A 72,089-nucleotide genomic window follows, 5' to 3' on the forward strand; every position below is an offset into this window, starting at 1 on the left:
CATTCTGCCTCTCTGCCGTATCTTGCCAGACAAATTGTATTTTGCAAGCCGTAGATCTGATCTCTGCCTATTTATGTGAGGGCTCACAGATTTTCCTGTAGGTGTTACTTAGTATTTGGAAATGCATTTGTTCTAATGAAATTGTTCTTTTTTTGTTTTGTTTGTTTTTTACTATGTTCATTTTTTTTGTGGTGACTTCTTGTCTGAAAGAAGCAGGCCATTTGCAAGCAGGGAATTCGGCAGAAATTGTCACTAGTAAGAATGGAAAATAAACACGGATAAATCAGTTTTTGTGAGAAACAGCCCAAAATGTACGCTCCTCTCTTTCAGGCCGAATCAGTACAGTGCGCTCCGGTGGAGTGTACTGTTAGCCCAGGTTTGGACGTGCGTTTTCGACGCGCTAGCTTTACCCCTTATACAGTAGGGGGTAATAGCGCGTCGAAAACGCGCGTCCAACCCCCCCCGAAACTAATAGCGCCCGCAACATGCAAATGCATGTTGATGGCCCTATTAGTTATTCCCGCGCGATTCAGTAAGTAAAATGTGCAGCCAAGCCGCACATTTTACTTTCAGAAATTAACTCCGGCCCAAAGGCTGGCGTTAATTTCGGCCGGCACCAGGGAAGTGTACAGAAAAGCAGAAAAAACTGCTTTTCTGTACACCCTCCAACTTAATATCATAGCAATATTAAGTCTGAGACCCCCCCCCCCAAAAAAAGTAAAAATTTAAAAAAAAAAATTTTTTTTAATCGCCCGCGGGTCGGAAGACGGACCCTCAATTATGCCGGCATCCATTTTCTGAACCCGTGGCTGTCAGAACCGACGCCGGCAAAATTGAGCGTCGGCTGTCAAACCCGCTGACAGCCGCCGCTCCTGTCAAAAAGGAGGCGCTAGGGACGCGCCAGCTCTCCCGTGCGTTTTTTCTGTATCGGCCTGTTTGTAATTCTCTCATTCTAGGGGAAGTACTAGTCCAGACGAGGGTAGTTTTCAGAGACCATGGGCAGCCTGCAAGCCAATTTTCAAAGCGCCATGGGGATACTTTTTTGCCACGTGCCGGGATTTTAAAATTAAATCCTGCCCCCAGCTCCGCCCCTTTTCGCCCACAGAAATATCTTTGAAATTTGCCACCTTCGTGTTTAATAGACTCATTCTACTGAATCTCATCACTTATTAACATAAGGTAATCTTCAAATAGAAAAGTAAGACAGGAAGGAAAATACGTGTGATCGAGACTTTCTCCTCTCTTCAGCGCTGTTGCCTCCGTGTACAAATGGCGAAATGAAGAGCCTCGCCCGTGGACCTGTGAAACTTCCAGGGCTCTAGCAGGAGCGCACAAAAGGGCCGATGTAATAAGACCCGCCCTGAAATCGGCGCAAAATTTCCACACGTGTTTTTTGTTTTTTTTTAGCGGGCGTGGCAAAAGCAGGCGCCTCCGCGGGATGTATTAAGGAGATGGCATGCAAATTAGAAACGCGCAAAAAAATAAATAAATCGCGAGCAAGACCAAATACGCGCGCCAGTACCCGCCCGGTTGCGGAAAGCTGCGGAAGAAAACCCGCACTAAAATAGGCGCGATTGAAAAAAATGCTGCGGAATCGAGAGGGATATTTCTAAATGAATAAATAGTTTCAGCGCCAATCTGCCCTTTTACTCCATTGCTGGCATTCGTGTGGTTGTGCGTCTGTGCAGCCTGTTCCACGCCAGGCGCCCGGGATCAGCCCCGCTGGGAGAGAGCAGGAGACCAGGATGGCTGGACCGACGATCTCTAGGGGCTACAGACAAGCGCCTACACTTCCCGGAGCCACAGTGCTTTCAGTTAACTCCTGCTCTGACCCAGGCTCTAAAACCACCTGCTTAAAAAAAAACCCCAACCAACCCATCTCCCTACTGTAGTCCATGAATAGATGATTACCTCCTTTACATGCCATTTGCGTGCACTCGCGCAAAACCTGCCGTGGCCTCGGAGGGAACAGGCAGCGCGCGCTGGGCTCGGCGCACGCGGGTTGCACAAATGTGCACCCCCTTATGCGCGCTGACCCCGGATTTTATAAGATACGCACGTATCTTATGAAATCCAGCGTACTTTTGTTCACGCCTGGTGCATGAACAAAAGTACGCCCGCGCGTATATTTATAAAATCTACCCCCAAGTGTCTGGAGAGTGCGGGGTCGTTGTGGAAATGTACTTAATGTTAAGCCCGCCTCGGGGGAGGGGCGGGGTGGGTGTGTGTGCGAGAGAGAACTATAAGAAGGCAAACATGATGACTATATATACATTTTCTACTCAGGCTGGGTGGGTTGGGCAGGGTTTCATTGGTCTGCCTGATGAATTGATGATTAATATTAAACATTGATTCTGATTATACTGATTGAATAAGAGTGAATTGAATAATAGTGATGAATTGGTGATTAAAACAATGATGATGAATATATGAATGATAATTAATGATGGTGATAAATGGCCGCTCCCCCTCCCCCGCTAATCTTGAGGAATCTCAGGGTGAGCAGGATTCAAAAGTTCCCAGGTCTGCACGCAATCCTCCCACCCACCCCTATCCCCTCCCGGGCAATTTTCAGACTGAATTTTAGGCACGGCAATGCTTTTGAAAATCAGGCCTTGAGTTTGTTTTTAAGCACCACCCTCAAGGGTGGAAATGGGGACAAAAACGTAGGCCTGCAAAGTGCTACTGAGGAATGTTCCTGGAGGGTGAGCAGTCGGCGGATTTCGCCTCTGGTTGAAAAGAACAATAAGAACCTCGGTCAAATCCAGGCAGGCCCCAGTGCCCGTAAAACCATATCCATGCATTAGACGTGAATTTTGTGCCTGGGGCTTTTCCTGCAGCTTTTTCCCTTCCCGGGAGGCCCTTATCAACCTCCCCGGGACTTGTAAAACAAGGCTAAAGGCCACTAGAGCGACTGTTATCAGCCAAGGTGTTTGGAAAGTCCCAGGAGTTCCTTTATTTGCTTCCTTCCGCGCAGTCACTGCCGCAGCAAGATCTGCTTAAATCGCATGCATTTGGGTCCTCTTCAATTAAAGCACATTTATGGACTGTTAAGAAGTCAAACGGTTCAATGGCGGGGGGCTCTGACAGCACGCGAGAGATGAAAGGTCTGTTCCCACGCCAGCCACACACATTTCTGATAATATAAACTCAGTCTGGGGCCCACAGGACCCCCCCCCCCCACCCTGCTGTTCCAGTACTGAGACCCCCCATCCAGGACTCTGCCGGTGCATCTCACTCCTGCCCTGCAGGGGGCGCTGTGCCGGCGGAAGCTGCTCAGTGCACACAGAGGCCACGGGCATGGAGGAAAGGGAAAAGCCAAGAGCAGAAAACTGCAAGGGAACGTTTATCCCCTGAACTCTTCCTGCAAGAAAATCAGCTGCAGGTACGGCAAAGCAGCGCGAGCTGTGCGGTGGGTGAGATTCTTTTATGTGGGGGGGCAATGTTGGTCTTCCTAGCCGGGGGGGGGGGGGGGGGGGGCGGCAACTGCCTCCTATTTTACAGGCTGCCCATTAAAAAAGCTTGTAGCCCCCTACTTCGGTGTCCAGGCCGAATTGAGGGGGGGGGGGCGCGCACACACACACACACACACACATCCTTTCAACCCCGGAGCGTGGATTCTCTCAATAGGGGACGCTGAACTTCCTGGGCCCAGAGCGTGCAGGGGGATGGGGGACTCACTTTCAGTCTCTTTCCCCCTCCCACGGTTAATACTCACCTGTCCTTTGGCTCACAGGGACAGTGCCTTCCTTCAAGGTGCAAAACAGGCAGGACATCGGAGCGGTGTTGAAATAAAATTCACTGCACCATCCATTCAAAAGGTAAAAAGTTCAGGGGTTTTCAGAAAAACACAAAAGTTCTTTCTTCATTGTTCTCTGAGCCAGAAAAATCCCTTATAGGGTAGGGACAAACCTAACACCCGCACCCCTGGGTGACTGAAAGTGGGGCTTCTGGAAATAAGGCTGGGACTCAGTCTCTCTAACGGTAATCAGAACTCCTCGGACGGCAAAGTCCAAAAGCTTCCAGAACCAGAACTGATTCCCTCAAACATCTCTTCTCCGGGCAGAGGCAGAAGCCGGCCCACGTCAGATGGGCGCAGGGCAAGTAGTGCACCAAGACTCTCCTTCCCTCGGGCAGGAGGGCGCCCTCCTGAAACTGGGATCCAAGTTCAAAATCAGCACCAAGAAAAATCTCCCTTCCAAAAACATCAACCTCTCCAACGAAAAAACCTCCTTTCCCTTTTCTTCACCAGAGCGGGGAGGGTCTGGCAAGGGACGCCAGCCAAAACGCCCCCCCCCCCCCCCTCCAATGCCTGCTCAGCTCCAACACCCTCTGCTTCGGACTGACTTCCTGGTTTGGGACCTGCCTGGTACACCGACTCTGCCTGATCTCCGCCTGCCTGACCTCTGCCTGGTAATCCAACTCTGCTTGACCTCCGCCTGCCCTGACCTCCAGCCTGTTTCTCCGTGTTCACTGCCCGTCCTGACCTTTGGCCTGCTTCTGGTTCCGTCTGTCTGCCGCCTGCCTCGAATTCTGTCTGCCTGACGCCACGTCAGCCTCCTTCTCTGGTTCCACGCCTTGAGAGACCCGCACCTAAGTCCTGCCGGCCCCGGCACCCAAGGGCTCAACCTGCAGGGAATGAGAGCTGGTAAAGGTGAAGCTCCAGTTGGGTCTTCTCAACCTGCATCGCCTACCGACAACGAGGACCAACAGGGGCCCTCTCCTGGTGGTAGCGCCAACCTCGTCTCGGCTCAAGGGGTCCACGTTCCCAACAGGTCGTGTCCCAGATGTTCACATTCATACTGCCAGTGCAAAACCTGCCATCAAAGGGTCAGCTAGGGAAACCTTCATTGGAATTACCCACGTTATCTCTTTTTGTGAAAGGCGCCAGTGCGTGGATCCTGCAGCACCTGCTCACCACGGAAAGGTAACAGAAAGTGAGCTGAAACTGGCAAATTTTGTTGCAAGAAAAACCTGCCCTCAGATCTGATGGACAACATATTGGAAAACATTTCTGGATTCAAAAATTATGCAAGATTTCACTCGTGAGTGAACCAAAGGATTCACTCGTGAGTGAACCAAAGGATTGACAGTGATTAAGAACACCATAGGGAAAATGACCAAAGAAAATGTATGTTCACAATGGAAATCATATTACTTCCCACCATGAGTCGTTAGGTCAATAGATATGTTAAGGACAGGGAGAGTAGCTGTGGTTGTAATTTACAACAGGCGTGAGTTCAAGGCATGCCTGGAAGAGGACGAGTTACATAGAGGCAATGTGTTGTCACTTGGAATCGATGGGTGGCTAAAAATTCTGGGCTTCCACATGTTAGGGTCATGCAACCAAATATTTGTTACCTACATTACACAGACCTTGTTACTGTCCTGTGTGCTGCTGATACCTGCCAAATGTTTCCAAACTGGGTTGAGCAGCTTTGCAGGGACATTCACAACCATTTTTCGCGTAGTTGCATAAGGATGCAAACTGTCCGAGAAGTTTCAGGAATTCATAGAAACAGTCTACCTCCGGATATTGCGGCTGGTTCAGGGCTGCACTGAATTGGCACTGAATCCTCAGTTTTCAGTCGAGTGACAGAGGCAGACTCTTTGGTTACGGTGGAGGAAATTAGTGGTCAGTTACAAGATGCAGCTGTGAAGTGCTATTTCTTATTTCTACAGGCAGCGTTGCCAATGTTTCCATCGTCATAACGAGAGATTTCAGTCAGATTCTCCTATTGCACTGGGCAGAGGCAAATGAGCTGCTGGAGTCTGTAATGGTCTCCCGTATACAACCACAAGCGCCTGTGTCTGTCTTTGGAGTTTTGATCATTTAGACAACTGGAATTTTAAACTGACAGAGAATGCATTTATTGGATGGAAAACTGCACTGCGGTTGCAAACCATGGCTAACCCATCATGCGTCAAGCACTTTGCGGATGTGGCACAGAGATTTTATAGGAATGCAGTGAGAGCAATCGAGAAGAGAATGCGAATCGGCAGCAGAGTTCTGAAGTTTTACAGCGATTTGCAAAGCCTCCACACGGAGCCACCAGCTAAACATTTCCCACAGACTGTCATCTACAGAAGCTCTCGACAGTTTGCATACCAAGTCCATGGACTATCAAGTTGCAGATTTAAGCAGGGTTTGCTCTTATTGAAAGGACCCATATAAGATGGATGACTGGATGGTGTAGTGATTTCTACAGTTTTCAAAGGTAGCACAAGCACTATGTGACTGCCGCACGCAACGGCAAAAAAACAAGCAAGCGTTTTTCTCTGTAAATCTGATGAAAACAAATATTAGAATCAAACTTTCTGTACACAATGCCAGAGAGCTTGATAAAATGGCCCAGACATAGGCCTAGGAACACAATGAGGGCAATTTCCAAAAGCCATTTGCTCAGGCTATTTACCCAGATGAATGAGCTATTTGATGACTGCCTGCTGTCAGGGAGTGAGAAACCAGCTGGATGGGGGAATCCCCCCGCAGGAACAAGGCCATACTTTAACAAGCCACCTTCCCCACAGGTGGAGCCCTTGGGTTCTGGTGGCCGGCAGGACTTAGGCTGCACCTGGAGATAAGCTGGGTCTAGGAGTAAGGCAGACGTTGGAAACAATGCAGGGGCAGGCAATGAGACAGGAACCGGAGAGAAGCTGGAAGAGGAATCTACACTTCTTCCATGTATATTATTCCGTGTCTCAATTCAACGTTTCTCTTCTTCAATAAGCAGAGTTTCTGTTTCCCGCTCCAAGGCTGGTGATATTCTTTCCAAGTGAAGAAGAGAAACGTTGAATTACCACACGGAATAATGTACATGGAACAAGTGTAGGTTAAGTGATTGTCTGGAAGATTTGTTCAGTTTGGAAAGATTATTTGGATATTGGGATGTTGATAAAGAAGTCCAACAACAGCAGATGTTCCTTTTAATATCGTGAAATTTAATGAACTAGTGATATAAGCATGTATATGAGTGTGCAGTGAAGAGTTGCACACTGATATACATGTCTGTATACATGGGGAAATGTGGAAAACAGGATTTGCATTCAGACAACCACCAACAAGGACTGAACTTCACAATCTGGGTAAACAAATAAGCATGGAGGTAGCTGCTTATTGCGGTGGTTACTACCCTAAACCAATTAAGCCTGATACATCACTTTGAATGCATTAACAGTGTTGCTCTCTGCTTCAACACCAGGGGGAAATGTTTTTACATTCAGACAACATCCAACCAAGACATTGATCTGTGCAGTCTGGGTAACCAAGCATCGGGGTAACTTGCTTGATGCGGTGGTTACTACCCTTAACCATTAAGCCTTATGATTCACCTTTGATGCAACTCCAACATTACTCTCTGCATCAATGGCAGGGGGTGGCAGGAAATTAGAATCAAACAGTTACCAACAAGGGCCCTGAACTTGGTGGTCGGTGAAACAGATAAGTTTGGGAAAATAAGTGTGGGAGCTTGCTGGGCAGACTGGATGGGCCGATTGGTCTTTTTCTGCCGTCATTTCTATGTTTCTATGTAAGTTAAGGAAAAACATGGAGTATATAGATCATTGAAAAAACTTTTTGTAAGTACCTGAAGAAGCCTAATATAGGCGAAACAAAGAGGATCTTACTTTGTAGAGGGGTCCTATAAATTTATTTAAAATTTTTTTTTTTTTTTTGTAATTTTGGTTTGAGTGGTATCAGCGAGAATCAGAATTTGAATGACGTGTATGAGGTATGTATGGGTCAAAAACTATATATATTTATGCCATAGTACATGTCTATGCTTTGATATAAGTGTTATATGTTAGTGGTTTGATATATGTATAATATGTTTTAATAAAGTATTCCTTATATGTGCATTGTATAATTAAATATGATATTTTATATGGTATTATTATAGTGGTGATAGTGATTCCTTTTGTATGGGCATAACTGGATTTTGGAATCCTTAATGAATACCGTCTGATAGTGACATAATAGGCACCTCAAAGAGCTGGTGGAAGGAGAATCACCACTGGGATACGGTGAAAGCGAGGAAGGAATGATATCTGCATGACAGGGCTGATAAAACTGGTGGAAAAGTGGCACTATATGCAAAGGAGTCAAGCAGGATAAAAGAGCTGCAGGAAATCAAATGCAATGTGGAATCTTTATGGACAGAAAGGCCTGGCCAGGTTGGAGAATGGGACAGTGAAATGCTTAACAGATACTAGAAAGGCAAATAAAATTGTCAATGCAATAACAACAATAGGATATTTCAGTTGCCTCAGTCTCGAGTGGGTAAATGTCTCACCAGGACGTGCTAGGGAAGTAAAGTTGCCGGGTGCCGCGATTAATGGCTGCTTCATGGGGATGCTGGGCCTAGATCTAGTCCTCGGTGGAACACGGGAACTGCTGTAAGCGTAACCCAGCAGTGGCATGAGCTCTCTGTGCTTTCAGGAATACACTGGGGTAACCCGCACTGAGCGGCAGTTGCAACCCTGTACAGAAAAGCGCTAGGGCAAACCTGCACGGGAGCAGCGTTTGCAGCCTTAATCAGCGGCAGATTTCTCAATCAAATAGTAAGTTCTCAGGACTCAGGCTGCAACCTTACACGATCATCACTTTATCACTGTCGTCCTCGTAAAATACGAACCGCGCTAACAGACACGAAAGAGTGAGGGGGAGAGAAATCAAGCCATGTGCAAGCAAAGCATTTGCCCCTCCACTTGTCTGGCTCTCTCATGTTTTCTCTGGGTGCTTTTAAAAAGAGAGGATTTTCCACTCGACTGTGATTTGCAGGCGGCAGCCTGAATAGGACGGTGATCAGTCATTAAGTGACAGCTGAGTGAAAAATCCCGGAGCACAAGTCAGTCGTGCAATTAACGCACCCCCGCGGAAAAGAGGGGTGTAGCGATGGGGAATTTCATAGCGTGGCCACGGAGAAGGCGGGCTCACCTGTCCTGCAGGCTATCAGTCTTCTCTTCGACTGGAGAGGGGCTTATAATGCATTTGGCTGAGAGTTACTGAATGTCATCCCAGTATTCGTTTGTTCATAAAGCCCCATCTTACAATCTCAGATTGCATGTGGGCGGGGGAGGGGGATCAGATTCACAGACTTTTACACTTTCCGTTGTATTTCTGAGTTCAGGAAAGCAGGGAATAAGCACAGGGGATCTCTGAGGGAGGGGTGGGAATTGTAAAAACAGCTCCTGCTCTCTCCTAACCTTAGCAAAACCAAAAGGGACTGCCCAATGACTCCCTCTAGGGAGCTGCTTAAAGACCTTCAGGGGGGGGGGGGGGCACGACCATCCCAGTTCCCTCAAAGGAAGGGGCCGCATTTGCATGGTGTCCTCCCCCCTCCACTATCCCTCACCACTCTATTTATGATATGCACTTGCCCTGGGGCTTGCTGGTAACGTGACCGTGAGGTCCATTACAAACGTGACATTCATGGCTGAGAAAGCAAGAAAAGACACAAAGGACGAGTCTAGGAAGATCGAGAACAGAAGAGGGAATCTCAGGGAAGCGTCAAAGGAAAACCAAGCAAGCACCCGCCGGAATTTGACTCTGACCTAGAAGAATTGCATTTTGCAAAGCATCATGAACATGCTGCTGGCCTTTGCTCCGTGGAGAGCACGAGGAAGAGGTTAGGGTTAGTGGACAGAATGCTGTCATACTTCTGAGTGTCTATAGATTTCTAAAAATGACTAAAAAAAAAAAAGATGCCCAGTCCATCCTGGCGGAGCTGTGAGAAGGAAGCAGCGGCGGAAGGTGGTCAGATGAGAAGTGGTCCACATGACCTTAAAACCAGCAAAACAAAGCCCCCCCCACTCCCAGCCCGACAGCGGATCCAGTTCAGGCCTCTCCATGTAAAAATGGTCAGATGCTGCCAGTTCCTTCTGTGCTCAAGGAAACTGACTGATGGCAGAAGAGGGTAAGGTTGCAGACCGAGCGAACGTTCCTTCTGGGCGAGTCATTCTGCTGCCGGTGTCCCCTTCAGCAGCTCCTGGAGGAAATGTGGCCAGAAGTGCCCAGGGCAGACGCAGAGATCGCTAGTATGAACAGCAGGGCTACAATCTCTACTGACGGCGTGGCAGATCTAAAGGATAGCAGTGGCCAAAATCTCCAAGAAAAACTGTGAAATTCTAGGAGCCCCCCTGGAGTGAATTCATTGCCTCCGCCGCCCTCAGCGCTTCTGCCAGGGCGATGGTGAAATGGATCGATAATGTTCAGTCATGTCTGGGGTATCCCGTGCATGTCCCACTGGCGGATGCAAGCTTGCCCTGAAGAGGTGCGTAGTAAGAGACGAGGGCAGCCCTTCAGTCGGAATCTCCTCAGGTCGGTCGGCCTTTTCAAGCCCAGACATGGAAGGCCCGATGGCGGGTCAGGGGACAGCACTCCTCCGAGACCGTCATTGGAAGGCATCGGTTTCAGGACTTTTTTTTCCACCAGGCAGGCTTCAGCAGCAGGCTGTAACTGGAGGTCAGAGACTTAGTACCCGAGTCGACGAGATTATCCTCTTGAAAAACAGGAGGCCCATCCTTCTGAGCTGCGAACAGGAGGCAGGACGTCTGGAATAACATCAGACAGGTGAGTGCTGGAGGTTCAGGGAATGGGATACGCAGAAGGAACCTCGCTTTCCGTTCCCATGTTCCCCGGAAGTTATCAGTGTTTACCGTAATGAACATAAACGGGAGAAAAATCAGTGAAAAAAATGATTTTTTTTCCACTAAAAAGTCTCCTGTTTTGGTTCATTTTAATAAACCCTGATAAATTCCTGGGAAAAATAAAATAAAAATGGAAAACGAAGGTCCCTATGAACCCATCAGAGTTCACCTGCATTCCATGGATAAAGCGATTCATCCAATCTGCCCTGTGAAAATGAGTTGAGCGGATCAGTGCAGTTATTACCAGCGCCCTCAGGAGAAAAATGAATGGGGATTTATTCAATTCTATTCTGTGCCCTCAGACCTCTGGGCACCACACAGCGGTGTTAGACCTGAAATATGCAAATCAGTTTAAAGGATTCTGCCACTTCTCAATGGTGGTAACTGGGGCAGAACAGAGAGGAGAGGGTTCCACACCAACGGATAAAAAAAAGCATGCGTCTGCATGCTTCAGTCAGGTGAAGGCACCGGGAACACCACTGGTTCGCGATGCCCAGTCACCCTTTCCAGAACACGTCCCTGCTGTATGGACCCAACTCAGTCCCTCAAACCAAACCTTAGAGGCACTACAGAGACACGGTTGGGAAGATAAATGAGTCCAAAAGCAATCTTTCTCCAAAACAAGAAATGCAACACAAGAAAAACAACTCTGTCGCTGCTTGCTTCAAGGCAGGCTCAAAGGTAAGGAACAACTTAGGACAGCAGTGAGGGTTACCTGCTAGATCATCCCTGCATGTGACTGGGGATAGCGTCGGCCACCACACAATTATGAAAAGGATTGGAGTACAGAGTAAGGCCACGTCACCTTCCTTCCTGTTTCAGAGCAGCTGAAAACTCTCTTTATAAAGGACACACGTTTACTCTGATAGTGGCAAACAGAACGCAGTCTCTCCCCAGGAATATCCTTAGACCCAGTTCAGCCAGCGGCTGGTAATAAATAAAGAAAACGAGGTCACTTTGAAAAGTTAGAGACCCTACTACCAGGAGTGCAAGAACTAAACCTCATAGCAGCTCGCACCGACAGGATAATGCGACAGATCGGGACTGAGGGTGGGGGGAAGATAGGATCGGCTTATAGCTCTCCCCCCAGTCCCAATGATAACCAAAGGTAGGGCAGTCGTGACTGTTCTCCGAAACTCTAAAAGCCTGTTTCCAGGCTGAGTTTCTCAACTCTTGCTGGAGGATTTGCTGCTTCAAAGGCTGATCTTCCATCTGACCCCCAGGCTGTCCATACCCACCGAAAAGAATGCCTTAGTACAGAAGGGGTTTTCAAAGAAAATAATATAGAGCCCTTGAGTCAAGCAAGGAAGAAGTCCGCTAATTTGGCCTACTCCAGAATAAGGATAGTTTTAAATAGGTTGACGTATGATGAGGGGCTTTCACCTACGGCAGTGGATACTCCCCAGATTTTGGATTTTCTATAGGAGGGGCATGAAAGGTTTTTAGGCAGTAGTGTGACATAAGCCCAAGTATCTGCTGTCAGTACAGCAGAAGGCAGGGAATCCTAGGAACCCTTGCATGGTCATCCTCTCCTAGTTAGGTTCTTGAGAGCAGTGGGAATACGGTAATTGGGTCTTCCTGGAAAGATCCTGACCCAAAATCAGATCTTGCTAGAGCTACGAATGCCCTGATGGACTCTCCTTTTGAGCCCCTAGAAGAGTATTGCTTAAGTTCTGGCTTTTGGGTTTTTTTTGGTATGGCAGCCAGGAGAGCGCGGGTGACTATCCTGCAGGGAGCCATATTTGACGTTTCATCAGGACATGATCATTGTCGGGTCGCCTTCCCACTTTATTCCAGAAGTGGCATTTATGGCGCTTCCTGGAGCAACTGCTTTCCTTAGTCGTGACAAATGATCTTTTTTTCTTTTCCCGATGAATATCTGTGAGGGAAAATCAATGTTTTCTCACGAGGGTGGCTCCTTGACTTTTTCAACCGGTTGGGATCTGGAGACCGAAATTGGTTTTGGATGAACCAAAGTGCTTACGTGCTAGGAGAAATCAGCTGCCGCTGCCGAAGGAGCCTGCACTCACTCCTTTCCCATCAGATGTTTTGGCAGTGCGCTTGATTTAAAAGTTTAGTCGATAAAAGGCTACCTTGAGGTGAAAGTCCACCAGGAAAGGTGTGGGCGAATGACCAAAACTAAGATGGATGGTGGCCTGAGAGAATGTAAGCCAAGCATACGGTTGCTGGAGCGTACAGCGTGTATTCCTCTCAGGCGTGGGCAGCTGTAACCTGCTATTTCTGAGTCAGGCGAGCAATCTGTGGGAAGAGTTCCCTGGGGACTGAGGGCTAGGATAGCAGTGGGTGCTGGAGGTCAAATTATGGCTGAGGGAAGTAAGTCAGGATGGCAAGAGTGCAAACAGAGAAAAAATAACTAATAAGGGAGTAAAACAAGGTGACAAGACTATTTTATGTATGTCTAGTGCCAGGAAGAGGCAGGGTTGAAAATAAAATTGAACAGGAGAAATGTGTGAAGGGTGTCAGGGGTGATTCGCTTGTATTTTCTGGCAAATGCTATCTTGTGCTCTGACATGCTTGCTTTGTTTGGACTTCAGGAAAGGGAGTGCTATCTCCTGAAAGTTAGCCAAGAAATGGATTTATGTTAGTCCAATAAAAAAAGGTTTTCCCCTTATAATGTTTGTTTTGTTTGCTAATCTTCATTTCCGATGAGACCTTGTTTCAGTTACCAAGCCTCATTCCTGCTGAATTTGTTACCACTAAAGGCTTGTAAAGAATCTAATTGCTTGAGGTTTCAGAAACTGATCAAGAGTTGGCAAGTCAAGCAGGGATTTGGAATTTAAAATTAATGGTAAATAGCAACGAGTGACAATGTTAGCCTGTCTTGGTCCGTATTAATGGATGCTAAGGATTATTTGTATTGAATATGGATTTTACATTATTACTCGCTGTGTGTTTTAACTTGATTGATTTTAATGACTAGAAAGAATAAGAAAAACGCTTTCATTCGGCGTCCACCGAAGGAGAGGGTGGAAGAGGCGCATAGACAGGTGGCAGGAGGATGCATCGTAGAAGGGTAGCGCTCCGCTCAGAAGCACCTTAGTGTCTCTGGCCCATGCGTGCTTGAAGGCTGTCGCTATTTTGGCTTCCTCTTTCTTTTCCTGTAAGTCTGTTCCAAGGATCCGCCACCCTCTCCAATGGGAACGCTTTCACCAGTAGGAAAAAAGGTGATAGTATCTGTTAGCAGATTTCTTTTGCTTCCTTCAGAACACAGGCAGGACTGCCAAAAAGTACCTATGAAGTGAGGCTTAAGGATTCAAATAGTCGCACCCTAGAGGAAACAAGGGAGGGGGGGGGAATTGGGATAGGTTTACGAAAGTCTGATGCCTTACATTCAGGCGGATACAGAATGGGGCGCTCGGCCGAGCGCACTGGTTAGCCCCGTTTGACCGCGCGTTTTACACGCGCCATTATTTACCCCTTCTACTGTAAATAATAGCGCATGGAAAATGTGCGACCAACCCCCACCTCCCCCCTGAAATAATAGTGCTCATCAATGCACGTCGATGAGCCTATTAGTTATCCCCGCGGGATACTGAAAGTAAAATGTGCGGCCAAGCCGCACATTTTACTCTCAGAAATCAACGCCTGCCCAAAGGCAGGTGCTAATCACTGCTTTTCTGTGCACCCTCCTCCGGCTTGATATCATGGCGATATTAAGTCGGAGGTACCAAAAATAAAATAAAAAACAAAAACGTAAAAAAAAAAAAAAAAAGCTGGCCGCCAGCCCGTGGGTCGGAAAACGGACGCTCGATTTTGCCGGCGTCCATTTCAGCCAGTTCTGGTTTTCAGGACACCCACAATGAATGTGCCGGAGAGAGCTTTGTGTGTGCCTGCCTGCCTGCACTTATGCAAATCCAGCCCATGGATACCCTGAAGAAGGGCCAGGACAGGCTTGAGAACCGCACTCGGGTCCTGCCTCCTTCCTGCCAAGGCCTTTTCCCATAGAAAGAGAATGGAAGGAAAGCTTTAGCGATTCGGGATCTAGGTCTGTGTATTACTAATGTTATATATGATTGGATATCTTTCGTCAGCACTCAAAAACACAAATTTAGCATTTAATTTTTTTTTTATTAAAAATGATCTCAGATCACAGTATAAAATATAAAAATCACACAGTTAGGAGTAAATATATATGTGCCTCTTATTTTGCATATAAAATATTTTTCAATAAAACATCAAAGTCGGTCTCCCGCCATGAATAATAATTGCAGCATACAAGAAGAATAAAGCAAAGGTTTATTTACAGATTATGGGCCCGAGTCATTTAGGAGGTGATTTTCAAAAGGATTTACGCGCATAAAACCGAGTTTTCCATGCATAAATAGGTTTTTGAAAACCGCTACTTTTATGCTCGTAAATCCTCTGAAAATTCACTCCTATGGCTTTTTTTTTTTTTTTTTATCTGTTCTGCACCTATGGGGATAAAAAGCTTAACAATCAGGCCCAATTACTTGTTACAGAAAAGGTAGGGCTCCGATTTTTTATTCCTGTTTCAGACAAACGCCTTTCCCAGGCACATATATGCGTGAATCCCAGTAAGTGCGGCCTCTGGTGACCTCTGCATACGAGCTCCCTTTCCACGCCAGGGTTAGTGCGCTACGTGCGCTTTTGCTTAATCTGATATGGTTACATTTAAAGGTCCAGCCCCTACACATCCCCTCACGTGTTATTGCAACGCAGCAAACCTCAGCTCTGGTCCCGACGGCCTCCAAAGAGCTAGATTTCAGGGTTACTCCCACTAACCAAATTGGGCAGGAGGCTTAAACCACTTATATGCCTATTTATAATGGATAACTCGGCACCACTGCTGGAGGTGAGGACAGGTGCCTTGGCCAGGATCTTGCCTTTGACCCGACAGAACCTGTCTGTCGCTGCTATAAATCCCACTGCCTGTGTCACGTGAGATAGTCTTCCTTTCACTAGGTAACAGGTGGTTTAATATGAGTCTCAGGAGCAATGAGATCTCGCTTAAATATGTAACCAACATTTCAGTAAAGCCTCCTTTTGCTGTTCATGTGGATCTATTTACCAGGATGAAACCAAGACTGATTTTGCATTTCTGTTCTAATATTTGTATCTTACCTCCCCGGGAAAGAGCCCAAATATTAGTTTAGTAAAACTTAAAACTAAATCCCTTTGCCAAAACTAAAAGTACATTTATTTTATTTATAAGAATTTGATTTTTTTGCCTTCTCCTAATGGTAAACCCAGGTATATTACATAAGTAACAGGACAACGGGTGCATGAGTCATGGGTACGTACAGTTATGATACACAGATATGAAATGTAGGTTAAGGCTTGATTACTACATCTAAAACTAAATCCACTTACCCAAGTTAAAGCAAACACCATTTCTAAAGAACTTAAAAGTACATTCATTTATCCAAACCTATCTCAACATTAAAGACACCAAGTGGGAGGAGTTAATGTTAATGGGCAGCTCCTGTCAAATGTGATAGAGTAACAGAGAGAGGAGAGAGAGCGCCCCTCTATAGAGACCAATCTGTAAATACCACCGTAAGAGGGGGTACTTATAACCTGGGGTGAGGTGGATTTGGGGGGGCAGTTTTACATACACAATCAGAGTGCAAACAGCAAGGTTAACATCAGGGAAGATTCTCTGTCATTTGGAGCCATGAAAGATAAGAGGAGTTGGCTTGTATAATGCACTCTCCACCTCGCTTGATGCACTCTCCACCCAGCTGCTATTTCCGCTGTATTTATAGCATTTTGATGAATCTAGGGGTTAGCTAACTACCTACTTATCTGGCTAAGTGGTGGGAGAAAAGAATGGCAGTAACGGAGAGGAACTGAGTTATAAGTTATCTGTCTAACTCTGGTTGGCCCACAGACCTTGTCTTAAAGTTAACCAGATAAACATATTTGGCTAACTTTAGGTAGGCAGATATAGTCAGCGGCGTGACCATGCCTCTGAATAGACAGGCTAAGTTAGCTGGATTGGTTGAATATGGGCTTCTGTGGCTAAGAGTCCCTCTCTAGTTCAAGCATGTTCACAAGAGCCAAACCAAGGGCCTGATTCACTAAAGATTTTCTCCCATTCTGTGTCTACGGGGGGGGGGGGAAAAAAAAAGAGGCTTAGTAAATGTATCCCCAACTAAGCAAAAGGAAAGCTCAGCTAAAATTAGGATTAACAGCTCTGCTTTCTAAAGGCGGAGCAGGCGTTCTCAAAACCGGGGCAGAACCTTGTATGACGCTGAACACGGGAGACTAGAAAGCTGGCTCGCCGGCAGGTGGACACGTCTCCCCCTCCAGCGTTGGCAGCCAAGGCTCTGCGGCGGCTTTTCCCTCCTGCGGGCCCTCGCCGCCTGAATGAATCCTCCCTCGTAAGCGAAGCGCTTAAAATGTTTCCTACCCGTGTCCGTACATTGCGAGGAGCTTAGTACGAGCGTTACTAAAAAAAAAAAAAAAAAATATATATATATATATATATATATATATATATATATATATATATATATACCGGTGTATGTACTGAAGCTGAAATGAAAGCGTGAAGCTGAAATAACGTACGGTGCTGGGAAACTCTTGCCAAGCGCCCACCTGCTTTACCCACCGGGCATTCTCTGTTGCGTCTTACATTCTACATCTAGCAGCAACGTCCAGCAGACAAGGCGAGGAGCTGCGGCTACGCTGCGCGAACACGAGGCATTGCCAGGCCGCGCCTGGTCAGCAGAGATAGGGCCGCGCAGGGCCAGCTCTGAACTCGTGTTCTGTTGCATTTTGGGATTGATGGTGCCGATATCTTGCAGGTAAGACTGCGAAGCCTTGCATGCAAACAAGGGTGGGCGTTATCAATTAAAGAACTCCTTGGCGAACCGGAGCCGCTGTATCCGATAACCCACCCTGTACAAAAAAAAAAAACAAAAAAAAAAGCCACAGAAACAGGGCAGTAGGAGTCAATGAGCTCACTGGGAATGGGCAAGTTAGCTCCTGTCCTTTCCTCAGCTCCGGTTTCTATTCCTCTGAGTGGCAAGGCGAGCCATGGTAGAGTCAGGGAAGAAAAATCTGTTTCATTCACTTCTATAACCCTCACAAACCCCCCGAGGACATTTCAGAAGGTATAAAGCCACATTTTGACACTGCTCCCCAGAAATGTCGGCAAAGTCTGAGAAATCTGGTGAACCCCGAAGGCATTTCTAGGGATGAATATATTTCATGGCCAGATTTAAAATACATTCACATTCCACTAGAACTCAGGGAGAACAGGAGGGCCCACTGCGGGATCAGTACATTGTAAGGACCTGTGGACATTTTCAAATAAACGTTTTGTGGGGGGAGAAAGCTCCAACTGCTTCAGAATGGCTCATTTAGCGCAAGGGCATGAGATCTGCGATGATCGACATTCAGCCCAGGGGCAACAATATCAAAAGAGAGAGCCACTGCGAATACCCAGCAAAAGCATGAACTGGATACAGCTAGGAGGAGTTCTGATTAAACTAACCCACTTCCCACCAGAAAGAGCTCATTCCCTCCTCAAGCTCCAGTGAGGTGTGGGGGGGGGGGGGGGGGGAGTGGGAGCGAGGTCAGATTTAATCCAAACCTATTTACCTCTCCTTAGTTTGGCCAGGGCTGGAATTCCCAAATGTACTTTTTGCTTCGCCCAACCTGATGTGACCTCGCCCATGATCCTGTGTGGCATCAGCTGTCCATCCCGAGTGGCACAGGTGCCTACGTTACCATTCGGATTCACTGCAACGAATGCAGCTCACACTGCAACTTCAGAGAGGAGCAGCGCCAACTTCAAGGGGACAAGAATGGTTAAATATTAAGAGTGGAAGGAGTACTCAGCAAAAGGCCGTTATTCCACATGGGAAGGAAGATCAGTTGTAAGGACCTTGTTGTTTGGTACCATCTTTCGTTTTTGATCAAGGCAACTTTGTGGAAAAAAAACAAACCAAAAACACACCATAGCTTGACCAACACAGTCAATGCAGTTTCTTGTCTCTTTTGTTTAGTAATTGATTAGGATAGTGAAGTGGCATGGGTCACCCTGCTGGGTTGTTTTTACTTTGTGAGCTGTTTAGAACATCTGGCACATCATGATCCCCGTCCAGTAGTGGCTACTGATGAAAGGTCAGCCGGCCACATTTATAGGACTTTTGGCAGAGAACAAGTTTTTTTTTTCTTCCTTTGCCATTTCTGAGTGCCGAAGTAAAACAGAATATTCTTCAGCATTGCAAAACCGATTCCTGAGGCGCATCAGGAAGCACTGCTGGCTTTTATAATGGAAGAGGGAGGGGAGAGGAATCGTGTTTAGCCCCCCTGCTCCAGGTCCAGAGTCATGGTATCATTATCTTTCTGGACCTGCTACGTGACTGCATCTGTGGATGCCGTGTTGCCTACAGTCACCTCCAAATCATCGTATTTACCCTTCTTACTTGAGGTAGGGCGGGGTCTTCTGTGAGCTGGGATCATTTCCTGGGCAATCAATTAAAAAAAAAACAAAAAACGCCCTGTGAGCCTTTCACCTCCTCCTGCAGGTGGTGCAGATGCATTAAAAATATATTGCTCTGGCTAATCCTTATGAAGTCCAGCGCTAACCACTGGAAATGGGAAGCTCCTAATCCTGCTGGATTTACAGGGGTTTAGTGTGTTTGCCAAACGAGCTGTGGCGAAAATTGCCACGATCCAGTGCCGATTCCTCATCGCATTTCTGCACTGATGAGATCTGCTCATGGATGAAACAGAGAAATGCTGACCTTAATGAGAGGAGCAGTTATCAGGTGAAGTTTATGTGACTTTCAATAGCTATAACGGGGTGATTCTGATCCCCGAGATGCCACTGAAGTCAACCAATATGTTTGCACGGGGGTAAGAAAGCAAATTGTCTGCCTAGGAGAGCCCTTCCCGTCCCCTAGGCTGAATTGACAGCTTCATTAAAAAAAAAAAAAAAGTCACAAGACGATCCAAAGGAAGAGGTAAACTAAAAGAAATAACTGAGTCCCCTTGACACCGGGAGTAAATGTTCACAGTTGAGAAGGATTTTGTGCTGCCTGCCCCAGCCAAGCTGAAAGGAACGGAGGCTTCAGATGTTGCACTGAATCTTCTAGCGCTCCCTCACTGCCCCAGAAAGCAGGTCAGGCCCGGGCTTCCTCATGCGGTCTTCTGGTGATGGCGATGCTGATGGTTATTCTTAAAAACATGAGAAACAGAGACACATATTATTTCTCCGACAGGCTGGCTGCTCATCATTAGAGTCCTTCCACGAGACACAGAGCGTTTACGTACGCCGAGCTGGACACGGGCACAAGAGGGAACACCCAGGACTCAAAGTTATAAAGACAGTGTATGAGGAAATCACCGCTAATTATCTTATTTACTCAGGGGCAACGTTCACACGAGCCAGAGGGCTTTGGAAGCTGTGGGCGCTGCTGTTTGGTCAGTTAGCTTTCATTCAGGTAAGGAAGGCCTGTTCGGCGGTTCAGACTAAGAAGACGTCCATCCCCCCCCCCCCCCCCTTCAGTTTAAGCTTGGAGACAGGAAAGCAAGATCCTCGTGGCTCCTCAAGAGTGATGGCTCTCACAGCAGCCGAGACCAGTGATCGAGGTATTAACATCCCCTGCCCATCAGACCCTTGGGGGTCAGTGCCAGTTCAGACTTCCTGCGCTCCCGGCTGCCTTAAGTAATGGCCGCCGCCGTCGCCATGGTGAACAGGCGACATCATGAGAGGTCTCTCTCCAAGATTCAGCCCAGGAAGAGGCTCACCTACCTTTGACTTCACTTTGGCTTTTTTCAGTCGCGCTATCAGCCTTTCTACCCAAGGTGCATCGGGAGAAGCACAGAGATGTTTGTCTTTTTTGGTAATGAACCTGGCAGAAAAAAAAAATTCAATATATAAAATGTTATGCCCTGCGACAGGGAGAGACCCTACAGCTACAACCACTGAGAGACCTTAAGGCACAATTGAGACACCCTACTGCACTATGTAAACAGTATCCTTAAAGAGACATTACTGCACAATGTAAATAATCCAGCTCTGTAAAGTTTATATAATTCTTATCTATTCCTTGTCTTTTTTCCTCCCCCAGTTTCAACTACCTTGTTATATTGTAACTTTTTTCTTCCTGACACTGGTTAAAAGTTCTTGGTTATTGCACCCCCTGTTATCTGTAAACCGGCATGATATGATTGCATCATGAATGCCGGTATAGAAAAGCTTTAAATAAATAAATAAATAAATAATGGAAAAAATTATTTCATTCAAAATGATTGCAAATACAGATGCACTAAGTAAAATGTAAGTTCCTGACTGTCTTTATAGAAGTTTGGAGAAAGTTTTAAGATCACATTTATGGAAGCCTGGCTACAGATTAGTGCTAAACCATAAATGAGCATGGTAGCTTACTGAACCCTGGCTTCCAATGACTTGACCTTGTCAACATTAAGGGTGAATGTGAAGAAGCAGTGCACTTCAGTACTCACACCACTGCACTGATGATGCAGTTATAATCTGCCTTCTGAATGCGATAGTCTTTCACCATGGAATACGTGATTCTTGTTGGGCTGACTTTCAGACAACAGTCCGGGGTGCTGATATAACCAGAAACTAGAAGGAAGACAAAAAAACCCCCGAGTCATTAGCGCTGGCTTGGGCTCAGGAAGCTCGCGCGAGGCGGAGTTTGGAGAATCCACTCGACAGATGCCGGGTGAATCAGGACCGCACAGACATCGTTCCTTTTGCACAGAAATATAAAATGGTGATACAATGAATGGACGGGTCCTACCAGGGAAGGAGTGTCTGTGGCAAGCCTGCACATTTTGGCCTCCATCTCTGATCAGTTGCTGTCGGGTGGGAGGAAGAAGGGACAAGTCGTTTAGCTTTCCTGATAAACCCTACTGGTTACGCATGTCTTTCCAGGCATAGCCCGAGCTCTAATGTGGGAGCATATTGCAAGGCAGCATCGTAAATGTTGGCAGCCAAGACCGTTTTGTCCCATCCAGTGTTCCCGGCTATCTCTCGGTGGAATACGCTTGATTGGCTACACTACCCCAACTCTTGAGCATCACCCTTTCCTGATCTTACCACCGCCTTCAGGAGATCTCCCTTTGTCCCTTATGGGCTTAACTGGGAAGCATAGTGGAGTGAGCTTGGGGGATGACCTGCCACCTCCCCATAGCTGTATCTGAGTATCCCAAACTCCTGCCGCACATTGCTTGACGCAGCTGCACCATCACTCTGTGTAAGTCAGCTTTGCTATCTCTGCTTCTCGTCCCTCTACTGTCCCGGAAAAGAGGAGCATTCAAATTTCCATAAGGAGACCAGCCCCTCACTCCTCATACCACGTCATTCTCTAGCTAGTCCAAGCACGCATCTGTTTCCTCGCCCATTAGCAGTTCCGAGGGAATAAGAAATTCGACCACACGAAGCAATGACGTTAATAAAATCTGCAATCTTTGTACAGACCGCCTGCGTATAATGGACTGACTATGCTGAAGGCTCTCCCGACACTACAAAAAGAAGACACACGCCGCCCCCCCTTTATTCACGATGGCCGCATCTGCCATCCTAATCCCTGCTTCCGATGCGCCCTGGGGACTGCATAGAAACCCACGCCATGGTCCTGGAATTGTGCTTGCTCGAGCCTTTTCAGGCTTCCCAGCACAGACTCCGCCGCATCCTCACTCAGAAGGCAAGTGAAGGCAGAATTCAATACCAGATACGCTTCACGGTGGGGGGTGTGTGGGGTATATGTAAATAAATGATTGTTAAAAAAAAAAAATCAACGCCTCAGGAAGGAACCCCCAGACCTCCATCTTCTAAATTATCCTGGTCACTTATCCGCTCACCATGCTCCTATCTCTTTTCAACCCTACTCCTGTCTCTTATCCACTCACCATGCTCCTATCTCTTATCAACCCTACTCCTGTCTCTTATCCACTCACCATGCTCCTATCTCTTATCAACCCTACTCCTGTCTCTTATCCACTCACCATGCTCCTATCTCTTATCAACCCTACTCCTGTCTCTTATCCACTCACCATGCTCCTATCTCTTATCAACCCTACTCCTGTCTCTTATCCACTCACCATGCTCCTATCTCTTATCAACCCTACTCCTGTCTCTTATCCACTCACCATGCTCCTATCTCTTATCAACCCTACTCCTGTCTCTTATCCACTCACCATGCTCCTATCACTTATCAACCCTACTCCTGTCTCTTATCCACTCACCATGCTTCCATCACTTATCACCCCTACTCCTGTCTCTTATCCACTCACCATGCTCCTATCACTTATCAACCCTACTCCTGTCTCTTATCCACTCACCATGCTCCTATCACTTATCAACCCTACTCCTGTCTCTTATCCACTCACCATGCTTCCATCACTTATCACCCCTACTCCTGTCTCTTATCCACTCACCATGCTCCTATCACTTATCAACCCTACTCCTGTCTCTTATCCACTCACCATGCTCCTATCTCTTATCAACCCTACTCCTGTCTCTTATCCATTCACCATGCTTCCATCACTTATCACCCCTACTCCTGTCTCTTATCCACTCACCATGCTCCTATCTCTTATCAACCCTACTCCTGTCTCTTATCCACTCACCATGCTCCTATCACTTCTGTATTATGCATATTCTTGTCCCTTATCTATTAACTATGCTCCTGTTTCTTCCTTATTGTCTATGTATAGGATATGCTTAGAGCCCTCCGGATGCTGTTTGTTGGGAATCAGTGGAGCGAGCATGCGCAACGGCACCCAACATCCACTGGGGAGTGCGGCCGGAAGACTGAGGGGACAGCATGTGCCTTCTGGGGTATGTGTGTGTGTGCCTTGGGACTCAGCAGCTGGAAGAGACTGGTGAACCGCTGCAGCAGGGCGGCACGACCTGTGCGGGCCTGCAGATGCAGCAAACAGCTCCGGTTAGGAGTTAGCCCAACCGGCTGCAGGTTTGCAGAATAGGTTGATCCAGTCCTGGTTTTACCCTACTGCATGCAGGGACGTAGTTCTCATTTCCCTATATAGTCCCTAAATTTTTTTTTAAAAAAAAGCAAGACTACAAGTCCCAGCATGCAGTAGGGTAAAACCAAGCATGGATCAACCTATCCTAAAAATCTGGAGCCTAGTTGGCCACCCTAGCTCTGATGGGTAGTGCGGCTGGCATAGATTGGAGGAGAAAGACAGTAACAGCAGAATGGACGACAAGGGGGCTTACAGATACTCATTCTCCGGGTACCTGCTACCTAAGCAGTGGAGGAGTAGCCTAGTGATTAGAGCAGTGGGCTATGAAGCAGGGAAACCAGGGGCCAAATTCTGCTCCTTGGGCAAGTCCTTCACACTCCATTGTCTCATTGAAACATAGAAATGACGGCAGAATAAGACCAAACGGTCCATCCAGTCTGCCCAGCAAACTTTCACTTCCCCCCCCCCCCCCCATACTTATCTGTTACTCTTGTCCCTTTCAAGTGACTTTTTTGTTCTGTTTCCCTTCCACCCCCACCATCGATCTATTTCCCTTCCACTCCCTCCATCGATGTAGTTAGCAGTGCTGGAGCTGCATCTAAGTGAAGTCTCTAGCTAATTGTTTAGGGGTAGTAACCACCGTCCTAGCAAGCTACTCCCACGCATGTTTATCCAGCCTGTGCAACTCAGTCCTTGTTGGTTATTGTCCGAATATAAATCATCTTTTCATCATTCCCCCTGCCGTTGAAGCAGAGATCTTTTCATCATTTAGGTACAAACTTACAGGTCGATACAGTAAAGTGTGCTCCGTCGGAGCGCACTGTCAGCCTGCTCTGGACGCGTGTTTTCCCTTACCCCTTATTCAGTAAGGGGAGGAAAACACGCGGCCCACCCGCGGCACCTAATAGGGCCCTCAACATGCAAATGCATGTTGATGGCCCTATTAGGTATGCCCGAGCGATCCAGTAAGTAAAATGTGCAGCCAAGCCGCACATTTTACTCTAAGAAATTAGCGCCGCCCAAAGGTCGGCGCTAATTTCTTCCGGCGCCAGGGAAGTGCACAGAAAAGCAGTAAAAACTGCTTTTCTGTGCACCCTCCGACTTAATATCATAGCGATATTAAGTCGGAGGTCCCCAAAAGTAAAAAAAAGTAAAAAAAAAAAATAAATAAATTTTGAATTCGGCCCGCGGCTGTCGGGCCGAAAACCAGACGCTCAATTTTGCCGGCGTCCGGTTTCCGAGCCCTTGGCTGTCAGCGGGCTCGAGAACCGACGCCGGCAAAATTGAGTGTCGGCTGTCAAACCCGCTGACAGCCACCGCTCCAGGCCAAAAGGAGGCGCTAGGGACGCGCTAGTGTCCCTAGCGCCTCCTTTCCCTCATTTGCACCGCGTCAGCTCATTTGAATACTGAATCGCTCGCACCGGCCAAGGGCTGGTGTGTGCGCCGGGAGAGCAGGCGTTCGTCCGCTCTCCCATGGACTTTACTGTATGGGGCTGACAGTAATTTAGGCCCTAAGCATTTTTCCTATCGACACAGGCCCTCTGGGGATAGGGGGAATGCCAACAGTACCTGAATGTAATCTGCTCTGAAAAAGCAGAATATAAATAAACAAACAAGTTGCCCAGTCCTAACAGGGACCCATATTTCAAAAAAACTTCTACAGTTAAAATTGGCTTTTAACTTTCTAAATCTACCCTTATCCATCCTCGTCCCCCAATCCTGCTGTCCAGCTAAATTTTGTCTGCGCAAAAGTGCTGTGCATACAGGTTTAGCCGGACAAAAACTGAGAGGCTAGGACCTGGCCAGGCCTGTGTTCCCGTCTCCCAGGGCATTAGCACACCTTTTCTTCTTTATCTGTGCACATTATCCTGTTTCCTACCCATGATTAGATTTTAGGGAACTGTGAAAACGTCCAATCCTACCCAATTCTTATTGCCCTCTTTAGGAACTGCAAACACAAAACTCTATCTCAGGGTTCCCCCCAACTTTTTCCAGCCCAAGGCACACGTCATAAACCAAAAAAAAAAAGGTTTGTGCACCACACCCCGCACAAGATGCATCTCCCTGGCCCTAGCACATTAATAATAATAAAAATCTAAGCTGTACTCTTTTTTTTTTTTTACTTCCTATTTATTAAGTTTAAGCAAACTGTGGCCCTCAGTTCCATGGCCCCGTTCCCTTCCTCCGTGGACAGAGTATGAAGGAACGGGGGAGCATGGGGAAGGCCATGATGGGCACAACAGGAGAGCGCGGTAGATTGGGGTTTGGTGGAGGGAGGGGCAGAGAGAGAAAGAGAAGGAGGATTTCATGCCGTTGCCTCTTTTTTTTTTAATATTTATTTATTTATTTATTTATTTATTTGCATGTCACTTTTCTGCAGTCTGTGTCGCCCTGCTCTTGACCTCCAGCAGCAGGGGTCGGCAGATCCCAATATAATACCACCCCCACCCCCACTGACGCCCTAAGCAAAGCTCCCAACAATGCTGCTCCCTCCGCCCTTCCATTGCGTAACTAAGACATTAGTGCTGAAGGTGAAAGACATTACATATTCCGTTTTCTTCCCCACAACTATATTAAATAGGAGCTTTTAAAAAAACATTGTATATATTTAACACTAGCAGTAAGCAATACGCCTCTAGGGGTTAGCAGAATGAAAAAAGTGCAAGTTCTCAGCGCCCCGAGGCGCCCCCGTCCCTCGGTGCCCCATGCAGGAGCTTATTTTGCTTAATGGTTAATCCAGCTGGCTCGTCTTCACGAAAAGGGAGGGGGCGGAAAAGGTTTGGGGAAAGTCATAGTTCATTGCCAAAAAAAAAAAAAAATTACGTTTCTGCTTAAAATGCAGCAGCCCTTGCAAGGAGGAAAGCGAGCCATCACCCTGACGGGAGCAATCTGGCCCTGACTGATCTGTAACGCAATCCTGCGAAAAGGCAGAGGGGGCGGGGGAGGGAGCCTGAGGAGGCAGATCCTGCAGCACAAAGCGATGCACAGAGACGCTGCAGAAGTGAAGAGCAATGAATAAATGCATGCGGTGCAGAGGACGCCGGCGTTTCTCCTTTACCTCCCCGGGTCCGAAAACGATCAGACCAGAGCTGAGCGGCCTCCGCTCGCGGGTGGGGGAAGGGAGGGCCCCGTAGCGCTGCTGCTGCTGCTACCCGGGATCCCCTGACCCTGGCCGGCTGCTGCTGCTGCTACCCGGGATCCCCTGACCCTGGACGGCTGCTACCCGGGATCCCCTGACCCTGGCCGGCGGCTGCTGCTGCTACCCGGGATCCCCTGACCCTGGCCGGCTGCTGCTGCTGCTGCTACCCGGGATCCCCTGACCCTGGCCGGCTGCTGCTGCTGCTACCCGGGATCCCCTGACCCTGGCCGGCTGCTGCTACCCGGGATCCCCTGACCCTGGCCGGCTGCTGCTGCTACCGCTACCCGGGATCCCCTGACCCTGGCCGGCTGCTGCTGCTACCGCTACCCGGGATCCCCTGACCCTGGACGGCTGCTGCTACCCGGGATCCCCTGACCCTGGCCGGCTGCTGCTACCCGGGATCCCCTGACCCTGGCCGGCTGCTGCTGCTGCTACCCGGGATCCCCTGACCCTGGACGGCTGCTGCTACCCGGGATCCCCTGACCCTGGCCGGCTGCTGCTGCTGCTACCCGGGATCCCCTGACCCTGGACGGCTGCTGCTACCCGGGATCCCCTGACCCTGGCCGGCTGCTGCTGCTGCTACCCGGGATCCCCTGACCCTGGACGGCTGCTGCTACCCGGGATCCCCTGACCCTGGCCGGCTGCTGCTGCTGCTACCCGGGATCCCCTGACCCTGGCCGGCTGCTGCTGCTGCTACCCGGGATCCCCTGACCCTGGACGGCTGCTGCTGCTGCTACCCGGGATCCCCTGACCCTGGCCGGCTGCTGCTGCTGCTACCCGGGATCCCCTGACCCTGGTCGGCTGCTGCTGCTGCTACCCGGGATCCCCTGACCCTGGCCGGCTGCTGCTGCTGCTACCCGGGATCCCCTGACCCTGGACGGCTGCTGCTACCCGGGATCCCCTGACCCTGGCCGGCTGCTGCTACCCGGGATCCCCTGACCCTGGCCGGCTGCTGCTGCTGCTACCCGGGATCCCCTGACCCTGGACGGCTGCTGCTACCCGGGATCCCCTGACCCTGGCCGGCTGCTGCTGCTGCTACCCGGGATCCCCTGACCCTGGACGGCTGCTGCTACCCGGGATCCCCTGACCCTGGCCGGCTGCTGCTGCTGCTACCCGGGATCCCCTGACCCTGGACGGCTGCTGCTACCCGGGATCCCCTGACCCTGGCCGGCTGCTGCTGCTGCTACCCGGGATCCCCTGACCCTGGACGGCTGCTGCTGCTGCTACCCGGGATCCCCTGACCCTGGACGGCTGCTGCTACCCGGGATCCCCTGACCCTGGCCGGCTGCTGCTGCTGCTACCCGGGATCCCCTGACCCTGGACGGCTGCTGCTGCTGCTACCCGGGATCCCCTGACCCTGGACGGCTGCTGCTACCCGGGATCCCCTGACCCTGGCCGGCTGCTGCTGCTGCTACCCGGGATCCCCTGACCCTGGACGGCTGCTGCTGCTGCTACCCGGGATCCCCTGACCCTGGACGGCTGCTGCTGCTGCTGCTACCCGGGATCCCCTGACCCTGGCCGGCTGCTGCTGCTGCTACCCGGGATCCCCTGACCCTGGCCGGCTGCTGCTGCTGCTACCCGGGATCCCCTGACCCTGGCCGGCTGCTGCTGCCCGGGATCCCCTGACCCTGGCCGGCTGCTGCTGCTGCTACCCGGGATCCCCTGACCCTGGCCGGCTGCTGCTGCTGCTACCCGGGATCCCCTGACCCTGGCCGGCTGCTGCTGCTACCGCTACCCGGGATCCCCTGACCCTGGACGGCTGCTGCTGGCTGTTATTGCTGTGGGCCCACGACTCGTGCGCGCCCCCTGCCGGCCCAGACGCTGGGGCGGCGAGTGATAGGCAGGCGACCCCTGACCTAGCAGGAGTGCGGCAGACGGGGCAGCTTGCATTCTGTAGAAATCCGAACATTCACACCTAAAAATCAAAGTGGGTTTTATTTATTTCTTTTTTTAAGGTTGATCTTTCCTGCCTGCACCCGCAGAACTCCATGGCGGAGTTTGCAACAAACTGCACTTTTTTTTTTTTTTTAAGAAAAATTGATTACGAGCCAAGTAGAGGTTTTTGGATTTGGCACGATTTCATTGAATGAGCTGTAACCTGTTTTTCCCTAATTGCCAGATACGGATTGGGTGACCCCCCCCCCCCCCACTACCCCGCAGCAGAAAACTAAAAATCCCCTGCACTTCTCTGTGCTACTGGGAGGGCCTCCACCTGTCTCTGCCTTGCCAGTGCCGGAGAAGATCTGCACCTCAGCCTGACTGGGCCTTAGTCGGCCTGGGACGGATACGGGGGCGGGAAATATCCGATAATGGGCGTTTGAGGATCCCCTGATCTGATGCAGAGAGGACAAACTCTCCAAAACGTGTCACAGAGGGGCCGATGCAATAAAAGGCGCGTAGAAAGCCGGCGCTGAACAGTCAGCTCCCGCTCTCTTAACGCACAAAGGGCCCCCCAAATGTGCCCAGACGCACATTTTTCCTTTTGCATCGGGAGTGAATGCCTAATAGCCTCATTCACATGCATTTGTATGTGAGGAGCGCTATTGCATTCACTCCGCATTAGACGCGCATTGAATAAGCGCTAATCCCCTTATTGCATTAGGGGATTGATTAGCGCCTATTCTACCCGTGTCCAACTGCTGCTTAAGAGTGCGCTGGGCTCAGCGCAACATATTGCATCGGCCGATAGCAGTAGAAAGGTCTCACCTGCAACTTGTCTATTGACCCTCAATTCCACTTATCCTCATGGGCTAACACAGCCCCTCTTTATAGATACTGCAAGGGACCTCTGGGGTGAATTGTTGACCCCCCTCCCCCTCATCAGATGGCATCCTGCCTGCAGGACTCAGTAATAAAGCGATGCTGAAAGAGGTGACACAGTTTCATCTGGCCGAGGGCCGATGCAGTAAAGTGCGCCCGACTTAGTGCATGGGAGCACCTGTTGGACGGGCCAGACTGCACCTGATGCAGTGAGATTAGCTCGTCCAAGACGCGTGCCCTAACAAATGCCTACCCAATAGCACCTGTCAGTTGCATGTAGATGAGGGCATTCACTATTTCCCCCTGTGCAGGAAAGCGCTGGGTGCACAACCCACACTTTATAACAGAAAAACCTTTAAAGGGAAGCTTAAGACCTGGCTCTTTACTAAAGCTTACACTTAATTTCTTCATCTTCACCTCCCATCCTTTCTTCATTCTCCTTACTGTACAGTTCGCCTAACTTCCCCTAACTTCTCAGTTCTCTCATTCCCCACCCTCCACCCCTCTCCACCCTCCCTTCCTTCCCCTCTCCCCCTCCATGTCCCTCTACCTCCTTCTCTTTTCAAACTCTTCACAAATTTCTGCACTATGTCATCGCTTCTTAATGGATATTGAATTTATTGTTATATTATTTTATTTATATCTGCAAAGCTTGTTCTTAACACTTAATGTTATATTCCCTCTTGATATCCCTTTTCTTACCTCCCCTCCTCACTTGTTCTAATGTTAACATGTTATAACTGTTCGATATAATTCTGTTCGATGTAAAACGCCTCCCCAGGCGTCTGTTTGCGTTACACTGTGAACCGATGTGATATCCCTGATGAATGTCGGTATATAAAAATTTTAAATAAATAAATAACGCTGCAAATTTAACTCCATCCTCCGATGTGGAGTAAAGTCAATTCACAGTCAAGGGCTCACGAAACCCCCCCCAAAAAACCATAGGTCTCCCTGTGGTAAGTGTGTCCTCCTCTTAGTATCATTGTGACACTTTAATTTACTGTTTGCATGGAGAAAAATAAATGTGTATTTTTGACTTGATTTTAAAAAAGCCACTTTTCTTACAGCCACACAATTTAGATGTCCATAGCAAGGGGCGCCTAATATTTTGCAGAGGTTGCTGATCTAACAAAAGGAAAAGCGGGATCGAAATGGACGCTCGTATTAAGCACCTGACGCAATAAACTATTCAGCGCTATGGATGCACAATTCCCCTTTGCTCCTTTTTAACGCTACCTCATTTAAATATTGCATGGAGCACCAAGGGGATGCCGCTGAGTGCATGTTAGGATCACAGGCACTCAGTTCTAGTACCCATTTTCAGCGCACATTTTACTGCATCGGCCCCAGGGGAGAATGCAGAAACGCCTTATTATAAGGAAGGGATTGTTAACTATAGCACAACTGGACCATCAAGCCCAGGATCCATCAAGCCCAGAACCCTGTTTCCAACAGCGGCCAATCCAGGCCACAAGAACCTGGCAAGCACCCAAACACTAAGTCTATTCCATGTTATTGTTGCTAGTAATAGCAGAGGCTATTTTCTAAATCAACTTAATTAATAGCAGGTAATGGACCGATTCAGGCAAACAGTGTGCAGGAAGCATTCAGCACCAGGGGGCAGGAATCCAGGGTATTATTCAGAGATCCTGTTATGAAGGAGGTGGTCACAAAGCCCAATCACTCCATCAAGCCAGCAGAATCAGAGAGAACAGGATTGATCTGGGAGAGTGAAAGCCAGCCGAGGAAGGGGCTCGATCTGATGCTACTGAAGATTACAGGATTGTGGGAGGGCTGAGGCCCCCTCCTCAGGGGGACGCTGCTGGAATCTGCAAGCGACTTACCAGATCCGCGCCACGTGAATCCTCTCCTCTGTGTCCGGCTGCTGAGAGATTTGGTGAGGGCAAGTGGCCCTGAAGAGCCCTGTGTCATGCCTTTTTTTTTTTTTTTTTTAATTAATCAGGGAGGATTTTCAAAGCCGTTTTACAGACACGAAACACAGTTTTATGCATGTAAATGGCTGTTGTAAAGCAGCTAGGGGCTCTGTGTACGTGAAAGTTTGCGTGGAACCCGATTTTGCACATATTTTTGCAGAGGCTTTCTGGGGTGGGAAGCAGAGTTGGGACTCACACACTTACCTTATTATTTTCAAACCTCTGCGCCTCACTTAACCTGCACAAGCTCCGCGCTGGATAAAGCGAGAGTTAACTTTGCGCGGGTGCGCTTGAGCTCGCACTAGGGCACTTAAACCCCAGAATTTTCAAAGCGAATTTAAGGGGGGATTAATTTGCTTTGAAAATTTGGGTCAAAGATGCACGTAAAAGTTAAATCTGGCTTCATCCCTATCTGCACGGTTATAAAATGACTCTCATAGGGGGGGGGGATTCCCACTTGCCCACAGCCCCCTCCCTTTGCATTTAGTGCAAACTGTGCGGTTACTTTTGTAACTGCTGCACCTTCTAGCTAAATTCGCAAGGGACTCGACCGGGGGAGTTTCCCTTTAAGAATTACCAGCGAGGTCTGGGGGGGGGGTACAAAAGTGCCCGCGCACCTTTGCCCCCCCTTCGCTGTATACGGGTCTGAAAGGGAGAGAGGGGCAGGATATTCTCCTGTCACCGATCTCAGCAGTTCCCGCTCAGAACGAAGCAGCCGTTTCGTTTCGTGCGGGCTCTGACCCCCCCCCCCCTGAACCGAAGGAAGCCTGCAGCCCTTACCTTGTGCGCTCTTCCAGCAGCAGAGGGTGACGAGACAGAGCAGGGAGATGCGGAGAGCCATGCTGACAGCTGGGGGGGGGGGTTGAGGCTTGGTTGGACTAATTTGCTTGCTCCCCGGCTCTGAGCTGCAATGCCAGCTCCTGCCTCTATTTATGCTGCCTGCAGATTCTCGGTTTCGTTTCTTGTCGGCTGGGGATTGGGGGCGGGGGGGAGGGGGAGGGGGAGAAGTTTAGAAAAACGCTCTGTAGGACTGGGCAGCGTCCCAGGGGGGCTTACAAGGGAGCTGAGAGCAGCGATGCCCCCCTCACCAGGAGGCTTCCCAGCATCGCACTCCCACTTAACCCCTGCGGGTGACCTCCAGCTGTGAAGGGGAAACGAATCCAAGTTTCCCCTTCTCGAGCGAGCGCCTGTGCGTCTTCCAGCGCAGCATTTGCTGTGCGCGGCTAATGAGAAGATCGGCCCAGATTTGCTTAACCAGGACCCGGATTTCAGCAAGATAAACAGGGCTCCGAAGAGAATCGGTCTAGGTTTGGCAATTGGCCCGATCAAAGCGCCTTCCTGCGCCAGCCGGTTTGCGGGCTCTCTCTTCCCTCCGTCGTCCGCTTTGCAGAGCCGCACGACACGAAACGAAACGATATCAGAAAAGGCGTAAACCAGGAAACGAGAGCTGCGTCGCTAAATCGTGAAGAGAGCAATCCCCAAATTAGGGACCTAATGCGCGGAGGCTTCCTGTGAAAAAGGCACCTGTGCGCTGGTGTCAGCGCTCGTCTCCCCAGTTTTAGTTTTTTTGGGTTTTTTTAAGTCAGGAAAAAAAGCAATGACAATTATAACGCAGCTGGGTCTTTAAGGGGGGGGGGGGAGCGATCGTTTGGGTCCCTTTCCCGGAGGGCAGCGACCTCTCTCCCCAGAGCGGCTGGGTTGGAGCTGCGGTGTTGGAGGAGGATTTTCTGCACCGCACCGGCTCTAGGAAGATACGGAGCCCATGGGTGGTTTCGTCTCCCCCGGGCTCTCGGCAGGTGCTTTGCCAATTCGGCTACCGCCTGGGGTGACTCTTCCGCCCACAGATGCCAGGGTGAAGGACTGGATGGTTTTAGCAATGGGAAGGGTTTTCTGTTCTTAAAAGAAGATGCAGCCCCCGCTAAAATCAGAGTTCAGTTTTAGTGCAGGTTTTACCCAAGGCAAGCACTAAACACAGGGGGGCAGTAAGCTAATGGGATGCAAATCGAACAGGAGTAGAAAATCGCGTGCCAAATGAAAAAAATGTCTTAAAATGTGAGTTAACCTGAAAGATCCAGGCTAATGCAGAAAAGTGCTCTAAGGAGCTAAGAGCCTGAAGTTGGAAGGAGTGTGACTAAAATGACCTTGCATGCAAGATTGGCACTGAGCACCCTGACTTGGGCACAATCTCACATAGAAACTAGGGATGTGAATCGTTTTTTGACGATTTAAAATATCGTCCGACAGGAGATCGACTGCAGGAGGTCGTTCAGCGAGACCCCCGGTGAACGACCTCCTGCAGTCGATCTCCTGCCGGCGCCATTTTCCGTACGGAAAACGATTCGCGGCAGGAAATCGCTCACGGATCCCCGCTGGACCCCCAGGAACTTTTGGCCAGCTTGGGGGGGCCTCCTGACCCCCACAAGACTTGCCAAAAGTCCAGCAGGGGTCCGGGAACGACCTCCTGCGTCGAATCGTTTTGGTCTATGGCCGCCGCCATTTTGCGGCGGCCATTTTGCAAAATGGCGCCGGCTGAAGACTACACGATTTAGTGTGCCGCTTTTCCTGCTCTCCCCCTTCCCCTGATTTAGCTACGGACCGCCGCTACGGAGGTAATTTAAGGCTACGGACCCCCAGGTAATTTAAGGCATTGGGGGGGGGGGGTTCGGGAGGGTGGGGGATTTAATTTAAAGGGTCGGGGTGGGTTTTAGTGTGCCGTGTTTTAGTGTGCCGCTGGACCCCCAGGTAATTTAAGGCATTTGGGGGGGGTTCGGGAGGGTGGGGGATTTAATGGGTCGGGGGTGGGTTTTAGGGGGTTTTAGTGTGCCGGCTCACGATTTTAACGATACTTTACACACCCAAACGGCAACAATACGATTCCCTCCCCCTCCCAGCCGAAATCGATCGTTAAGACGATCGAGGACACGATTCACATCTCTAACAGAAACATAGAAATGATGGCAGAAAAAGACCAATCGGCCCATCCAGTCTGCCCAGCAAGCTCCCACACTTATTTTCCCATACTTATCTGTTTCATCTACCAGCAAGTTCAGGTCCCTTGTTGGTAACTTTGATTCCAGTTTCCTGCCACCCCCTGCCATTGATGCAGAGAGTAGTGTTGGAGTTGCATCAAAGGTGAATCATAAGGCTTAAAGGTTAAGGGTAGTAACCGCCGCATCAAGTTACCCCGATGCTTGTTTATCCAGACTGCACAGATCAATGCCTTGTTGGATGGTTGTCTGAATGTAAATCCTGTTTTCCACATTTCCCCCTACCGTTGAAGCAGAGAGCAATGCTGTATATGCATTCAAAGTGAAGTATCAGGCTTAATTGGTAAGCAAGCTACCCCCACGTTTCTTTACCCAGATTGTGAAGTTCAGTCCTTGTTGCTCGTTGTCTGAATGTAAATCCTCTTTTTCACATTTCCCCCTGCCGTAGAAACAGAGCAATGCTGTATATGCATTCAAAGTGAAGTATCAGGCTTAATTGGTTTGGGGTAGTAACCGCCGTAATAAGCAAGCTACCCCCACGTTTATCTGTTTACCCAGACTGTGTAGTTCAGTCCTTGTTAGTTGTTGTCTGAATGCAAATCCCTCTTTTCCACATTTCCCCCAGTGGGGACACTGTCAAACCAATGGGACACTGTCATACCAGGGTACAAATTATATTGAAATGATATGATGGATAAACCGGCATGATGTGGTTTCTAATCACGAATGCCGGTATAGAAAAACTCTAAATAAATAAATAAATAAATAAATAAATAACTTACAGGCCTATCCAGTACCGAGCGGTAGGAAGAGCTGCGTTAGTGCCTACGGCACCCGCGGTTACCGCCCGCACAGTGCAGCTCACCTACCGCTCGATCCTGAAGCCTAATTATATGTAAATGTAAGCCGCGTCCGAAAAGCCTTAGGCCCGCGCAACCCAGGATACTGGATAGAGCGCCTATACAGGATCCTGGGTGCGCGGGCCTAAGGCTTCACGCCACGCTGGTATCTGTCATTTCAAATGTCATTTGAAATGACAGATACCAGGAAGCAACGGCGGCGACAGCGCAGAAACAACGGCGAAACGACTTGTCAGTGTCCCCCCTCCTCTCAGAGCAGGGCGCGAAAAGCCGCCTTGCTCCGGGAGGAGGAGGGACGAAGACAGTGGCGAGGCAACGGCGAAGCAACGGCGAAGACAGCGGCGAAACGACTTTTCAGTGTCCCCCCTCCTCTCGGAGCAGGGCGGAAAAGCCGCCTTGCTCCGGGAGGAGGGGGGACACTGACAGCGCAGAAGCAACGGCGAAACAACTTGTCAGTGTCCCCCCTCCTCTCGGAGCAGGGCGCGAAAAGCCGCCTTGCTCCGGGAGGAGGGGGGACACTGACAGCGGCGAAGCAACGGCGAAGACAGCGGCGAAACGACTTTTCAGTGTCCCCCCTCCTCTCGGAGCAGGGCAGAAAAGCCGCCTTGCTCCGGGAGGAGGGGGGACACTAGCAACGGTGAAGCTTTCCCCCAGCCCGGACGCCGGCAAAAAACTTACTTTTTTGCAGCCAGCCATGAGCAGGAACACGATCTGGCTCCCGTAGCTCCTCCCAACAAGATGGCCGCCTGCACGGGGAAAGTGTGCAATTGGCCGCTCAAGACGTGATGTCGTGACGTCACGTCTTCAGCGGCCAATTGCACGCTTTCCCCGTGCAGGCGGCCATCTTGTCGGGAGGAGCTAAGGCAGGCCAGATCGTGTTCCTGCTCAGGGCTGATGGCTGCAAAAAAGTAAGTTTTTGCCGGCGTCCGGGCTGGGGGAAAGCTTTGCCGCTGTCATCTCTCTCCCCCCCTCCCGGAGCAAGGCTGCTTTTCGCGCCCTGCTCCGGGAGGGGGGGGGAAGAGATGACATTGGCGAAGCAACTTACTTTTAGCTTTTAAGTTTTTTTTGCTTATTTTTTGGATTTGCCGCTGTCATCTCCCCCCCCCCCCCTCCCGGAGCAAGGCAGCTTTTCGCGCCCTGCTCCGGGAGGGGGGAGAAGAGACAAGCGGCGAAACAACTTACTTGCACGGGGGAAAGCGGTCTCCGTGGCAGCCCCAGTCCTCTCCCCTCCTCCCGAAGCCAAAAAAAAAAAAGCTTTTTTTTTTTGGCTTCGGGAGGAGGGGAGAGGACTGGGGCTGCCACGGAGACCGGCACCCATGATCGCGGCCGGGGCAGGTGAGCGGGGGCTGGGGGAAAACTTGCCACCTACCCTTACCCATGCCTCTACCGCCTGGGTCAGGGTAGGCGGTAAGTTTGCAGGTTAAACGCGCGACAAAACGGCAGGGAAAGGTAGCGTTAGTCGGGGCGCGGGTTACGGGATGCTAGGGGAATAGCTAATTGGCTCGTTTGCATGCAATATCGAGCTAATTCGCTCGTTTGCATGCAATATACATGCCGCGGGCGGAAGGGGTTACCTGGGGAATTTAGGACGCGGTAGGAGTAGGTTAAAGGGGATTCGGGATCGCAGGAAGGGCTAACGCGGCCGGAACGTGAGTTAAAAGCGGCTTAGGAGCAGGGTAAACGCGGCCGCACTTTACAGGATAGGCCTGTTACTTACTTACTTACAGGCCTATCCTGTAAAGTGCGGCCGTGTTTACCCTGCTCCTAAGCCGCTTCTAACTCACGTTTCGGCTGCGTTAGCCCTTCCTGCGATCCCGAATCCCCTTTAACCTACTCCTACCGCGTCCTAAATTCCCCGGGTAATCCCTTCCGCCCGCGGCATGCATATTGCATGCAAACGAGCGAATTAGCGCGATATTGCATGCAAACGAGCCAATTAGCTATTCCCCTAGCATCCCGTAACCCGCGCCCCGACGAACGCTACCTTTCCCTGCCGTTTTGTCGCGCGTTTAACCTGCAAATTTACCGCCTACCCTGACCCAGGCGGTAGAGGCATGGGTAAGGGTAGGTGGCAAGCTTTCCCCCAGCCCCCGCTCACCTGCCCCGGCCGCGATCATGGGTGCCGGTCTCCGTGGCAGCCCCAGTCCTCTCCCCTCCTCCAGAAGCCAAAAAAAAAAAAAAAAAGCGAAAAAAACGTTGCAGCCCCCCTCCGATGTCCGGACTGGGGCTGCCACGGAGACTGCAACGGCAAAGCGACGTTTCAGTGTCCCCCCCTCCTCTCGGAGCAGGGCGCGAAAAGCCGCCTTGCTCCGGGAGGAGGGGGGACACTGACAGCGGCGAAGCTTTCCCCCAGCCCGGACACCGGCGAAGCCAGAAGACAGCGGCGGAGAAACGGCGAAACGACATTTCAGTGTCGTCCCCCCCCTCGGAGCAGGGAGCGAAAAGCAGCCTTGCTCCGGGAGGGGGGGGGGGGGGGGGGGACACTGACAGCGGCGAAGCAACTTACTTTTGCACCCGATCGGACCAGACTTCCTGGTATCTGTCATTTCAAATGACATTTGAAATGACAGATACCAGCGTGGCGTGAAGCCTTAGGCTCGCGCACCCAGGATCCTGTATAGGCGCTCTATCCAGTATCCTGGGTTGCGCGGGACTAAGGCTTTTCGGACGCGGCTTACATTTACATATAATTAGGCTTCAGGATCGAGCGGTAGGTGAGCTGCACTGTGCGGGCGGTAACCGCGGGTGCCGTAGGCACTAACGCAGCTCTTCCTACCGCTCGGTACTGGATCACCCTGTTACTTACTTACGGCTCGATCCAGTAAGGCCGCGGTAAAAACAGTGCGGCAGTGTCAGGCGCACCCTTCCTCCCCGCACGCACAGTTCTCTTCACTAACTCCCCGATACTCTCCTCTAATCGCATGCAAATGCATGCCGCGGCTGTGAAGCGTTAGGGAAGGGTTATGCCCGCGCAACCCATTTTACTGTATAGGCGCTGTAACAGCGCCTATACAGTAACCTGGGTGCGCTGGTACCTGTCATTTCAAATGACATTTGAAATGACAGGCACCAGGAAGTGTAAAAAAGTTTAAAAAGTGTAAAAAACAAAAAACCTGTGTGTTATATAAAAAAATAAAACAATTTTAAATACCTGTCGGAGGGCCGTGGGTCCCGGTGGGCGGCGGGCGGCCATCAGCGGCATCCGGTAGTCCCTTCTCCCTTCCTCCCTCCCTCCCCTGCCTGGATGAGCGCCAAAATCGCACGGGCGGGTCGGCAGCGGGGGGGGGGGGGGGGGGGGGGGCGGCAGCAGGATCCGGGAGCGGCGGGTAGGCAGCAGCGGGGTCCGGGGGGGCAGGGGCAGCAGCAGCGGGGGGGCGGCAGCAGGATCCGGGAGCGGCGGGTAGGCAGCAGCGGGGTCCGGGGGTGGCAGCGAGATCCGGGGAGCCAGCAGCGGCAGCATGTTCGATCGCGCAGGCAGGTAGGTGGCAAAGTAAAGATGGCCGCCTGCACGGGAAAATCGTGCAATTGGCTGCTGAAGACGTGACGTCACACCCCGTGACGCCAAACGTCGTGACGTCACGTCTTCAGCGGCCAATTGCACGATTTTCCCGTGCAGGCGGCCATCTTTACTTTGCCACCTACCTGCCTGCGCGATCGAACATGCTGCCGCTGCTGGCTCCCCGGATCTCGCTGCCACCCCCGGACCCCGCTGCTGCCTACCCGCCGCTCCCGGATCCTGCTGCCGCCCCCCCCCCCCCCCCGCTGCCGACCCGCCCGTGCGATTTTGGCGCTCATCCAGGCAGGGGAGGGAGGGAGGAAGGGAGAAGGGACTACCGGATGCCGCTGATGGCCGCCCACCGGCCGCCTGGACCCACGGCCCTCCGACAGGTATTTAAAATTGTTTTATTTTTTTATATAACACACAGGTTTTTTGTTTTTTACACTTTTTACACTTACCATAGCAGGCCCGAGCCTTGCTACTTTTTCGTTTGTTTTTTTTTGCCCTGGTCCCGTCCGGTCTCCTGCAGCCCCGTCCGGTCCGGACGGGGCTGCAGGAGACCGGACGGGACCAGGGCGGGTAAGCAATGTTTTTACCCTACACTACACTACACTAACTCCTACTAGGGGGAGGCGGTAAACTAGCAGGTTAAGGCCGCGGCAGAACAGCGGGTTACAGAGGAGATAATATCAGCGCCCGTTACAGTATCGCAGGGGAATAGCTAATTCCTTCATTATATAGCTTTTTCGTTCATTTACATGCCGGGTGCGGAAAGGGTTATGCGTCTGTTTTCAGAAGCGATACGGACGCGTGAAACTGGAGACTGTATCGCCGAACTGCCTTGCGCGCCCGAATTGTGCGCTACGAGCACGTTACAGACGGGCAATCCTCGAGCGGACGATACTGGATCGAGCTGTTTCTTACTTGGTGGAGAGGTGGCACTATATGTTAAAGAGGGCATAGAGTTAAACAGGATAAAAGTTCTGCAGGAAACAAAATGCAATGTTGAATCTTTATGGATAGAAATTCCAGGAGAAAAGGTGAATAAAATAGTAGGGGGGGAGGGGGAGGGTGTATTACCTTCTACCTAGCCAGAATGAAGACAATGAGATCAAAAGAAATGAGGGAAGCTAACAAAATCAGCAGCACAGTAATAATGGGTGATTTCAATTAACCCAGTATTGACTGGGTGAATGTTGTATCAGGACATTTTAGAGAGGTAAAGATCCTAGATGAAATAAATGACTGCTTCATAGAACAGATAGTACAAGAACCAACAAGTGGTGGTGGGGGGGGGGGAATATTTTAGACCTAGTCCTTAATGGAACACAGGATTTGGTGCGAGAGTTAACATTGTTGGAACCATTTGGCAATAGTGATCACAACATGATCAGATTTGACTAAATAACTGGAGAGAGTACACTAAAGAAATCTGCTGCAACAGCATTTAACTTTCAAAAAGATGACTATGTTAAAATAAAAATGATTAGGGAAAAAAACTGAAAGGAGCAACTGCAAATGTTGAGTTTAGTTCAGGCATGGTCATTGTTTAAAAATACCATCTTGGAAGCCCAGAGCAGATGTATTCCACGCATATGAAAAGGTAGAAGAAAGGCTAAATGACTACCGGCATGGTTAAAAGATGAGGTGAGAGAGGCTATAATATCTAAAAGAACATCTTTCAAGAAATGTAAACGGGATCTGAATGAAGAAAACAGGAAACAGCCGAGGCACCAACAAATCAACTGATAAGGAAGACAAAGAGAGAATTTGAAAAGAAGCTTGCTGTGAAAGCAAAAACTCAAACTTTTTCAGGTACATTTGAGGTAAAAAGCCTGCAAGGGAGTCAGTTGGACCATTACATGATCAAGGGGTAAAAGGGGCACTAAGCCATAACAGAAAGACTAAATGAATTCTTTGCTTCAGTATTCACTGAGGAAGATGTAAGAGATATACCCAAGCCAGAAATTATATTCAGATTTCAGCTGGTATGAAATAAGAAACAGAGAAACAGAAACAAATCTCAGTGAACCTGGAAGATGTAGTGGGTATTGCATAACTTTTGCCTCCCCCATTGCAGCAGAACCAGAAATCCGATAGAAACATGCATTATACCATTTTAATCAGTATTCAAAATGGAATTAAACACAATTAATAGCTAGTGTGCCCACCGTTAGCTTGCAAAACTGCTTTAAAATGGGCTGGGTATGAAGACAGATTTTGAAGTCAATCAGTACCATTTTCCAAATTTAATAAGGCCAATTCCAAATTTTGACTCAAAATTTCAGTGGAACAACGTCCCTGACCACTTTCCTGCAACATTAAACTCTCCACCTCATCCTTAATAAAGCACCTATATTTTTGGCAGCGATCAAGTCTAGGGCGGGCATCTACAGCCAGACAGTATGCATGTAGTTGCATGTTTAGAGAGCTTACCTTTTGTTTTATTTTTATTACACCTTTAAAGGTGTAACACACCCACATGCTCCCCTTTCGTGTCTAATAAAAATAAAACAAAAAATTTATAAGGGGTTTACCTGTTTCACAAATGACATTAAATGATTAAAATTTTAAACTGCTCTAAAGGCTGATTACAGCTTGCGGCCCATTGTGAGGCGAGAGGCTGCAGACTAAAATATCCTTGAGCTGTTTTTTTATGATTTTGTCATTTGTGAGTTATATAGGTTTAATGGATTATTTTAAGGTTATTGGATTGTAATCCTTTTCCCTCTGTTTTGTCTATTGTTGATCATTTTGAGAGGTGGTTTGCTTCTGAGTTTCTCAATGTTTTTGTTTTTTACATTGTTGCAGTGCATACAGAATTTGGGGGGTTATTTTCTAAACCCCTATCACACGTGAAAAGGGCCTTTTCGCGTGCGATAGGATGCAAATTAGCTGGAGGGGAGGAGTCGGGGAGGGGGAGGAGTCGGCCCGGGCTCCACGGCCTGCATTAGCATGGTAAATAGCATCACCTTTTACAGTGGCGCTATTCGCACGAAAGGCTGCAGTTGGCCGCACCGAGGCCGACAAAATCACACCGCCGCGGTGCGAATGGCTGCAGCCTTTTGCAGGCCCGCCCCCTTTTTCGCGGGATTCATCATTCTGCGAAGAATGGTGAATCCAGCCCTTGGCTTGTTGCGGTTTCCAGTTGAGTTTGTGTCTGTACATTTTTTTCCCCCCCATTTTTTCTTTATTGAAGATTTTTCAAAATGTAAGAAAGTAAAACTTTGTACTGGTAATTGAGAGAACAAAGGCAGCTTTACAAGCCAGCATTATATCCAATAATTATCCAGAAACAATCTCTCATCCATCATGTATCAATATGTGTAAGAAGGGGAGGACGGTGACGGTAAATCAGAGGAGCATAAAGGAAATACACACATTATCAGTAATCACACGTGAGACATCCTGGTTTATAAATTTAAGACCCGTCTACATTAATAGCAGGAACTAATGTTCTAACATTCAAAAATTCATGGAGTTGTTCAGGAGCAAAGAATATATAGGAATTACTTTGATACTTAATTATACATTTGCATGGATAACGTAGAATGTTGTAGTCACAGGTGCTGATAGTGTGTCACGTGGAAACGCCATTACACAAATCCTTGAATTTGAAATCAAAGACGGACTACAATTACAACGCTGAACTAAGCCCTTGAGAAAGAACAACGGGAGTTCAAAACATGGTTCCATGTCGGGCATGTTTACTGTCCTTGGCTTCAGCGAAGTTTTAAGTTAAGTAATTGGATTCAAAATAATTGCATGTTTTGCACATTGCATAAGAAAAATATCAAAAAATATCCTGGATTTTGACCGATTAAATATAAGGTTATTCATCTAGCGGATTCATGCACAAGATGAAGCCTATTATGACAGGTCATTAATATCCTGCGTCTCTACTATAATTGTGACACACTATATCGGCACCTGTGACTACTATGTTTGATGTTTAGCCATAGTATTCAAATCTGATATAATTTGGGATTCACGTGAATTTTTGTTGGTTAACGTAGAATGTTACCAGCTCCTACGTTATTAACTTCTGAGCGCATATTCCGGAAGGCTTTTCTTGGCAATTGCGTAGGTCTAGCTAGGTCAGGGTATATACGAACTGTGACCCCCATGAAAGCTGTTTCTAAATTCCTAAAATAATTTCTCATAACCAAATTCAAATCTTGTTCAGGTGAAAAAAGAGACAAGTAAAACTGATCTATCGACCAGTTCAACATCGGAACTTTCCAAATATTCCGACAAATTAGAAATATTACCCCTTTTCAGTTGTGTACCAGATTGTGGCACTCTTTGACTTCGAGGAAGAAAAACAATCTTCCTAATCGAAGTAATTTAATCAGAGGAAATCTTTAGCACATCAGACAGGTACGTTTTGAAAGTAATCATCAAAGGTAATTCTCCAAGAACCTTAGGAAAATTAAATAACCTAAACTCAAGTGCTTTAAAGAGTTTTCTAGTGTTTCAAGCCTTCTCAATGTATGTGTGCAGTCCCGCATTTTTGCTGGCTTAGAAGAACGTCGATTTTTCACATCCTCTCCAATGGCTTGTATAGATGAAGCATGCTCTTGAAGAATACGCTGGTGGTCTTGAGCGACTAAGTCCAGTCTTCCTGATACTTGATCTAGACGCTGGGAATAATCATTGAACGTAGAAGGCATTCCTGCAATGAGATCCCAAAGGGACTCCAAGGTTACAACCGCCGGTTTTTTAAACTCTATCTTGGGGCAAGCATAATTGGAATTTGCAGTTAGTAAAGCCGGGGGAGCGGTTTCATAGACCCCTGCTCTCTCCAGCAGCGAAACAAGTGGAGAGTTTCCAGCCATACCCCCTCTCTCTCCACGGATCCCCCGAACCAGGGTTCCATCCAGGCTTGCCTCCAACTCCGATGGTCCATCGGTGACCCCATCCGGCTGGGGAAGCAAAACTGCACTTTTGCAGGGTGTCCCAACGACGCCGGAGGTATCTGAGAGAGACGCGGGTCAGGAGGGGTCAGAGAGACTTCTCGCGACGACAGCAGAGCTCCTCTCACTACCTCGCCAGCGAGAGTGGACGCCCGCAACTCCAGGGTAGGAACCGCATACTGGTAGATTGTTCGCTGGTCTGAAGGGGTGGAGGGTTCGGAAGGGAAAACACTCACTTTGCCCTTCCTCTTATGAAGCATTTCAGTTCAAAAAGGAAAATACTGAAAAGGAAACCAGAGAAACTCAGCCAGCTAAAGGATGCGGTATCCTCTCACGCGGCCATCTTGTCTCCACCCCCAGAAGCCCTGTACATTTCTATTTATACTGTGTGGTCTCTTTATTCCGTATTTGAGGGTCAATCTGTGTTTTGCATGTGTGACTGAAGTGAGTTATTCCATTTCTATGTAGGGATCTATAGCAGCTTGGTTTGTTCTGTTTTCCTAATAAGGGGTTTATTGCTATTTTAGGCCTGGTGTAATATTTATAGTATTAACTTTACTTGGTTAACTTCATTGTAATCTAGACTGAAGTGAAAGACCTGCCACGAAAGGCAGAATAGAAATCTTAAATGAAATGTAAATAGCATTTTCTTCTATGAGCTACTTCCAGAATAGACAGACCGGGACAGCTCTTCTTATACGGGGCTCACTAAAATCTAAAACATTTGGTACCTGAGATAATTCAGCACCAGGAGTCAAAGGTTCAAATTTAAGCTTTTGCAAATGAGCTGTTTTGTTGTTTATAATTGTAACGAAACCTTTGAGGTCAGGCAGGCCTCACCCGTGGCAATAACCAGCAGCGGGGATGCTGGAGTCGGGCTTCACGCTGTGAAAACCACTGGTCAGGAAGCCGATGCATTAGTGGACTGGGTGTTAAAAAGTATATTTTCGTACGTTTTGCAAGTCAAGCTTTAGTATAGAACTGAAATGTGCATCTAAAAGGGAGTTGCACAGTCTCAAGGTTGTGCAGGGCATGGCCTTAGGATTGTTCTTCTGGGGGTTCCAATTTTTAAAACTTAGTGTCGCAGCCAGGGCCGGCTCAAGACAATCTGCTGCCTGAGGCGAGGAAAGAGATCAAATCAGCGTGAAAGCAAAAAAAAAAAAAAAAGGGGAGAAGCGCCTTGGAGCCTGGACCTTTTGGCGCTTTGAAATGCTAGGGAAGGGAGAAGTGGGGTCAGGATTCCCAGAGGAGTGGCAGATGCTGAGTGCTACTGATATTTCTACCACCTGCCTCCCAACCAGGTCTAGCGCCATCTGGTGTGAAAACCGTGCAGTTGCACAGGGCGGTAGAGCCAGTGGGGGTGGCCTGGGGAGCAGGAAGAGGCCCGGGCTGCCGCCGGTGGACCCGATCCCACTGGCAGCAGAAGGAGAAGGCCACGGTAGAGGAAGCCCATCCTTCAGCTACTCCGGTGAGGGACCCGGGACCTTCGTATATGCTGGTGGCAATGGCACCCCTCCCCCTGTTATCACCCGAGGCGGACTCCCCCTCGCCCCCCCCCCTTAGTACGCAACTAAACTACACTCGGCATCTAAATCTTCGTTTCCTGAACTTTCCAAAGGTAGCGGGGGAGGATCCCTATCTTACCCTGAGGGAATATTTCCTTGAAATTCTACAGTTTGATGCTGACAAAAGTTCCTTCAATAAATGAAATGCTTTTTCTTCAGGCGGTTAAGAAAGCGAGGGCTCTTCAAGCTCACCCTACTGTTCTTTTTGGACATTTAACTCAATCTTTGGAGGACGCTGACGCTGAGATCTATGAACGTTCCACTCTTCTTGTTTCCTTTGCATCTGAAGAAGATTTGAGAGAGATGTGACGAAAAGATATTTCAGGAATATCTCCTCTCTCTTTTTTTTATGGGCAGATGATTCCTATTTTCCCTGACTTTCCTCTTCCCACACGAGAGAGGCGGAGAGATTTCCTTGCTCTCAGGTCTCAGGCCCCCATCCTTGGGGTGTTCTTTTGTGCTTAGATAATGTGCAATTCGATTTCCCAATGAATGTTTTGTGTTCTTCCTGTAAAAGTCTTTTAATTAACTCCAGGAGTGTTTTGGCTTCTTCTCCTGGGAATTAACAGGCCTGAATTAATCCTAAAATGTAAATGCTGTCATGACACACGTTATGCTAGTTTCTAATATTCCTTTTTTTTTTCCCTTTGTTTCTCCCAATTATTATTGTCCCCCCATGAATATTTATCTTTTCTGTAAAGATGATTTGTTATTGGATGTATTTTCCTCTTTTTATTATCTTTTTATGTTAACAGACTGATCATCTTTTTTTTTTCTGTAAGTAAAGTTCAGTGCTTGCTTCTAAGATTGTTGAAATTTATAAAAAGAAAACAATAAAAAGAAAAAGCCCCGTCCAACAAATATTAACTAGAGTGAAAAGGAACACGCTGTGGTGCGGCTGATTGTCACGGCGCCGTCGTTGTAAGACGGTCATTCTGTGGCGCGGGGCTCGAGTTTCCCGAAGTCAGGCGTCCGTTTTAATAATGTGTCGGATATTACGACTTAAACGCGGCTGCTTTCTGAAGCTCGTTCTCATGCTGTCGGAAACATAGAGAGGACAAGCCAGAAGTTAGAAGAGAGATGGATTTGATCTGATTCTTTTCCTTCATCGCATTCATATTGTGTCAAAGTCCACTGCACCTCCTTTAATCCTCTCGTCAACCTTTGACCCGTAGGGGGGCTACGCACTTTAAGCAATATTTCCCCATAAACACAAAATGGGAAAATCTTTCGTACATCTGGCCCTCAGCTACAAAGGATTTTTGGAGGATTACATCTGCTTGAAAAAGGCTGTAAGAAATAAGATTTATTGCTTGTAAAATAGCCTGTGGTATGACAAACTGAGATAAGGAGAACATTGCTCGGCTAATGAACTTGCAGTCTGCCAGAAAGGGAAGGAAAAAATTAGAAGCAGATCCAGAATTCCTGGAAGAGCAAAAAGGTAACGATTCTGTTGTGCATGTAATAGAAGGGATAAGGTTCTAGGTCCAGTTCGACAAGCGGAAGACAACTCATGCCAACGTCTATGAACTAAGATGGGATAGTGCAAGATGCAGGTGTGGAGGTAAAAACCCAAGATCCAAATATCTACTGAAATTGCCTAGAAATGTCTCCAGCTCCTGTGTGCGTGCAGACATTGCAAGGCTGCTCTCCTGTTCTACCAAAAACAACGGGAGACGCAGCTCTTCATGAAGCCATCTGAATGGAAACTTGCGGTGACTCTGTCCAGATTGCGCGCCATGTGACCCCCATGATTGACAGGGATGACATCACCCATGACTGCTAGAGACACGCTGCCGAAAAGATGTAAGACATGATAAAAACAGAGAAAGCGCGGAGGAGCCGCCATCATTACCATCATGGAGCAAGCATGGGTACAGACTGATCATCTGGCATTCCTGCCCAGATCTATAGTCTGGCCAACTGCCAGTAAGTCCTAATCCATTGCAAGAAAAGCAAGTTTGTTTACTGTAAATTATTTTTTCCTGTAGCTTGCAGGATGAATCAACCATGCTGCATGGGTGACATCATCAGGGTGGCACTAGGTGGAGTTGTCTCTCAAAGCTTAAGGCTTTTTGCCCTGCTGGGCATGTGCGGTACTTCCTGCGCAAATGAACTTTCCAGAAGTCTCCTCAGTTCATATCAAAGCAAAAAAAAGTCATCCAGAGCATGTAGAGATAATGTCCAGGGAGGAAGGGCAGGAATGCATGGCTAATTCGCCCTGCTTGCTATAGAAAACACCAATTACTGTAAGCAAACTTGCTTTTTGCCGTCAGTAAGCAAGCTGCATGGGGAGTTCCAAGCTGAGGGTTGTGAACAAAAACACACTCTGGTCGTGAGGCCAGTAATGTATTGATTTTCTTCCTCTTGCGTCCTCTTTTTTTACAACCCGGACTCCTCTGTGGACAGCATCTGTCTGGATGATAAATGGTGCAATACTGCTTTTCCAACTGTGCCATCCGAATTAACTTGTTTATCTAGGCAGTAGTGCGATAAGAATGTATGGATGGATGACCATGTGGCCACGTTGCAGATTTTATCAATGGGCACATTTTCCAGGGAAGCTGCTGTCGCTCTGACTTGGTGTGCTTTCATAGGGATCTTGTGGCATAGCAATGTTGTATGCAGGATGTAATCCAAATGGAGAGAGTTCTTTTTGCAACTGGCATTCCCAATCTGTTTGGGTCATAAGACACAAATAGTTGAGGGGATTGTCTATGACTTTGCATTCTTCGATTATAATAGACGAAGGACCTCTTGCAGTCCAGCAAATTCAGTTTCCCTTCCTGTTCATATTTATGCGGTTCCATCAGTTCCTGAAGTACTCTGTTAATATCCGAAGGCACGGGAAGCTTTGGTAAAGGGGGCTATAAGTGCAGAAGCCCCTTCATGAATCGAGGAATGAGAGGCTGGTGTTGTGTAGAATTTCTCTCCACTGAAACGTGCTAGGAGGATATGGCGCTCAGGTGTACTCAAATGGAAGATGTTGGGAGACCTTTACTGGAAAGATGATGGAGGTAATCCAACAGTAGCCAAGGTTCACAGGTAAATGGGTTTAAGAAACATTCTCCACACCATTTTGCGTATTGTTTCCATTTGAATGAATAGTTACGTCAAGTGGATGGCTTCCTTGCTGAGACTATGACGTCTTCGACCTTGGATGATAAATTGAAGTGTGCTAGGAGATTGAGACAAGGTTGTAAGGAATGGAAGAGTAACCCTCCTTCCTGAGTGCTTTAGGGAGGGATATGATCCCAGATTTTGTGGGGGCACTGTTGAAAGTTGAATGAGATATGCGAACCATGGTTGTCTGGGCCACGCTGGGGCTATTAATATCATCTTGGCCATGTCTCGCATGCATTTTTGTACCATTTTTGCTATGAGAGGGATTGGAAGGAAGGCATAGAGAAGCCCTTGGGACCAAGAAATAAGAAAAACATTCAGTGCTTCCCTGTTCCAGCTTGGGTAGAGAGAGCAGAATCGGGTTCTCTTTCTGTTCTGCTCAGTTGCAAAGAAATCTATGCAAGGCTGGCCCCAGTGTCGGAACAGATTGTTTCACGATGGTTTGAGAAAAAGCCCATTCGTGAGATTGGAAAACTCTGCTGAGTCTGTCAGCTTCTGTGTTTGCAATCCCTGGAAGGTAGACAGCCTGGAGGGTGGCACAGTGGATCTTCGCCCAGTTCCAGATGGCTAAGGTCTCTTTGCAGTGGGTCCAAGACTCTATTCCCAGTTGTTTGTTGAGATAATACACTGTGACTTGGATGTTGGTATGAATCATTATGCGCTGAGCATGGAGCATGTGTTGGAAAATACTGAGGGCATGCTGCACAGCTCTCAGCTCTAGGAGATTAATTTGGCAATGTGATTCCTGGAATGGTCATAATCCTTGCGTTTTCAATTGTAGAAGATGCGCATTCCAGTCCCGGGTGGAGGCATCCATGGTTAGGATAACTTGATGCAGTTGCGGTTAAAGTGGAAGTTCGGCTTCCAGTTTGTCCCAGCACAGCCACCATTTGATATCGGTTTTCATGAAATTGGTTATTATTACCCTTGTAGGAATTATTACCCTGGAGGAATTGATTCCATTGCATTCTCAAGCCCCATTGGAGTCGTCGCATGTGCAAAAGGGTCAAGGGAACCATGTAGATTGCTGCTGCCAGGTGACCCAGGAAGGTGAGAAGGAGGAGGGCAGGTACTGAGGTCTGGAACTTTAGAAGTCTTGCCATATCTTGAAGTTTCTGAGCCCAGTCACAGTATTTGGGCTCCTATGAACTGTATTATTTGAGTTTGATGTAGATTCAACTTCTCGTAGTTGATTCCAAACCCCAAATCCTCTAGACAGTGGATCATAAGCACTGTGTCCGAATGTAAAATCTCTCTTGAAGGGGCTGTGATCAACCAGTCATCCAGTAAAGAAAAATCCAAATTCCCAACCTGTGTAGGTGTGCTACCGCCACAGCTAGACATTTTGTGAATATTCTTGGGGCTGACGAAAGGTCAGAAGGGAGTACTTTGTTTTGATAATACTTGTCCCCAACTTTGAAGCTGAGGTAACGCTAAGAAGATGGAATATGTGCATAAGCATCCTTGAGATTTAAGCAGCACATCTAGTTCTGTGGTTGGATAAACGGCAGGATGGTACCTTTAGAGGGCATCTTGAATTTTTCTCAACAAAGTATTTGTTGAGATTCCTGAGATCTGGGATAGGCTGGAGGCCCCTTGATTTCTTGGGGATGAGGAAGTATTTGGAATATGAGCCCTAACTGTGTTTGGCACGGGCTAATTCTTGTATGGCGTTTTGCTTGAGGAGGGAATGAACTTCCCTTTGTAAAAGATCTTGTTGGGATTAATCTTCTAGAGGGGCAAAGAGGTGGTGGTGGGGGGGGGGGGGGCAAAATTTGCTTTTGAATTTGAGGCAGTAACCCCTTTGCACTCTGGACAGAACCCATTGGTCTGATGTTATCTGGGGCCACAATGTTGCGTATAACTGGATTCTGCCCCCAATCGGTGTTGTCTGCTGTGGTAGAGGTGTTCTTTAAAACTTTTTTGAGGTTTTGAAGTCACTTGCAGTGGTTGGTTCTGCTGACGTTTATTTCTTTGCCTTTCCCATTGTTGAGTAGATGATTGCTGAGGTTGTGTCGACTGGTAGGGAGGCTGACAATAGCCTTGAAAAGGCTGATAAGGCCTCCGTTGATAGTAGGATTTCCTAAACTGCGGATAGATGAGGCGTGAAGTAGAAGATTGATCTCCCCCCACCAAAATTTTACTGCTAGGTTTTGATCCTTAATCTGGGTGATGGTTTTCTTAAGCTTGTTACCAAAGAGATGTTCCTCTGAGCAGGGGAAATCAGCCAATCTTTCATGGCATCCTCATGTACTCCACTAGCTCGTAGCCATGCCCTATGGTGCACTGCAGTGGAGGCTGCTGAAGGTCATGCTGATGTATCAAAGCCCTCATAAACGGCTCTTAAAAAGTGGCACAATCCCTCCTCCATGTCAAGAAGGGGTTGTGGGACAATCGTCTCACCCTCTTTGGATCTCACATAGGGTTTTAGCTGTTGGAGGCATTCATAAAGTAGGTATTGTACAATATAGAATTGATCTCGCTGGATCCGGGTCGACAGCATTGAGCCCAGGAATTCTTTTTTGTCAAAATTGTCCAGCAGTTTGTGGTCTTTTCTGGGGCGAGTTCGAGTGGAGTCTGTTTTTTTCACTTTCTGCATGGCTGACTCCACCACCACAGAGTTATGCGGTAGTTGCACCACTCTGTAGTGAAATTTCAGGTCCAGTTTCCTCACCACTGTGGTGCCTGAAGAGGGTGTTTCCCATAATTTCATTAAAGATTTTTGTAATACTGGGTGTGCGGGAAAGCTGTGGGTTCGAAGGGAAGTTCTAGGATGCATAGCAAACTCATCACTTCCATGCGGGGTTCTGTTTCCCTTCGAATATTTACTTTCAGAAGTGAACTCACTTTCTCAACAAAACAAGAATACGTCAAGGTCTTCTGGCATTTTCTGGCATTTTCTCTGGTGGGTCGGAAATAATACCCATCGAGCTATAACAAGACTCCCAGGGGAAGGCAGCATCGGACTTCCTGGGGGTGAGTATTCCGGAGAGGGTGGTGATGGAAGAGGATGATCTCCTCTATGAACCTTTGAAGGGTCATCTGTTGGTAACAGGGGCCCTCCTAATTCTGTTGTAATGGATTCCAGTGGTTGAATAGGATATATTGGAAGGAAGGTGGAAGGTGTAGTCTATGGCAGTAATGATGTGAAGAAGTTGCGGACGATGTCCAAGATCTGTTCCACTGACTGTTGAGAACGTCGACTATGGGAATGGAGGGAAAGGATCTGATGTTCCAAGCCCTGCTGTTTTTCAAGTGCCGCCCCAGGAGTGAGAGGAAAGGGCTGAGGAGTAGGGAGTCTGAGACCTTGCTGCCATAAAGTGGAAGGGAGCAAGGGAACCTGAGAGCCTGGTGGAATCTGAAGCGGTGCTGTAACCAGATGGAATACGGTCTTTGAAATTCTTGGTGGTGGAATTGCTGCCTCCTGTACATCCAGTGAAGATTCCACAGGTTGGGAAGACTCCTGCCATTCCTCTTGCAAAGCCTCTGGAGATGTACTGAAAACATTCTCACCAGAGGAGCTTGATGTGGGAGGAGATTGGGTTTGATACCAAGCTTCTGCCGCTGGTCTTGTGGTGAAAGAATAGTCCTCTTCCCCATGATGTCTTTCTCTCTTAAGAGGAGGGGTGTCCAGGGTGGCATAAGTGTGCTTTACTGCCTTCTTACGTTGGGTGACCGGTGATTCCGCCGAGTGCATCGCTCCGTGAGTCAGAGGCAGCGGCCTTGACATCTCCTGCGTTTGATGCGTCAGAAAGGGAGCATGTTGTGTCATTTTCACAGTGGGCTACAAGCAGTATCAGAATATGGCACACTAATTAACAGCCATCTACCAGCTCTCAATTTTCTGTGCAAAAACGTGTCATACAAACGTGCCATATCCTGATACTGCTTGTAGCCTATTGCGAGGCAAGAGGCAGGGGAACGAAGTTTGTGCACAAAAAAATCTTCCGATACCAGTTTATTTTAGTAATACTATAAACTTTAGATGTATGATATTACTTTTCACACCTTTTTTGCTTTTTCTTTCTTTGAATGCTGCAAATATTACATCAGGCCCTAAAACACCAATACACCACCTATTAAGTAAACAGAACAAGCCAGGCTGCCTAAAAATATCTGCAAAATAAAAAATATCTGTACCTAAAAATATTGTACAAAAACTATTAAAACTACATAGGCCTCTTCTTCAGATGTCAGATCAGAGACATTTACATTTAAAGACGGATCCTATATTGTGTCCATAGCTTATGTACAGTATTTTGAAATAATACTTACACAGACCAATAAAAGCTATCACAACCTGCCAAGAATACAGCAAGAGACAAATCTACCATATCAAAACAAAACTAACTCCCAGGACTCAAACATCAACCACCCTACCAAGGAAAGAGCAGTACAGCAAATATTACATCTCAGACCTTAGACCAATACACCTCCTATTGAAAACAGAGAAGTCAGACTGCTATAGATCCCTACACTTAAACACATCAATAAAATATTTAAAAACCACAAGCATATCAAATAACATCTAACAATTAAAACTAATAGGGCTAAAACAAAGCTCTCTACTCTCCATACCTGGGAACATTTGATTTCCAGTAACCCTGAAATTGTCCTGGATTAGCTGGGAGGATGGGGGGAACAGGGTGCACAAACTTTTCTCTTTTTTCTCTTCCCTGTTCACACACTCTAGCATATGTGTTCGTGCTCTTTCACAAACACACACAGGCACTCTTTCACGCTCAGTGGCTCTTTCTTCACACACATATGCACAAAGGCCCGCTGTCACACTCAGTAGCTCTCTCTCCCTCTTACACATACACACACACACACATTCACAGGCATTCTCATACTCAGTGGCTCTCACACTCAGTGGTGCTCTCTCCCTCTTACATACACTCATAGGTACTCTCTCACATTCAGTGGCTCTCTTTCCCTCTTACAGACATCCACTCTCTCACACTCAGTCACTCTATCTCCCTCACACACACACACAGGCACTCTCACATTCAATGGCTTTCTGCACATAAACTTACACAAACACAAGCACTCTCTCACACTCAGTGGCTCTTTCTCCCTCCTAACCACAGGCACATACTCACAGGCACTCTCACACTCAGTGGCTCTCTCTCCCTCTTAAATATACTCACAGGTACTCTCTCACACTCAGTGGTACTCTCTCCCTCACACACACACACACACACACACACACACACACCCCAGGCACTCTTTCACACTCAGTGGCTCTATCTCTCCCTCACACACACATACATACTCAGGTACTCTCTCACACTCAGTGGCTCTCTTTCCTTCTTACACACACTCACATCCATTCTCTCAAAGTCAATCTCTCTCCCTCACACACACACATACACACAGGCACTCTCACATTCAGTGGCTCTCTGCACATAAACTTACACAAACACAAGCACTGTCTCACACTCAGTGGCTCTTTCTCCCTCTTAACCACAGGCACACACTCACAGGCACTCTCACACTCAGTGGCTCTCTCTCCCTCACACACACACACACACACACACACAGGCACTCTTTCACACTCAGTGGCTCTCCCCCCTCACAGGCACTCTCTCACAATCAGTGGCTCTATCTCTCCCTCACACACACATACATACTCAGGTACTCTCTCACAGTCAGTGGCTCTCTTTCCCTCTTACACACACACTCACATCCACTCTCTCACAGTCAGTCACTCTCTCTCCCTCACACACACACACGCACTCTCACATTCAATGGCTCTCTGCACACAAACTCACACAAACACAAGTACTCTTTCACACTCAGTGGCTCTTTCATCTTCTTAACCACAAGCACACACTCAAGGGCACTCTCACACTCAGTGGCTCTCTCACCCTCTTACATACACTCACAGGTACTCTCTCACACTAAGTGGCACTCTCTCCCTCACACACACACACTCAGGCACTCTCTTACATTCAGTGGCTCTCCCTCCTCACACACAGGCACTCTCTCACACTCAGAGACTCTATTTCTCCCTCCCTCACACACACATACATACTCAGGTACTCTCTCATGCTCTCAGTGGCTCTCTGTCTCTCTCTCATACACACACACACGTACATATTCAGGCACTATCTCATATTCAGTGGCTTTCTGCACACATACTCAAGCACTCTCTTACACTCAGTGGCCTGCTTGCTTTCTCTTACACACACACACACTCTCACTCACTCAGGCTCAGGAACTCCCGCTCTCTTCTCTGCCTCTTCATCATGCCACCGGACCATGGGTCCTCTCTTTTTCAGCTGCGGCAGTGTGGGCTCCGCGGCGGCCTGCCGGGACCTGTCTTCAGACGCCAATGGGATGGGCTCCACGGAGGCCTGCTGGATCACGGGTTCTGATTAAAGCATGTGCCGCCATCTCCTGCTGCCGCGGAGCCCATCTCACGATTAGAGCTGCGAGATCGGCCCCGCGGCAGCGGGAGATGAAGCTCACTTAAAGGCAACACCTGCTGCCAGCTGGGGGGGGGGGGGGGGGTCGATGAATTGGATCACGTGGTTGAGTGCAGTATCGGCTCAGGCAGGGGTTTGGTTTATCCCTGCCCAACTTGAGGGGAAAAACCCCCCACAACAACAAAACAAGTAAATAAAGGAAACCAGTTAAGGCTGGGGATTCACTGATTCCTTTGAAAGCCCTATCTGCACGCCGCTGCCAAATTCAGTTATCCAACCCCTGTAAAAACCCCCTGGTTGGTTCTGAGAATTTGGGAAAAGCGGATTACAAATATTTCCAAGAAACGGGACGCGTTTTGCACAAGGCATGCGTGTGCCTTCTCGTGAAATCAAAGTGGTTGCCTAAAGCTTGTTGCAGCAGGTCACAGAATTTATATTCTTGGACTTTCTTTGAACTTGGTGCATCTGAGAAACCTCACAGTTCTCCTGCGGGCCTAAACTAAGCTTCCCTGTCCAGGGCAGTGCGAATGCCTTCCTTTTTACAGACAAGAGCTCCGCTTTAAGAGTCCGTCCATGCTGCTCAGAATTCAGTGAGCTCAGGAATATGTTTAGGATCGCTTTTACAAAAAAAAAGGCCTTGATGGATTTCCAAGGACAGGCTGTTAACCGCCTGCAGGGTCAGAGACGTTCCATATGCCTGAAAGGAACTGCTTGCAGTTACTGCTGTCTCGGCTGATCGTCACTTCTGAATTGGAAGAACTCAGACATTCTGTGTCATTTAGCAGTAAACCACTGCATCAGTAAAGAATAATAATAATATTGTATTTGTTGTATGCAACCCTTACAGATAAACAGTAACCCAAATCACCTCATTGGTAAAGTGCATGCAGTCTTATCATCTCCACATTAATTCCACCTCCCACGAGAAGCTCCCTGGTAAAGTCCCATGAGGTCAGCATGCAGCCCAGAGCTTGGACTGCCTCTGACATTTCACAGGGCACTGGCCTTCGAGGATCACGTCCGGTCAAAGGCTCCTCAGTGAGAATCTCCGGCTTCCAAGAACATCCAGTCCCAGCACGGTCCCTCCCTGCGGGAGAGACTCCTCTCTGAGGCATATTCCGCTTTATAAGAACAATTTATGGGGTGAAGGTTCAAAAGGTTTCCATGGGTACAATCAGCACGCACGTGGAATTGCTATTTTAGAAACATCGCGGAAATGAGACGGCATTTGTCTTTTTTTCTGGGAGGCCTGGATTAAATGACGGGCCCACTGATGATTCCAAGTGCATTCTTTATAAAAAGCCGACCTGCCTCCGGATTATTACATGCGCAGTGTTGCAATTATTAAACGCATAAAATAGAAGCGTATCGTTTTACAAAAAAGAGTGCAGAACGTATGCATTTTCCTGCAACACAAATATACGAATGTGCTGAAACATGCACATACTTTCGGAACAGAAATCCCCAGTATTTTATAAACCGTGCAGCTCCTGCCACACAGTTTATTGAATACCAGCATAAATCTCCAGGGAGCCACTTTTGCGCATCCAGACGATGGGCCTCCAGCGTGATCTTATAAGAAACCATTGGTTAGATCCAGGCAGGCTTAGCTAATAGAGCAACACATTGACTTGCCCAGAGATACACTGAGAATCAGCCAAACTTCTAGTGCAGTGACCCATAGACACCAGGTTTGTCTCGAAGGTATATCCATAATCCTTCTGATTTAAAAATCCCCTTATGAACAATATTTTCAGTCAGATGTTGGGGCTACAAGTGAAATAACATTCAAAGTAATTTACTGTATCTGCATAAAACCCAGTTTTATGCAGGTAGATGGCTGCTGTAAAATAGCCCAGGGGGTAAAATGTACATGCATAATCTGATTATGAGGCGTATTTTCATGTGAACTGGGGAGATAATGTTCCGGGAGAGCAGAGTTGGAAGTTGTACACGTAATGGTCGATATAAAAAATGTGCTGAACTATTTTTTTTTAATTCTTTATTTATTCAGTTTTCAATATACAACCCAATCATCATAATGAAGAAAACCAGGCACAGAAACATCAAGATAATGAACTGAGAGCCCTCTTCCCACTGTATAGTAATCTTTAGGACTGAAACCTTTTCTGAGACCAGTATGGACAATGCCCTCTAGGAGTTCAGCACTAGGCCTCTGGCTTTATCTGGCAGAGACATCAGGTATGCTTTCCAAATAGCCACAATTAAATCCAAACATCAGGTATGCTTTCCAAATAGCCACAATTAAATCCAATTTCTTTTGACATTGAATTACTGACCGATATAAATTCAAAACTCACTCTCTTCCATTGAAGCAGTGTAGGTCGCTCTTGTGTTATCCAACAGGCTAAAATTGGTTTGATGGCCAGCCGGAACAGGCCCTGACTTTTTTCCATTACTCGAGCAAGGCGAAGTGTGATTCGTTAGGAATGTTGTGTTGAAGCAGCTTACCCAAACATGTCAATACTTCCAACCAAAAAGCATTCATCATATTTTATCCCCCAAAACTAAGAAAATAAGTACCTCTTTCTTTATGGCATTTCAGACATATTGTAAATCGGAGGTGATTAATTTAGCTTTAAAAGCCCAAGTTTGGGGAATGTACATTCGATATACGAACGTACATTGGGTCTTTCTCAGATCTACAATCTTGGATATCTCTCTGATTTCATTAACACAAGAGTTGCAACTCCTGTATTGTAATCTGTACAATTGTCTACAGTTTCAGTTTATCCAATAACGTTTCACACACTTCATCATGTTTAATATTTTGTATTGCTTTAATAAAGACTGCACTGACGCTATCGTTTGCCTCTATGCCACCTAATATCTTGTCTTTATCACTTTTAATATTGAATGTTGGATATCTGTGGGAGACCATATTTCTATAATGCCTGGTCTGCAAATGCGCATAGAATTCACTGTACTGAAGCAAATAGTCGCCCTGCAGGTCTTGAACACTTCTTATTATGGAGGACTTCAAGCCTACACTTTTCCATTTTTTAAAGAGACTGTTGATCATTCCCGCTGGGAATTGTGGGTTACCGCACAATGACAAATAGGAAGAGCTGATACTTGTTCTGTTGAGCTTTTTGCAAAGTACCTTCCATGCTTTTCTACATGAAGAAACCAATAGGTCCCTCTTAGTTTTATATGGAAGACTCTCCCATTTCACCTGTAGTGTGTTATTCAGGTACGACGGATGGGAGAGTAAACTTGGGTCTCCGGCTCTATCCAATCTTTAATATGCCATAACATGCACACTTGGTTATAATCTAGCCAATTTGGACAGGCCAACTCTCCCTGCAAGCAGGACCTCATGAGAATGTGCAATGGAGCCTTTGCCTTGTGTTTACTCCACAACAAATTTTAATGCATTGATATATAAGCATTATGTCCTTTTTTTTTTAACCATATCATTAATAATTGCATTGCATGGAGCCACTTGGGAAGCTCCATCATTTTTAATAAATTAATTTTCCCTATTAAAGATAAGGGCAGAGGGCTCCAATCTGTCCATTTTACTTCATCTTTGCTAATAGTGGTTGAATATTAGCACCATATAGCCTATTACTTTCCACCGGCACCAGAATTCCCAAATATCTCATACTCGGGGTAGAGCGAGTCCCTGGAAAAATTCCTCTTCTTGTAGTTGTCACCCTTCTCTTTCTTCAATATATAATTTTGCATAAAACTTCCTAGGAATGGCACCTATCTCAGCACTTTTGGTAGCCACAGTGCCCTTCGCATCTTTTAGCTTTTCTGTATAAGTTTTTCCTGTTAGAATTTGCAGCTTGCGGGAGGGCCCCGTGAGCCGCAGCGCTCACCCTGGTGCTGCCGGCATCACATAGCGCTCACCCGGAAGCCGCCAGCTGCAGACCGCCACCAAGAGTGGCACAGGATGTGCTGTGCCGGGTCCTCCCCGACATGCATGCTCGACCTCTTGCAACTGAAAGTGCCTGCAGTGGGAAAGGACACTCAGTGCCTCCTGTCGACATCACCGGTTTCCAGCTATTTAAGGCTCCTTCGGAGGACCAGCTGATGCCTCAGCAATGGGTCTCCTGCCTTGCTGCGCATCCGGCCTAGCGTTCCTGGTTCCTGTGTTCTTGGTTCTCATCCAGCCTTGCCCAGTGTCTTCAGTGTGTCTTCGTCCACCCTTGGCCTGACTCTCTGGACCTGACCCCTTGCCTGGACTTGACCACTCATGCTAGCTGCCTGCCTGCCCCGACCCCGCTGTGCTTCTGGACTTTAGTTACCTTCACTGCCCAAATGAGCTGCCTAGGTCCTGCCGACCACTAGAATCCACGGGCTCAATTTGCGGGTAGGCGGCTGGTAACGAAGCTCCCAGTCCCGCTACAAGGCATGTTCGCCTATTGACGGCGTAAGCCTCGTGGATTCGCAGCACAAAGGGCTCACGCACCCGCCACCCTTCACACGTCCCCGCCCCAGACTTACCAGGTTCGCCAAAAGCTCGCCTGCCTTGTTCCCAAACCTGAACAGTTTGTGTGTATTACATAGAAGCATTTTCTGTGCTCTTTGATGAAGTTAGTATTTAAGGCACATAGGGAGCTCTGTATTCTTCTTTATTTTTCTGAGTTGCCTTTTTTGCTGATTTTTCCTCTGCTTCTTTTAATTGCTTTTCTAATTGCATGATGGACCTTTGAAACATCCAGTTTTTCATAGTGACATATTTATTTATTTATTTATCTATCGTGTTTTGTATACCGTCATTCGGTTTCGCCATCAGAACGGTTTACAGAATCATGGTGCAGGTTGTATAAACGTCATCAAGGCATCTTATCATGTAGTGTAAGTTGGTTACATAAAATAGTTATTAATTGTAAGGTTCATTATATATAGTAAAGATCTTACGTACAGCAAAGATATTGCATATATACCGTTGTTACATATAGGCTTGGGTTAATAAGTGAGGGAGAGGGGAAGGTGTATAGGTTGGGTGAGATATTATACATTTGGATCTGTAACAGCAGGGGGTTTGACATATGAGGTTAATTCTTCTCTCATTACTGCCTGACTGGCTTCCCAGAATAATGTCGGGGAGTCTGTATGCTATGCATTCTCAAGTTCATAATTTTCCCATTTGGATTACAAATATTTCTGATATTTCCCCTGTTCTATTTCCCCTGATATTTCCCCTGTTCTATTGTAAACCGGTACGATAAGACCGCGTCTTGAGTATCGGTATAGTAAAAGAATTTAAATAAAATAAATAAATAAATTAAATTTTCTTCATCTTCTGCTAAATGGACTGGCAATTTCCATAGTCTAGATTTCTTTTCATTTTCCCCTATAGCAACATCCACCCAAATCATGAGGTGGTGAGATCTCGGCTGGACCTATCTTTGCGCGTATTGCTTTAAGAAATAGGCTATCTTAGTGTATACTGTATTTTCCAGTGTATAAGAGGTGTTTTTTTTCTGGCATTCCCGTCACTGCGTGTGGTACAACTAATATGCAGTGCTTTCAATGTCAGCATGTCTCTCTCTCTTTCTCTCCTTACCTACGGAGCCTCGGTGACGCTTGCTCCTCCGCGCAGCCTCACCAACAGCAGCTCGCACACCACGCAGCCCACTAACGTCCTGCGCTCCCCTAAAACACCTCCCACTCACCCACTACACCTCCCCCTCTCACAGTCCATCGCCTTGATCAGTCACCTCTTATCTACTGAATTTTTTCAAGAAAAGGGCTGTTGAGAGAGGGTGCAACCTTTACAAGGGAGTGATCTATACACTGCAAAATACGGTAATTGATCCTGGATGAAGTTATATGTGCTCAAGAAAGATGCATGCGCTTAGTCTCTTGACAATGGGGTTGAGAGTTCTCCAAACATCTGCAGAGAAAATGAATTCCTTTTTTTCTCTGGATTTACTGTCCAGGCCTGGCGTGACCGGGTGTACATAGTGTTCATTTTTTTTTTTTTTTAAAATTAACTGTTTATTGCACAATGACAAAGTCTAGGTGTCACAGAACAATCTTTTCTTCAGGTTACAGCAAATATTGGTGTACTCTATATAAAGAACACATTGATTTCAGTGTTGTACTGTACACAAACAAGCAATAAACATAAGTGTGATGATCCAAAAGGATAAAATCTTGTTTTCAGTTGTGTTATTTATATTTGTCCCCATGTGTTCACCCTCCCCTCCCATGCGGTGCCTATTGTGGTATCCGGCTCAGTCTGCATGTGTGTGAGTGGGCTCATATTCCCCTTGTTATGGTGGATTTCGGGGTCACAGTCTGGGCGTTCAACCACTCAATGTAGGATGCCCATGGTCTTTCGAATTTCGGTAGGGAGTCATGTATTTGAGCGGTGAGTCTATACATGGTGTAGAGATTAGCAAGCTCGGCTTTACTATGAGCTTTCTGCAAGTTCGCAGCGAGCCGCTACAATAATTATTTGAATTAAGTGGCAGAATCTCTCATCTAAGGTGCAGACTTCTATGAAAATTAAAAGGAGTCTGGGATTTCTTTCGATCTTGTACCCCGTGATTCCTAATATAAGGGACCAGGACCATGTTCCAGTAGTCCACCACTTTGACACACTCCCACCATCAGGCCGAAACAGTAAAACATGCGGGAGAGCGGGCGCTCCTTGTTGAGGACGGGCACTAATAAGGAGGCACTAGGGACAATAGTGCATCCCTAGTGCCTCCTTATTAGCGGCAGAGCTGGCTTTCAGTGGGTCCGACAACCAATGCTCTATTTTACCGGCGTCGGTTTTCTAACCCGCTGACAGCCATGAGCAGATTTTTTTAAATTTAGTTTTTTTAAGCTTTGGTTCCTCTGACTTAATATTGCTAGGATATTAAGTCGGAAGGTGTACAGAAAAGCGGTATTTTCTGCTTTTCTGTACGCTGTACCGGGTTTCTCAGAAATTAACGCCTGTCCTTGTGCTTGGCCACACATTTTACTTTCAGTATCTCCGGGATTAACTAATAGCCTCATCAACATGCATTTGCACGTGAAGAGCGCTATTGGTTTTCCGGGGGGGGGGGGGGGGGGGGGGGGAGGGATTGGCTGTGCATTTTCGACATGCTAAACCCCTTGCACAACCAATTGCAGGTTAAACGGTGCACTCGGCCGAGCGGACCTTAGTGTAATGGCCTGCATATGTGGAAGAAATGTCCCTCCTCCCCACAGTGGTGCCAACATCTTCCATTAGAGTCAGGGAACATTTTACTTAGTCTATGGGGTGTGAGATTCCAGCGATATAGAAGTTTATAGCCGTTCTCGATGACCCCTGAGGAGGCTAGACACTTTCCTGTCAGTTGGTAGCATAAGTCCCAATCTGATAGCTCTAGCTCCACTTGCATATCTTTTTCCCCAAGCTATTACATGTCGGGATTTTGTGGTTTCCTGTCTGATCAGGAGTGTGTATAATTTAGATATCAGCTTACTCGTGCTATCTGCCTTAGAGCAGAGGATTTCACCACCAATGGGTATAGTTGGGAATGTGTGTATGGTTTCCCCATCCCACGCTGCTCTAATCGTTCCATACATCCGCGCCTCCAGAACACAATGGCAGCTCTCCCCATACCTGGGTGGGGGGGGGGGGGAGGGGGAGAGAGCTTGTTAAGCAATGAGGCACGGGCCCATAAGGATTGTTCACCTACCAATAGTTTCCTATAAATTGCCCATGTTCTAAGCATGACCAGCGAGAATGGTGATAATTTTTGTGAAAGGTCTGGGGGAGTGTCGGTGGGCCAGACTAACTCCTCTAGGGGGATGTCTCCCACAAAGCCCTGTTCCATCAACATCCAAAGTTTACGATTGGTCGATCCATGCCAGTGGATTGCTGCCCATAGTTGAGTTGTAGCATAGTAAAGAGACAAGTCGGGTACCCCCAGTCCCCCCTGTCATTTAGGTTAGTGGAGGACCACTCTGGTGGTCAAAGCTTCCATATGAATTGGAATAATTTCTTCTGCCAGTCCCGTCTGGTTTTGGGTGGTATGTTTATAGGAAGTGTCTGGAATAGATAACAGAATCGGGGCAGCATATTCATTTTAATAGTGTGTATTCTACATATCCAGGACAACTGTGTCCTTTCCCAGTTCTCTAGATTTGTAGTTACTTCGAGTGGGCCATAGTGTGGGCCACAATAATGCACCTCTACACCATACCCAAAATTTGGCACAAACTCAGAAAGCATACAAAACCTACAATACATCACATTGCACGACAACAAAGGATTATGCCAATAATGATATCTCCAATTACGCAATTCCTAGGACTCTCTCTGTTTACCTTAACCCTATTCAACGCACAGTCTCTTACCAAAAAAATGGACATCCTCAGTGACTATCTCATAGAAGTTAACCCAGATATCTGTGCTATCACAGAGACATGGCTAAAACACACAGATACTGTACTCACAAATCAGCTTCCCATGCAATCCTACGACCTATTCTCTGTCCCCAGGCCCAAAAAAAGAGGTGGAGGACTCCTCCTTGCAGCAAAAAAAGGTCTAAGTATAACTTTACAACTTACGAACACCTCCACCAAAATAGAATTCTCCCTCTTTAAATCAGAACAAATCCAACTAGCATTAGTTTACGCCCCACCAGGAACCTTAGAATTGGATCCCTCACCGCTGATCGAACTTATAGCCAAACATATAAACACAGACAAACCTGCAATAATCCTCGGAGACTTTAATTTACATGTAGATGCTACTACACAATCCATCAACTGCCAAACAGTCCTCTCCTCACTCAACCATTTGGGCTTTACGCAAATCATCAACAGTCCTACCCACAAGGCAGGCCATACTTTGGACCTTATTTTCATTAACGAACCCTTTACCATTCACACCAACCCCACTTGTTCTCCAGTTCCCTGGTCTGACCACAGAGTCATCCGCACAACCCTTAAGATCAACAACCCACCACCTCAAGTCGCTACCAAATCCACCATCCACTTCAGGAAACCATGCTCTCCAGACACACTCAGCGAAAAGATGTCCGAAGCACTAAACCAACTAGACCTTACAGACGCAATAACTGCAACCACCTCATGGATCACTATCAACAATAAAATCGCAGATCAAATCTGCCCAACTTCAACCAAAACCATACAACCCAAATTAGACAATAGAAAACCCTGGTTTACCCCAGAACTTAAATCACTAAAGCAATCGCTAAGAAAAAATGAACAAAGCTGGAGAAAAAAACCCAACCACTTCGACACATGCCATCTACAAATCCCTCCTCAACACTTACAGGAATACTATCCTTAGAACAAAGAGAGAATTCTACGCAAAAAAAATACACAACTTCATTTTCGACTCAAAGGCTCTTTTCTCATATGTCTCCTCTCTAACCAAACCATCTCCTCCCACCATCCCAGACCACCAAGCTCTCAACAAAGCAAACGAACTCGCCGACTACTTTAAGACAAAAATCACCAACCTTACACATTCAATCACAACCAACAGCTCCACCCAAACATACCACCTAACAGCCCTGCCGCAACAAAACACATGCCTGGACTCATTCGAGCTCACTTCTTCACTGGAGATAGAAAATACACTCAAGAAACTCAAACCATCCTCCCATCCATCAGACCCATTACCAACTAATCTCCTCATAGCCATACCAAACACCATCTCAAAACCAATTGCAGAAATTATTAACTCATCCCTTTCTCAAGGTCTAGTTCCCAACCAGTTAAAATTGGCAATCCTCAAACCACTACTAAAAAAACCAAACGCCTCTCCATCGGACCCAGCTAACTTTCGACCTATCGCTAACTTACCACTCATTGCCAAACTGATGGAGAAAATTGTCAACAAGCAACTGTCAGAATACCTGGAAGATCATAATATTCTATCCCCGGCTCAATATGGTTTCCGAAAACGCCTAAACACCGAATCTCTATTACTATCTCTCACTGACACCATCCTCATTAACCTGGAGAAAAAACAATCGTACCTGCTTGTTCTTCTTGATCTTTCTGCTGCGTTTGACACGGTAAAACACACGATACTTATAGACCAACTTGCCAATATAGGGATCAAAGGCACAGCTCTAAGATGGTTCCAGTCCTTCTTAAGCAACAGATTCTACAAAGTTAGAATAAACAACAAAGAATCGCATCCAGTCCTCACAGATCTAGGAGTCCCACAAGGTTCCTCACTTTCACCCACCCTCTTCAATATCTACCTCCTCCCTCTCTGCCACCTACTCTCAAACCTCAAGCTTACACACTACCTCTATGCAGACGACATACAAATCCTTCTCCCGATCTCAGAATCCCTTGAAAAAACCATCACATACTGGAACGAATGCCTACAGCCGATTAAAAACATTCTCTCAAACCTCAACCTAATATTGAATGACAATAAAACCGAAATGCTCATTGTCTCCCAGGATCCCCTTACAATCTCATCAAACCTCTCTCATAACTCAAATAGCAAGTTCTCACCCGACGTCAGAGACCTTGGAGCCTGGCTAGACAACCATCTAAACCTAAAAAAGTTCGTAAACACCACCACTAAGGACTGCTTTTACAAACTGCAAGTCCTTAAAAAACTTAAACCCCTCCTCTACTTCTCGGACTTCAGGCTCGTACTGCAATCCATCATACTATCAAAGCTCGACTATTGCAACTCCCTTCTGCTAGGTCTACCCTTCAACACCATCAAACCATTACAGATGGTACAGAATTCCGCTGCTAGAATCCTCACAAGTTCTAACAAAAAAGACCATGTCACCCCAATCCTTCGTAACTTACATTGGCTTCCCATTAAATATAGGATACTCTATAAGATACTCACAATAGTACACAAAGCAATATACAATCTGGCTCCTATCATGCTAAGCACTCAACTTCAACCGCATACATCTTCCAGACCAATTAGAAGCGCATACAAAGGAACACTGCATGTCCCACAAGTAAAATCAGCATTGAGCAAACGAGCATTATCTTCAGCTGGACCCCACCAGTGGAACGCTCTCCCCCCAGATCTAAGACTAGAACCCAGTCATCAAGAGTTCAAAAAAAGACTGAAGACCTGGCTTTTCCAACAAGCCTTCCCAGATTCTCAATGATACTTAGACAAGAGGACTTCCTAAATAATAGTATCCCTAAATTATCGACATCTCACCAATTCCTACTATCAGGACTCCACAACTGCTCAATCAATTTTTGAATCCATAAGTTCACTATATTACTCTTATTGTATCTATATGGTAGATTTGACAGGTCATCTCTACTACGTTAAATAGTTAAATTGTATGTACATATTATATTATATTATATTTATTATTACTATGTTAAATTGACATCCGGTTTTATTGTTCCTTATGTTCTACAGTTCTATGTAAAGCCCCCATCCGCTGTTGGGCAGTTCATCGTTTTATGTAAACCGGAGTGATTTGTAATTCCCACAAGAACTTCGGTATATAAAAATTAAAAATAAATAAATAAATAAATAAATAAATAGTTGATATCAAATAGCTTCCCCAGATCTTTTCCCAGTCAGATTCCTGGATATTTTACATTCCCTTTTGACGATTTAAAAGGCAGTTTTGCCTTAATGTCCATTGCCTCCTCAGTCCCCAGAGTTAGGTTAAGGATTTCAGACTTTTCTTTATTAACTTTAATAGGAGGGGGAGGGAATGGGTTGGGTCTGTGAGAACAAGATGTCGTCTGCGAAGAGGGTCATCTTGTATGTGTGTGCTCCTACATAAATTCCAGCAATTCCCTCGTTGGCTCTAATCTGAGCGGCAAACGGTTCCAGATAGAGTGCGAACAGCAGGGGGTACAGTGGGCATCCCTGTCCCTTTCCCTGACTAACCTTGAAGAAATTGAACCAGATGCTTGCTTTTGGGTGATGGTATAGAGCTTTCACCCATGTTAAGAAATGTGTTCTCAGCCTAAACTTGAGGAGTACTTGAAACAAAAAGGCCCAGTGTACCCTGTCAAAAGCTTTTTCAAAACAAACTGCCAGTAGGATTGCTGGTGTTCTCGCTTTCTGTACCCACCACATAGTGTTTAGGACCCTGCGGACATTGCCTGAGCCTAACTTTCCTGGCACGAAGCCCGATTGAGCCTCATGTATAAGACGAGGGGCCACTAACCTAACCACCGAGCCAGGATTTTGGCTATCTTAACATGTATATTAATTAAGAAAATGGGTCACATCCTTCTTTGGGAATCACAATGATGCCACTATATTGGAGCCTGTCGTCAGGTGGCCTCCTTCTCTAAGATAGTTGAACATTGTGGTGAGGGGGTCTAACAATGACATGTTTGCATGATTTGTAAAATCTAGCTGTAGTCCTGGGGCTTTCTCCAGTTTAAGGTCTGTGATAGCTTCTACCCTAATCTTGGCATTAAGATGTTCTCTCGCCTCCTCAGGCAGACGTATTAAGGCCACATCCGCAATGTATCTCTCTATTTTCCACTTTGATAGAGGTGTCAGCAGAGTAGAGCTCTTCATAGAACTGGGCGAATCTGTTAAGAGATTTGTGTGCTATCATATAAGAAGTTCCCTTCTTTAATTTTAATTTTGAGAATCTGATTGTGTAAGCATTGGTTTTTGAGCTTCCTAGCTAACAATCTATTGGCTTTGTTACCAAATTTAAAAAATGTCTGTAGGGTCCTTTCTAATTGCCATATCCAAGTCCCTCAGTTCTCGTCTTATGGCTTCTAGTATGGAAAGGGTGGTGCTATCTCCAGTTCTTTTGTGTTTGATTTCCAGTTTCCCAATGCGTAACAGTAGATGGACCCTGGACTTTTCCTTTTCTCGTTTTAGGTATGAGGCCCTGGAGTTCAGTTTTCCCCTGATGACCGCTTTTAGTCCCTCCCAGATCACTGTGGGGTTGACTGCCCCTGTCTCATTAATAGTAAGGTAGCCTTCAATGTCTTCTAGTAGATTGTTAAGGAAGGTTTTGTCAGTAACTAGTTTTTCATTGGATCTCCGGAAGATTCGTTTTAGTGGCTCCCTGCCCACCATCAGGTCGATCCACACCGGGGCATGGTCACACCTATGCCTGTGACGCGTATTTTGCCAGCTACTCCTTTATCTATTAAGAAGTAGTCGATTCTGGAGTAGGATGTATGGGGTTGTGAGTAGAACGTGTAGTTCCTTGATGTGGGGTTTCTTAGCCGCCATACGGTCTACTAGGCCCCAGATGTCTAGCAGGGCCTTCAAGCTGTGCCTGTGTGTCTTGGAGGTACCCTGCCCCTGCAGAGTTATCCAAAAAGGGGTGTTGTGTCAGGTTAAAGTTGCCGCCCATTATGATATGTCCTTCCGCCCAGCCCGCCGGTTCTAATGCACTCCAGTCTAGGTATTCTCCCTGTTCAGAGTTTGGGGCATAGACATTAATCAGTGTGAGTAGCTCACCGTGTATTATTACCTTCAGAATCAGAAACCTCCCATATGTGTCTCTAATGACAGCTTTAACATTGACCAATAGGTCACTGGCAAACAGTATACCTACTCCTCCATATTTGCACTCCTTAGTTGCTGTGGATTAGTGTTGCATTGGAAATTTTCTGGAGTGCATTACAACGCAGTGTCGTGCCCTCAGATGTTAGCATTCACAGTCTCAGTATCTTTATTAGCAGCTTTTGTTTCCTCGCTGTGTTTATGCCTTTCACATTCAATGAAGCTATTTTTCGCCTTCCCATCTTACAGACTCTTAGCCCCATTCTCCCAGGCATCATTTAGTTTAAGTGGTCTAGAAACCTTTGAGAAGTTGTACTCTGCAGCACCCATCCAGCTTTTCTTTTTTTTTTATTTCTCGCTCTTCATGTACCAACATATAGACACCAGCCCCCCATCCCCCTCCTTGTGCCCGAACTCCTTACAGAGCCCCTCCTCCCTCCTGAGGAATGATGCCATCCAGGCAAGGCAGCCCGCACCCCGGCTTCACCCCAATCCTTCAATAAATTCAAACTGTGCACACAGAGATACTTATAGCACTAATGTGACAGGAATCGCCAGAGACAGTGCTTCATCTTGGGTGTTTCTGATAGCATGGGAAAAGAAATAAAATGGTCGGTTGTCAGTTATCACCCTCGCGTCCATCACCCACTCGCCGTTCCCGTGGTGGGTTGTTGTCCGGTTGTCCCTGGAGGTGTTTGTTCGTCCCTGGGACCCTCTGCCATCTGGTTTGATCTTCCTTGCTTTTGGGTTGTACCTTGGTGTGGATCCCCTGGGGACTTCCAGGTACACCGAGTCCCAGGTCTCTGTAGCTTCCGTTACCCTCAGTACTTTGAAGGTTTTGCCTTGTGTGGTGAATTGTAGTCCAAAGGGGAATAGCCAGCGGTATTAACATCTGATTTATTTTACTGTGTTGATGACTCTGCGGATGTCCCGGCGTTTCTTGACTGCAGTGGCTGATAGGTCCTGGAAGGCTTCCACTTTCTGCCCATGCCACTCCACGTGGCTCATTTTTCTGGCTATGCGGGCGACTCTCTCTTTGATGGTGAAGTAGTGGAAGCAGGCTGCTGTGTCTCTCGGGAGGTTGCCCCTTGGGTTACTTAGGGATCTGTGAGCTCTGTCCAGTTTGATCACTGTCTTCCTCCTTTCCTTCTTCAGCTTCCAGTATGGTGGCGCATATATGTTGGTCACTGTATTCAGGGAGTTCCTGCACTCCCCTGCATCACAGGCTGGCTCTGCGGGACCTGTTTTGAAGCTCCTCTAGTTTACCTTCCAGCCCTGCGCCGGGGTTGGAGACGGTGAGGTTTTCCTTCTGCATGGCGGCTATGTCTGAGGCTTGCTCGTCCAGCCGCGGTTCTGCCTCCTCTGCTCGGTGCCCCCGGGCTGCCCTGGCTTTCTTCACCTCGGCGCGGAAGGCCACCAAGTCCCGCCGCACTTCTGCGAACCACCTGCGGAAATCCGCGCGTGTGGGCAGGCCTCCGCCTTCTGTGTCCCGGACGGCCTTCTCCTGGTCATCTTCAGGGCTTTCCGATGCTGCTGCCGCTGCCTCCATGCCGTGCCTTCTCCGGGGGGGGGGGGGGGGGTGTCAGCGCGTTGTGGACCTCCCTGCTGGCAAAAGAGAAGCGCTGCAAATCTATGAGGTCTCTCCTGGTGCAGCTGCTGTTGAGCACGTGTTCGCCGGGGGGGGGGGGGGGGGGCGCCGGTGTGTGCCGCGATTGCTCCTTATAGCTTGGTGGATGGCGGGAGCCCCGGGTCTAGCCGTCCATTGTGGTGGGGGATGTCACGTCGTCCCACATACTATGTATTTAACGGGGTGGCATCCCTGGAGGGGGGCAGCGGGCCAGCGTTGGCGCAGCTTAACCTGCCGGCAACTGAAGGAGGAGAGAGGCTGCCGGCAGAGCTGAACCCAATCGTGGCTGAAAACGAGAGGCCCGGTGTTCTCTTTTATTTGCGGGTGGGTGCCCACGCCCACACACAACTTTTCCCGTGGGCGCGCACAGTTTCCATTCCCCCCCTCCCCAAGCAGGAAGGCCGATGGGCCATGGTGGCCCAAAGACAACAGGAGGCAGTGTGTGTATGTATACTTGTGTTGAGTGAATGAGAGCCTGTGTGTGTCTGTGTGAGTCCCTATATATGTGTGTCTGAGAACCTGTGTGTGTGAGAGCCTGTGTGCTTGTGAATGTGTCTGTGTGAGAGCCTGTGTGCTTGTGTGTGTTTGTGTGCCTGTGAGAGTCAGTGTGAGTACCAATGTATGTGTGTGGATGTCTGAGAACCTGTGTGTGTGAGAGCCTGTGTGCTTGTGAATGTGTCTGTGTGAGAGCCTGTGTGCTTGTGTGTGTTTGTGTGCCTGTGAGAGTCAGTGTGAGTACCAATGTATGTGTGTGGATGTCTGAGAACCTGTGTGTGTGAGAGCCTGTGTGCTTGCGAATGTGTCTGTTTGAGAGCCGGTGTGCTTGTGTGTGTTTGTGTGCCTGTGAGAACCTGTGTGTGTGAGAGCCTTTGTGCTTGAGAATGTGTCTGTTTGAGAGCCGGTGTGCTTGTGTGTGTGTTTGTGTGCTTGTGAGAATACCTATGTATGTGTGTGTGTGTCTGAGAACCTGTGTGTGTGAGAGCCTGTGTGCTTGTGAATGTGTCTGTGTGAGAGACTGTGTGCTTGTGTGCCTGTGAGAGCCTGTGTGTCACAGGTATGCACCTTACCTAGTTATTAGCTTCTATAGCAGTATAAATAGGTGGCTAGTATGTGTGCCACCCCAGAAGCTCTCTCTCTCTCTCTCCCAAGCCCAAATTGCAATCTTTAGCATATCACACAGCTTAATGCCAGGAAAAAAGGTGTAGTTATTTCCAGCGTTAAAAGCATGCGACAGTGTGTTACGCTATGGCAGTGCAATAATGCCCTTCATTAATCCCGCTCCTTTGAAAAATTTGCATTCAGACCATGTGCTACTGTAACTATTGCATGCGTTATGACATTAACACCACAATACATTTTGATGAATGACCCTGTCAGTTCCATCCTCTTTCATACATTTTTATAAACTTCTGATCATTGGGCAAAGTTTAGGGACCAGTCAATTGCCATTCTGGCCCATAATCCCGTGGCTGTTTTTGGGCCTGCTCTGTGCGTGTGTTCTACCACTATTATGCGCTCCTCTGCCGGTAACACAAGCGGCTGAGGCAACCAGGACCCTAACACATGCACAAGCTCGTCATCGGGAACACTGTCTGGGAACCCCACAAATCTTTAATTACTCCGGCAAGATCGATTTTCCACATCATCCATTTTATTTTCTTGTGCAGCGATCTTTCTCTAGTACCAGCATTTTATCCGTCTTCCTGCCGTCTTCTCTAAAACAGAAATCCTCCTTTCTGCTGCATCAACCCACCATCCAATCTCGGCTATCGAGCCTTTCAATTCTTCCAAATTTGTTTTTATATTGTCAAATTTAGATTCTAATGGCACCACCACTGCTTGAGGTATGATTGCAGTGGAAGATTCATCGATGGTGCGTGGACTTACCGATCAGTGAATGTCCCCCATTTTATTCTCCATAGGCTTGGTTTTCTCTTTTTGCATTTTTCCGGCCTTATCCCCCCGCTCCCCTAATTACAGATCTGTCCATACACCTCTAAATTCCGGGAGGTATAGGTTTCTGCCAGGAAACAAATCAGTTTAGCGCAAAACAAAACAACGTTTGGATGAGTGGCACCCGGAGCCGAAGAAATAGTGTGTTGCTCGGCACACCGCATCACGTGATCTCCTCAAAATGCGCTGAAGTTAACCCGCACAAGTTACGTCCCTTGACGAGAAGGTGTAACTTTGCGCAAGTTAATCTGCACCC

General features: G+C 47.6%; 1 protein-coding gene across 1 annotated transcript; it reads right to left on the minus strand.

The window, feature by feature from the left end:
- Positions 1-17,818: 17,818 nt before the first annotated feature.
- Positions 17,819-32,347, minus strand: LOC115078593 (C-C motif chemokine 19-like). Its single transcript, XM_029581527.1, has 4 exons — positions 32,218-32,347; positions 21,112-21,235; positions 20,399-20,498; positions 17,819-19,821 (listed from the first exon to the last, which is right to left on the minus strand). Exons 1-4 carry the CDS (start codon positions 32,276-32,278, stop codon positions 19,783-19,785), a joined length of 324 nt encoding a protein of 107 aa, XP_029437387.1. The 5' UTR covers positions 32,279-32,347; the 3' UTR covers positions 17,819-19,782.
- Between the last annotated feature and the right edge of the window lie 39,742 nt (positions 32,348-72,089).

Source organism: Rhinatrema bivittatum, chromosome 1 (assembly GCF_901001135.1).
Source record: "Rhinatrema bivittatum chromosome 1, aRhiBiv1.1, whole genome shotgun sequence".
NCBI classification, from domain to species: Eukaryota; Metazoa; Chordata; class Amphibia; order Gymnophiona; family Rhinatrematidae; genus Rhinatrema; species Rhinatrema bivittatum.

Coding starts and splice junctions, on each gene's coding strand:
- LOC115078593 (XM_029581527.1), bottom strand. CDS start 32,278: ATGGCTCTCCGCATCTCCCTGCTCTGTCTCGTCACCCTCTGCTGCTGG. Junction 21,236..32,217: donor CTGCTGGAAGAGCGCACAAG/GTAAGGGCTGCA, acceptor TCTTCCTTCTAG/TTTCTGGTTATATCAGCACC. Junction 19,822..20,398: donor AAGCCAAAGTGAAGTCAAAG/GTAGGTGAGCCT, acceptor CATGTTTTTAAG/AATAACCATCAGCATCGCCA.